General features: G+C 37.8%; 4 protein-coding genes and 1 long non-coding RNA gene across 8 annotated transcripts; 2 read left to right on the top strand and 3 right to left on the bottom strand.

The window, feature by feature from the left end:
* Nucleotides 1-21,481: 21,481 nt before the first annotated feature.
* ccdc32 (coiled-coil domain containing 32) lies at nt 21,482-25,433 on the bottom strand. Of its 2 annotated transcripts, none has more exons than XM_030126816.1 (4): nt 25,283-25,433; nt 24,743-25,010; nt 23,782-23,935; nt 21,482-22,235 (listed from the first exon to the last, which is right to left on the bottom strand). In XM_030126816.1, the coding sequence occupies exons 2-4, from the start codon at nt 24,987-24,989 to the stop codon at nt 22,046-22,048; spliced, it is 591 nt and encodes a 196-aa protein (XP_029982676.1). In that variant the 5' UTR covers nt 24,990-25,010; nt 25,283-25,433; the 3' UTR covers nt 21,482-22,045. The 2 variants fall into 2 exon arrangements, with proteins under 2 accessions (XP_029982676.1, XP_029982678.1); XM_030126818.1 differs by having other exon boundaries at nt 24,743-25,006; nt 25,283-25,422.
* On the bottom strand, nt 22,310-22,943 carry LOC115413760 (uncharacterized). The gene is made up of 2 exons (XR_003934512.1): nt 22,705-22,943; nt 22,310-22,656 (listed from the first exon to the last, which is right to left on the bottom strand). It is a non-coding gene; the product is annotated as an uncharacterized LOC115413760 (long non-coding RNA).
* A 35-nt stretch (nt 25,434-25,468) lies between the features above and the next one.
* On the top strand, nt 25,469-29,387 carry pcmtl (l-isoaspartyl protein carboxyl methyltransferase, like). 3 transcript variants are annotated; one of them, XM_030126813.1, is made up of 9 exons: nt 25,469-25,591; nt 25,898-26,065; nt 26,724-26,828; nt 26,995-27,026; nt 27,146-27,250; nt 27,331-27,451; nt 27,535-27,620; nt 27,845-28,014; nt 28,726-29,387. In XM_030126813.1, the coding sequence occupies exons 2-9, from the start codon at nt 25,948-25,950 to the stop codon at nt 28,760-28,762; spliced, it is 774 nt and encodes a 257-aa protein (XP_029982673.1). In that variant the 5' UTR covers nt 25,469-25,591; nt 25,898-25,947; the 3' UTR covers nt 28,763-29,387. The 3 variants fall into 3 exon arrangements, with proteins under 3 accessions (XP_029982673.1, XP_029982675.1, XP_029982674.1); XM_030126815.1 differs by having other exon boundaries at nt 28,690-29,387; XM_030126814.1 differs by having other exon boundaries at nt 25,538-25,591; nt 25,930-26,065.
* A 2,039-nt stretch (nt 29,388-31,426) lies between these two features.
* Nucleotides 31,427-36,174, top strand: rpusd2 (RNA pseudouridine synthase domain containing 2). The gene is made up of 4 exons (XM_030126794.1): nt 31,427-32,102; nt 34,283-34,579; nt 34,667-35,488; nt 36,038-36,174. The coding sequence occupies exons 1-3, from the start codon at nt 31,470-31,472 to the stop codon at nt 35,471-35,473; spliced, it is 1,737 nt and encodes a 578-aa protein (XP_029982654.1). The 5' UTR covers nt 31,427-31,469; the 3' UTR covers nt 35,474-35,488; nt 36,038-36,174.
* A 2,495-nt stretch (nt 36,175-38,669) lies between these two features.
* Nucleotides 38,670-71,588, bottom strand: disp2 (dispatched RND transporter family member 2). The gene is given in 11 exon segments (XM_030126777.1): nt 38,670-42,126; nt 42,128-42,448; nt 44,185-44,346; nt 44,578-44,675; nt 47,797-47,912; nt 48,488-48,603; nt 50,577-50,700; nt 50,835-50,864; nt 52,153-52,430; nt 58,749-58,893; nt 71,355-71,588. Coding segments are annotated over 11 exon segments (4,497 nt in total). The 5' UTR covers nt 71,450-71,588; the 3' UTR covers nt 38,670-39,114.
* Between the last annotated feature and the right edge of the window lie 501 nt (nt 71,589-72,089).

The raw sequence follows: 72,089 nt of genomic DNA, 5'->3' as shown, positions 1-72,089 counted from the left end.
TGATATATGCAGTATTTCTACTTTAAAATAATTATATATGACCATAAAGTATGTTAGATTTCAGATTATGTATTATGTATTGGATTATACAGATTTGAACTGAATTTATTTACACCAACAGGGTGGGAGATTTATGTGACCACTAGAGGAAGTAGTGAGTAACTCTGTCTCCCATAGTGAAGAAAACTAACACCACAGACCTTTGACCAAAGCATCAGAAAGTGACCAAATGGATGAGAACCATTAAGAAACAACTTTTAGAATCAAAGGAAGTGACAAAGTTATGAAAGCTAGAAGCACTGTTGTTGTTTTCACCACTGGACACAGATATAAATGAACAGTATTTAGTTTGATGCTGGAATGTCACCCTCTCATCGACATGGGTGCATTTGATAATGAAGGTATAAAGGTACCCCCCCCCCCCCCCCCCCCCAAAAAAAAAAAAAAAAAAGACGAGGCAAGGAGTATTGTTTTTGGTTCGGTTTCTTTGTTTCTTAACACTTTAGCAGCAAAACTATTGGTTCAATTCATACCAAATTGGGTTTATAGATTACCAGTGACCCAGAAGATGTCATTACATTTTGGGAAAGGCAGGTCAAAGTTACAATTTTTTATGATTTTTTAAAAAAAATCTTCCTACCTATATCAAAAAAGCCAAGTGGCCTCTGTGTACGTACGTGTATGTAGTCGCTTTTCCATTGACCCTCAAATTGCGGAAATATAATTGTATAAAAATTTACCTAATGGAAAAAACAACAATTTCGCCAAAAGTCTCATTTTCAATTAAAAGTTTTTGCGCTGACAAGAGGTGGTTTTTCGGGCATAGCGCAAATGGTATATCACACAAAACTGCAATGGAAAGCCCTTTTTTCACAACTAGAGTCAGGTGAATTAAAAAAACAGATGTTGATGGATGTTACAACAAGCAAAGAAGAAGAAGAAAAAGAAACATGTTGCAGTATGCGTGGACACACCAGAAAACCCTATCATTTTTTAATTTAGTATGAAATAGAGGGGTAATATATAATAATCATGAATATATCTGTAAATCAACATCATATTTACGGTTGTTGCCATGTTTATGGAATGACTTCTAGTGTAATTTCGCGATAATAAATAAACAAATCATCGCATTTGTGATTTAATGGAAAAACCGACATTACGCACTTCTGTTTTTTCGACATTTAGTAAATATCAGTAAAGTTCTGCGCAGATGTCCAGTGGAAAAGTGACTTGTGTGTTTGGGGATTCACACAAACTCCAGAGAGAGCTGACTGCTGCAGTTTATCATACTTATGTATTTTTGGTCAAGGAACAGACTAGCAAAAACAGCAAGCTGATAAGACCAATATTTTGGGAGATATTAGTAATTTTGTAATACAATAGCCTTACAATCACATTGCTATGACCAGAACACTTTGGCATTGACTGCTGGACAAATGTGGTACAGCATGCACAAATACACAACAGTATACAAACTCTCACATCTAGAACCTGTGGATCCCAACGGGCCAAGACGTTAGTTTACTTACACTACTGGTCAAAAGTTTTAGAACACCCCAAAGCACAGCTCAATAGTGGTCATAGTAAGCAAGTTTCAGTTTCAGCTGTGAAGAGAAGACTTCCAGTTGCAGGTTTGATCAGTCCATAACACCTTCTTCCAGTCTTCAGTAGTCCACTGTGGTGTTTCATGGCCCAGGTAAGCCTCTTTTTCTTATTCTGAAGTCTCAGCAATGGCTTTCTTGCTGCAACTCGACCCATCAAACCTGCAACTGGAAGTCTTCTCTTCACAGCTGAAACTGAGACTTGCTTACTACAACCACTATTGAGCTGTGCTTGAAGCTGTTGTCCTGTGAGTCTCCAATCACTCCAGTTGTTGACTGTCATAAACTTGTCTTCTGATTCTGTTGTGGCTTTGGCTCTGCCAGACCTCTCCCTGTCAGCATTTCCCGCAGTTTCTGAGTGCCTTTGGATGGTGAAAGAAACTGGACTTTCTTGGACATTTCTCTGTAGGACAGACCTACATTTTTAAGTGTTCTGATGGTCTGTCTCTCTTCTATCGTTAATTGCCTTTTCCTCTTTTCCATTTTTATAGTAACACACTACTTTCTGCAGTACAATTCTGTTCAAATAATACTCACAACGGTATGGTACCAAAGTGTGTTCCAACACTACTTTTATGCAGACAGAGGGGGTTGGAAGGAATTCAGAATCATTGGGACACCTGTAGGAATTGGTAGCACCAACTTTCGAGGCTTGATCAACCTCCATTGCTGCAGAACTGCTTTAAGTTGTTAACCTATTTCTTGTTCGCCTTTTCTGAAATGTACATTATTTTTCAGTTTTGTTTGACCTTACCTTTTTTTGTTTTGTTTTTTTTTTACCTCCAGCAGTTCACTCCTTTCCTTTGTACCATTTCAAGCTGTTCATTGGACTTGAACTGCTTGAATTTCAATACAAAACTGGAAAAATTGGGGTGTTCTAAAACTTTTGACCAGTAGTGTATGTGAGGGGCGGGGTTTGGTGTGCCTGGCACCACATGTTAAATGATGTTATTATCTCTGCTAAGTTGTCTATTTGTTGATCCAGTTCAGACTAAACTGTAACAGTTCTGACCTTGTTTGGGTGTTTCCAAATGTACAGAAACATATAGAAAACGGAGATGATTTGTGGCTGTTTTCTGCCAAAAAACAGTGCTAAGCTAACAGAGCATGGTCTATCAGCTGACCCAGTACGTGAGGATTTTAAGACCCAGTGTTAGATTTTGACTGGCAGTCAAAATACACAGCTATGAGTTTTAGTTTAAGGAAGAAAACTTCATAAAACCATAGTGAAGCCTTTAACAATAAGCTTTATACTATTCAGTGATACAGTTTGTGGATACATAGTGTTGATTCATTGGTGGTTTTGATCCCCTTTAAACCCCTTTAAAATAGAACATGAATTAGTTTGGTTTAGTTTAGAAAAGATGCAATGCATTAGATTTAGCTGACAGCTGTATATCTGAAATACAAACTATAAATTTCACATGCATCTGTCAACAGCACGCTCCAAAAAACACTTTACAGTCACAATAAACCCTCACAATTAGAACAAATATTTACATTCACTTCCCAGACTGTCTCATCAGCATATTCAGAACTTCGATAAGATAAGATAAGATAAGATAAGATAAGATAAGATAAGATAAGATAAGCCTTCATTAGTCCCACAAGGGGAAATTCCAGGCAGGGTGATTTGGTTTGCCTAAGTAATGTTAGTAATGCTGGTATATTAAAATCTGTTTTTAACCTCACATGAAGATCTAGACATGTTCAAAGAATATATGGGAGCTGATTCCAGAGCTTCAGAGAAGTGGTTATTATTATTATTATTAGTCCACAGCACCTGTCTCGTGTTATTTGTTGTAAAAATCTGTGAGATTTAATGCAATGTGACCCTGGAAAATGAACAGGAATGAATGAAAAGGAAGAACTCTACTTCTTCAACCTTGAATCTGCACATGCACTGAAAAGCACATAATTAACCATTGTCAATTTGAGATGCAAAGACGTCATTCTGAACTGAAAATTATTCACAAAGCATTAATTTAAGTACTAATAAAAAAAAATGGGTACCTCTTAAAGACCTTGGCGTTCTTCTGATTCCAGGAACTTGGCAGACGGACCCTATGCTGTTTACAGGGAGTCCCACCGTATGTGCAGTCCAACCTCTTCACTCATTCTGCCTCTGAATAAAGTGGTGTGCTCTTTCTCTCTCTCTCTCTCTCTCTCTCTCCCCCAGCGGTCTATGTTCATACAGTGACTCACCTCCAGTTTAAAAAAAAAAGTGATGCCTTGTCTCTTGTTTCAGTCTCGTTTATTTATCACCTCTGAACAATCATTAGTCGATTTTTATCATATTCCTTGCGGGGCTGTTAGTGCATCTTTGGTAATAAATTGCACCTTTATAATGCCCTTGCCCTGTTCTGTGGTATTTTATCTCCTGTTGAATCTCCATAATGTTTCTTTTGGGACTAGTAATGAGTCTGAGATAATAAACCTTCAACTTATAAAGATCTTGCCACATTTTATGACTTTTTTTTTTTTTTTTTATGTTGCAACCATTCTTGGTCAGCATCCAAACTCTTTCCTGTACAAAGTATCTCATCTTTCTCTGACAGCATGAGACGGACAAACAATCAGTATTATATTGTCTGTGCTAGTCTTTGCCCACACGTTCCCTTAATTGTGTTTATCACTGATTTTCCCATTTCCAGCAGCATGTCTTCTGGTAACGAAGCTACATTCAAGAAAAACAGACAGAGAACCCCCCCACAGCTCGTACATTTGCCAACAGAGCATAAATTAAACACTTCAGGGTTAAATCATGATCTTTGTCCAGCAGTACACATCTTGAATATTCATGATATTCAAGATAATACACAATTTGTGAGTCGAGGTGTCACATCTGGAAAAAAGCAGCGAGACAGGATGATTTATTGAATATTTCTCATCCAGGGTGAACTGCATTAGCATTAGATTACTTGAAGATAACCTGTACTGATTATGATGTTAATGAAAATTGTATTTAAATTTTAAAACACGGGAATATTAACATATTTGTACCTGTTTTAATCTAATCTGGAATCTCACTGACTCACTGCGTGTATGTGTTGTACGTGACAGATACAGACATTTCCTTATTATTACTCATCATATCAGCATAATGATGTAATGAACACCAGTAATTTTTTTTTTTTTTTGTAACTTATGTTTTATTAGTTTTAAAAGAACAACAAAAAAAACACAACAACATAAATAAATAAGTCTGGGTAGCACAGTCTTATCAATTATTTTGCTTATATAATGTCCATTTTTTCCACTTTTTGTTCATTTTCGGTTCTTGTAGTCTCAATCTGTGTGTTAGTTTTTCCATTAGAAATATGTCCTCGATCGTAGTTATCCATTGATCCATCTTCCCCCAATTCCTTGTTATACACTTTTTTGCAGCTATCAACATCACCTTTACCAAATATTTATCGTATTCACGTATAGTGTCATCACCAACGTTGCATAAATAAAGAATTTCAGGTTTCTTTGGAATTGTGTATCCTAATACTTGACATAGGACATTGCAGATCATTTCCCAATATTCCGAAAGTTTTGAACATTTCCAAAAAACATGAGAATGGTCAACATCCATCTCCCCGCCTTCTCTCCAACATTCCTGATGCCTCTGTAACTGTTTACTTTTAAACTTGGGTGTAATAAAAAATCTTAAAAGGTTTTTCCAGGCGAATTCCCTCCATGTCCGAGAGCTAGTAGTTGTATGATGTAATTTCCACATGTTTAGCCAATCTATATTATCAATTTCTATGTCAAATTCTCTTTCCCATTTCACTTTTACATAGTAAGTTGTTTGCTTATCGGGATTTATTAAGGCTTTGTATAATGCTGAGATTATCCTAATTTTACTATCTTTATATGCTTTAGTCATGATTTGAACCACATCGCTCTCTTCCATGGAGGGTCCCACCTGTATTTCCCCTTTATAATAGTCTCTCATTTGAAGATAACGGAAAAAATCATGTTTCTCAAATTGATATTTTTGTGCCAAAGTTTAGAAACTCTCCAGCCTCCCATTATTTTCCAAAACACACCAAGCTGTAACTCCCTTGGTTACCCAATATTTATAGTTTTGGTCAATTTTGGATGGCATAAATTTACTATCATATGCTATCCATTTTAGTTTTGTTGCATGTCTTTGGACTTTATGTGTACGCAGCATTCCAAACCAAATATTAAATGTATGTTTAATTATTAAGTCTAAATTAATTTAATTTTTTTCATAAGCATCTTTATTTCCTAGAAAGTTTTGGATAGGCTGTTCCAGTGTTCCAATTTCAATATCTTTCCACTTACCACGGTAACATGGATTACACCAACAATATATATATTTTAATTGTGCAGCTTGATAGTATTCTTTTAACTTTGGCAACGCCATCCCTCCCATCTCTTTGGGTAACTGGAGAGTTCCATACCTTACCCTAGGTCTCTTGCTCTCCCAAATAAACCTTGATATTATTCTATCCCACATTGTGAATTGAGTTTGAGTAACCTCTACTGGTAGGGCTTGAAATAAAAAGAGAAATCTAGGTAGAATGTTCATTTTTACTATTTCAACTCTGGAACTAAAATCCAAGGGCAAAGTGGTCCACCTTTTTATGTCTTTTTATATATTGTCTTGAACCTTCAAATAGTTTTTATTATTGATATCTAGAAAATCTTGTGTAATTTCTACTCCCAAGTATTTGATTGATTTCATTTTCCAATTAAATTTGTAGGATTCTTTAATATCTTGAGAGGGTATATAGTTACATTTTAGAATTTGAGTTTTTGAAATATTTATTTTGTATCCAGATAAGTATCCAAATTGTTCTAAAAGTTTCATCAATTTAGGTAGTGATGTATTTGGTTGTTTGAGGTATGCAATCACTTCATCAGCAAAAAGCCCCATCTTATGTTCTACTCCATTTATAAAAACTCCTTTTATTTCCTGATTTTGTCGTACTGCTTGTGCCAGTGGTTCAATAAAAATTGAGAAGAGCGTTGGTGAAAGCCCACATCCCTGCCTAGTTGACCTTTGTAAATTAATTCTATCTGTAAGACTTCCATTTATTTTTATTCTGGCAGTTGGCTGACAATACAATGTTTTAATCATTCCTATAGATTTATTATTGAAACCCATTTTTTCTAGAACGAGGTACAAAAAATTCCAATTAACAGTCAAATGCCTTCTCAGCATCTATACTCAGCAAGACTGTGCTCCTTTTCTTTCTCTGTGCCCTCTCTGTTATGTGTAAAGTTTTCCTAATGTTATCATGCGTCTGTCGTCCACTTATAAACCCAGTCTGATCTTTGTCAATTATTTCTGATACAAATGTATTTAGCCTTTTGGAAATTATTGATGTATATATTTTATAGTCAATATTTAATACTGAAATTGGCCTATAATTAGAGCAGAATTCCTTGTTTTTATCTGGTTTGGGAATAACTGATATTATTGCTTCTGACCATGAAGCTGGCATTTTATTTTCTTTTAGGGTCTAATTTAAGGACTTACAAAAAATTGTTATTAATTCGTTCTTAAATATTTTGTACCATTCCGATGGAAAACCATTGCTTCCTGGTGATTTACTATTTTTTAATGCATTTATGGCTTTTAATACTTCCTCTTTTGAGATCTCAGCTGTTAATGTATTATTTTGATTTGTGCCAATTGATGGGAGGTCTAATAATTGCAGAAACTTCCTCTGTTCTTCAGTGTTTGCAGAAGGAGGTTGTGTATAAAGTTTTTCATAATAAGTTTTGAGAATATTTTCAATTTCTTGGGGCTTATGGGTTACTACGTTAGTTTCCGGATCCTTAATCTTATAGATTGTATTTAATGCCTGCTGTTTTCTTAACCTTTTAGCCAAAAGTTTTGTTGATCTTGGTCCCATTTCATAATAGTTCTGTCTAAAATTTAAAAAAAAAAAAATTAACATTTCTTCCTCTAGCATGTTATTAATGCATCTCTTAGTATCTTGAAGTTTTTGTTGGATTTCTGATTTTTTTGTTTTTAAAAATTGCTGCTCCAAGTCTTTAAGCTTTTCAGAACAATCTTCATATGTTTTCATTTTATTTTTTTTCAACCAAGTTGTTTTAGATATAATTTTTCCTCGAACCACTGCTTTAAGGGTATCCCACACAACTGTTGGGTTCATCGCGCCATTGTCATTTTGCTCAATATATTGTCTGATTTCTTCTTTGATTTCTTGTACTAATACTTCATTGTTCAAAATACCCACATTTAATCTCCACAAAGTCTGTTTTTTCCTACTAGAAACATTAATTTTCATATATAGGGCATTATGATCTGATACGTCTGCACACCCAATTTTACATTCATCTACTTTATATCTGTCCGATTTATTTACAAAAAAATAGTCTATTCGTGAGTGTACATTGTGGCTGGAGGAATAGTGGGTGAAATCCTTCTTAAAGGGATTGAGGTTCCTCCATATATCTATCATTCCCAATTCCTCCAGTGACAATTTTACAAATCTTGTCAAAGGTTTTTTAGTTTTTTTAACACTTGTTGTGTCCAATTTGTGATTCAGAATTATATTAAAGTCCCCTCCACAGATTAAAGTTCTTTCTGCTTCAGTTGCAATAACATTAAACATAGATTTGAAAAACTGTTTATCACTTTCTGGAGGGGCATAAACATTCACTATTGTAATCCTCTCTTCCTATAGCCTTCCCTTTATAATAAGACACCTACCTTCCTTTTCTTTAATCTCCTTTTCTAAATCAAACCTTGTAGAATTAGACACCAAAATTGCTACCCCTCGTTTACGACCCTGTTTATATGAACTGTAATATGTATTTCTGAATCCCAGTTTTTTTAGTTTCTCATGTTCCTCATCTTGCAGATGTGTTTCTCGTGATAAGGCAAATTGTATTTTTTCCTTTTTTAGTTTTAGTAACACCTTCCCTCTCTTTTTAGGGGTAGTCAGACCATTCACATTCAATGAGACAATTTTTAAAGTATGCATATTCTTTGATTCAAATAAACTAGTGTGTACCCAGTCAAAAAAGAACAAACTAAGAAAACATAATGAACTAGATATTCAAAACACAGAACAAGTGACTTCCAAAACAGAGATGCCTCTAAACCTCTCCCATTCACCCTGTTGGTGGGTGAGCAGGAAATCCTCACTACAGTTGAGGGCCTGCCACTAGACTCAGTAACACATCCTGCAAATGGATTTAATGGTCTAGCAATGTCCAACATAGTCTCTCTCTGCCCTCAAAGTCGGCAATTATGTTTACATAAGCCCTTTAGCTGACACTTTGGTTATATGCTTCCAAATAATATTATACTAAAGTTACATATTAGCCCATTTGACTTGACTGTAAAGAGGGTCTCCCAGAGGAGGCCCGTTACCTCGGTAGTTCAGTCTTTAATCTGGGGGTCTCTGATATTCGCGTAACTTATCCCTTGCACGTTGCGCGGTCTCCAGCGTGGATCCTCCGCCACCAACTCGCTGCCATCCAGTTGTTGTTTGAGTACGGTGAGTCTCTCCCCCGTTCCCACCTGGCAGATCCACGTCGTATCCCCTGGCTCTCAGGTCAAGCGCAGCATCCATGGCGTTGTCGTAGCTTTTAGTGCCGTCGCCCCAGAAGACACGCATTCTGGTGTAGGGGGTTTGGAAGCGGACGCCTTGCTCTTTAAGCACTTTCTTAAAGGTCCCATTTTATGCTATTTTTCAGTCATGTCATATAGGTCTCAGAAGCCCAAAAACATAGTATTTAAGTTTGTTCGCCCCAAAATCATCCTTTGTTCAGAGTTTCAGCGGTCGAAAAAGTCACTCTCACCAGCCCTCCTCAGAACAGGCTGTTTCTGGGCCTGCTTCCGGGTATGCAAATGAACGCATCTGTCCACGCCCACTCCCCCTCCCCTCTCTGGGAGAGGACGCGTATTCTCCCGCTATATATTAATTACGAGAATACGCTGAAAAACACGAGACTTATCTGTTCTGAATACACAAGTCACCTGTCTGAAATGCCCCTCTGTCGTCTACAATACACGTCTCAGTCAGAACGTCTTTCCAAACACTGGCTTTCTTTGCCTTGAGGCGTGATTGAGCCCCAACGGAAAACGGCAGTGTTGTGTCGGGTTCGTGGACCTGACACGGAAAGCCGCCTGCCGCCACTAATGCAGGCAGCTACTAACAAGCTTGATGCGAACTATAGTGATGCCAACCACAAAAGGCCTGTGTTCAAAGTACTTATGTTGAATGTCTCTTGATATTATCAGCTCTTGTATGTTAACGGGGACGCAAACGTTAGCAGCAGTAACCGAGCTATGTTAGCTGCCATGCTAACGTTAGACGTACACATCAACAACCACCAGCTTATCCGTAATGTAGGGTTATGCAGTGAAGATACAAAAAATGATAAGAACTTACATCTCCCACACTTGTACTTGGGTCACGAAGCGTTGGTGCTGCGTCCTTCTTGATTTGGAGTCTTGGTGCTAAGCCGGAGCTGTATGGGCCCATGTTCGAAAAACACTCATCCGTGAAATGCCGGGCACACACATACAAGCGTTTGGGAATGTTGTTTGGTACATGACCATCACAGATAGAATCCAGCCACTTTTTTCGGAGAGGCTCGGAAGTGGGGAGCAAAAATAAACTTTCATGTTGGTGTGTGCAGCCAACAACACCACAACTTGCGTGTCTCGCCTTCGCCCTGTTTGTTGTCCAAGAGGTACTTTGCCAGGGCGGGGCTCACCTTTTCATGCAGGGTGGGGGCACAGTCAGGGGGAGGAGTTAAATCCGCTTATTTCGTCATAAGCGGACCCAACTCAAACTCGGCCGTTTGAGCAGGCATTTTCACAAAATATGGTGTAGCAAGGCAGGGAGGAAACAGACAGTTTTCAAATTCGAACCTCTTAATGAGGCTACTGCAACACACGCTACTGTAAGAAAACTTTCACAAAGTGAGATTTGCATAATATGGGACCTTTAATGCCAATATAAGAGCGCCGTTTCTCTACTATTTCCGTCGGGTAGTCGTGGTCAAACTGGATCAGCTTGTCTGACACTCATATTTTCTTCTGCCATGCTTTCTTCAGAATCATTTATTTGGTTTCAAACTCCAAAAACTTGACCACTATAGCCCTGGGACGCTCACCCGGGTTTGGTTTAAAAGCGGGGGTTCTATGTGCTCGTTGAATATGCAGCTCTTTATCTTCAGGTAGATCCAGTTCTTTTTTCAAAACTTGGTCCAAAAATGTTGCGACAGAGTCTTTTTCACTGTCCTCTAATAGGCCAAATACTCGGATATTATTTCTCCTAGGTCTTGCCTCAAGCTCGGTTATCTTGTCTTGCATCTTTCGCGTGTGAGTTATCATCTTCTGCAGCGAGACGCCTGCCTCCGTGTTCCACTCCTCCAGTTCCACGATGCGAGCCTGGGCCTCAGCTAGGTCAGCCTTTTGCTCTTCCATCTCTTTGCTACTTTCTTTGAATTTGTACTCCATATCTTGACGTAGTGAGGTAATGTCTTGTTTAAGCTCGGTTTTAAACGAGGTTAGATCACTTCGCATCGTGGCCCGGAGGTCTTGAATTTCCTTGCTAAGCTTTGCTAGCCCCTCGAGCATTAGCTTAGCGTGGCCTGGATCTGCTTCGCCCATTTCTTCCTCCTGCTCCTCGTGACCGCTCTCTTCATTTTCAGCGACCTCAGACGTGCCTTTTGGTTTTCTGTGGCTTTTTCGCGTTCCTGCTCCACTCATACTTTGATTGTTGGTCGTTCTGTATCGAGCTTTGGAATTTTGGTGGAGTTCTAGTTCACCGACAACGGAGAGCTATTCACTACGCGTATGTATCGTTCGCCATCGTGTAGGAAGTCGCCAACACCAGTAATTTTAAAGTAGAGTTTCATGGTCATATCCTCAGGTCATCTTTATTCATAATCTCTGCAACACACACATAGTAAAACAGGTATTAACCCTTTGGATGCCAGAGTTAAAAAGAAAAATATATTCAATTTTGATATCAAGATTTTTAAAAAGCTGTAGCTGTAATTGTCTTTTCTTAGCTTTTATTATTTTTATTTTATTTTTTATTTCTTTTCTTTCTTTTATTCTTTTTCTTTTTTTTTTTTGGTAACCTTTTTTGTTCTATGATTACTTTGCCATTTTTATTACTATCATCAAGTATGTCATGTAGGACCAGGGGTAGGAGGGTGAGGGGATGGGAAAAATGGAACCTGCTTAATGCCTCTGAAATTGAATATTCAAATGTTCAATGTAACTTAAATCTGCACCAAAAAATCATAAATAAATATGTAAAAAAAAACAAACAAAAACAAAAGTGGTTCAGGGAGCATGAGACATTATATTCCCACATGGATTGGACTAGACAGAGTCCAGACCTGAACCACATTGAAAATCTGTGGGATGTGATGGAGAAGACTTTACAGCATCAATAAAAGGTCTTAAATAATAAAAGATAAATACAACTCTGGATGGAAATTAATGCTGTGCCATTGGATAAGCTTACTGAAACAATGCCATGGTCAATCAAAGCTAAATATTCACGTGTGGTTCTTATTTTACTGCACTGTATATTATCCGATTGTATGTTGATCATAATATTGAGTGTTGAGGACAAGAAAAAAAACTACTAATGGATGACAGCTACGCACAGTATAGATATTTCCTAAAACATAACATAATCATAAATTATTTTTCACTGATATGGGCTTGTCTAATTTTCTCAAAATAAGAAATAATGACAAAAATTCCAGTTGAACTCATCATGTTTGCCGGTCATTTATTTAATAATCCATTCCCTCTCTTCAAACGTCATTATAAATATTACTTAAAAACGTCCTACTGAGTCATGACAGACTTTCATCCATGATCAACATATTTTTTCTAACTGAAGTGAGTTGATGCTGTCAAAACCTGTAATAATTACAAGTTAAATACCTTTTTTTTTTACCCCGGTGATGACATGGTTAGTTAATTGCTGAATCTCTTGTGCTCATGAGACATTCCAGGTGGATTTCCTTATTAAAACCTTCCAGACATGAGGTTGACATTTTAATCTAGGCCCAGTCAATATGCCAATCATATTTTAATTCCCTCCCATATGGGGTTTCATGCCGTCCATCATTCTAATCCTACCTATCAACTCAGAGCTCAGCACTAACTACACTGAAGGAGATCAATGAGCACCTTCCAATAAATGACTAACTGAAGTTCACTTTATTATGTCGAGATCATTTGTATTAAAAAAAAAAAAAGAAAAAAAAAGGGAAAATATCATTCTTCCACTCTCACCTGCCTCCACACACCTCTGGTCCTCTGAGCCTTATAAGACAGACAGTGAAGTAATGAAGAAGAGGCTCCCAGAGATTTTCACATCAAGGTGCTCAAGAAAATTGAATCAGAGCTTGAAATCATGCAAAAAGCAATATTTTAGAAGGTTTTAAGCAACATTAGCTCAATTTAGCACCAAGTTTATAATAGTTTTGGATTTTTCATTATAGTTTAGTTTTTAGTTTTGACTTTTTTTGCTCTAATTCAGTTTTTAGAGCAGGTTTGCTAGTTTTTATTAGTTTTTGTTATTTTCTAAATGCTTAGTTTTAGTTTATTTTTTGTTTCTTTATCTTTTATCTTCTTCACCGTTGAATTCAAATAAATCCCAGACAGGACTCTGCTGTTTTCTCCAAACTTTAGTCTACATGTTTCCAGGTAGAGTGGAGACAAGAAGACGCCTAAACGACAAGTGACAAGAAGTGACGGACCGTTAAATATCATATGGTGCCACCAGCTAAAATTGCTCGAGGGAAATAAATCAATTTTATATCAATCCGACACTGACAAAGACGAAAACTAAGCGAATTTTATCCAGAATTTTTATACGTTTTAGTTAGTTTTGTAAACACACAATACAGTTTCAGTTAGTTATTGTTTTTTTCTTTTAATTATAGTTTTTATTTATTTCAGTTAATGAAAATGTTTTTACAATTCTAGTTTTCGTCATTTCGTTAGTTTTCATTAATGATAATAACGTTGTTTAGCACTCAATAACTGGTCCAGTATGACACATATCAAACCCTACTAATCATTAGTATAGCAGTTTGGACATAAATAACTAATAGCAGAACAGCTGAATGTACATTTTATGGTGAAATTCATATTAAAACTGAGACAAATTTTCACTCAAGAACAGCCTTGTTGACTCCGGCTGAGTGTTCTAATGATGCACCTCTGACTTACATATGAAGTCATTCTATTCCAGGTTCTGTTCATCAGGTGTGAGTGGGTGCACCTGCGTTTCCACCACAGCTGAGGGGGATTGTCCTGGGTGGGTGTGGCTATAAGGAGGCTGACAGTCATTGGCTGTTTCTCAATACCAAGAACGCAGAGGACGGTCTTGGTAAGAACGGTCCCAGAGAACATACTTCCCAAGAACACAAGTCTATCTATAATTGGAATGGCTGCATACTTTATTTATTTATTTATTTATTTATTTATTTAGAGCACAGGTGTCAAACATGCGGCCCAGGGGCCAAATCTGGCCCACCAAAGGGTCCAGTCTGGCCCTTGGGATGAAGTTGTGAAATGCAAAAATTACACTTAAGACATTAACAATCATTTTAGTTCAAGTTCCACATTTAGACCAATTCAATCTCAAGCGGGCAGGACCAGTAAAATACTATCACAATAATCTATAAATACTCACAACTCCAAATTTCTCTCTTAGTAAATGTAAATATTTTCATGGATTTACACTAAAAGTGTAATTTCACAAAAATGTGAATAACCTGAACAAATATGAACAGCTTGAAATATTTTAACAGAAATAAGTACAATTTTAACAATTTTCTGCCTGATATTAAATGTTTTGAGTGTTTGTAGATCCACTGTTGATCTGTAAGTTACAATGTACATGTGTAAATGATAAACTGAGGCAGAATATTGTTAAAATTACACTTATCTTTTCAGTTTGTTCATGTTATTCGCATTGTTTTACAGGATAGTTTGTAGATGTTTGTAGATTTTCATTGTTTAACTTTACTTTTTTCACTCTAAAACATAGAGAAAATTTTGGAGTTGGTATTATTTACATATTATTATCTTATTATTTTACTGGTTCGGCCCACTTCAGATCAAGTTTAGCTGAATGTGGCCCCTGAATTTAAATGAGTTTGACACCCCTGATTTAGAGCATGCCAAGAAACAAAATAAAACAAAACGAAGCAAATTAAGACAAAAACAAAACAACATTTAAATGAACAGAATCTATCTTCAAATATGTGCAAGTCTGAATTTTGCATGGTTGAAAAGGAGTAGGAAGACGTATAACCTTATTTAATCTTACCCCTCAAGTATTTTTATACCTTTATCACTGACTTAATACAAGAATCAAACAACACATTTTTCCTAATTTTCGCATTTAACCACAACTAATACATAATGCAGTAACTGAATTATACACAACAATAAGATCATGGCAGTACAGTCATACAAACAGACTTAACAATTCAACAATTTTCTTCAATAATTACAGCATATTTATCACTTCAACAGTATCCATAAACAAACAGCTCATTCATAATCTGAACCCACTTTATCCTCACTAGGGTCACGGGGGTCGCTTGGAGCCTATCCCAGCTACTTACGGGCGAAGTGGGGATACACCCTGAACATTTCGCCAATTCATTACAGGGCTTACATATAGAGACAAACAATCACTCACATTCACACATATGGGCAATTTAGATTTACTGATTAACCTATCAGTGCATGTGTTTGGATGGTGGGAGGAAGCCAGAGTACCCAGATAGAACCCACGCAGACCCGGGAGAACATGCATACTCCACACAGAAAGGGCCCACCCCCCATTGACTGGTGTTGGAATCGAACCCAGGACCTTCTTGCTGTGAGGCACGAGTGCTATCCACTGCACCACTGCTCTCAGTGTCATTATTAAATACTGTTCCCCTCAAGAATCCATTCTTTATATGTTTTTTTTAAACTGAATTATGTTTGATATTTGTTTCATCTCCACACAATTTGTTCCACAGTTTTACTCCATAGATGGTGATATAGAAACTTTTTAACGTAGTGTGCACTTTATGAATCTTCAAATTTCATTTCCCCCTTAAATCATAGCCTCCCTCTCTTTCACAAAACATTTCTTGAATATTGCCCAGCAGTAAGTTATTCTTTGCTTTATACATTATTTGAATAATTTTGAACTCCACAACATCAATGAGTTTTAAAGTTTTAGATTGTAAAAATAGTGGATTTGTGTACTTGTGAGCTTTCCTCCCTGTCTCTGCTGTATTTCCACCCTCTGCTCCATAATGTATTTCACTCAAATCACTACAATGTCACTCGATTTCATTTCAATACATTTATATTTTCATGTCATGTGTACATTTTGTATATTTTTCAAAACTGTAATACATGTCGTCGGTTCAGCCGGGCACATCCGTCTGGGTCCTGCTCAAGCCGGCAAGAAACTGCATCATGGGAATTATTCCCCAGCCAAGTCTACACGAGTCACCACCCAGTGCATCCTTGGTTTACGCTAGCTGACAAGAACAACATCCGGATATTCCATGCGTTCTTGGTTTATACCAACTTGCAATTGGAACAGTACTTGGGCCGTGACTGATGATGTTTCACAAGAACGCAAGAACAGAAGAACAGACAAGAACACATGTTGGGAAATGGTCATTGTTCAGGTTGGTTCTGATCTTTGAGGAGTCAACGTCTCCATTTTGATCTCCCCATATTGCCCTTAAAAGAAAAGACCCATTCATTTTATTTCCCTTTGGTTTTGTTGTTCTAAGGACTGTTTTGTTTTTTTGTCTATGGTTTTGATCAATTTTGTGGACATTTAAGTTTGGGTAGTTAAGGTTTCTACCCAAATCACCTATGAGAACCCTTTCTGGCCCATATTTACCTCCGCCAAGGAGGTTATGTTTTTGCCGGCGTTGGTTTGTCTGTCTGTCTCTGTCTGTCTGTCTGTCTGTCCATGTGCAAGATAACTCAAAAAGTTATGGATGGATTTGGATGAACATTTCAGGAAATGTTGATACTGGCACAAGGAACAAATGATTAAATTTTGGTGGTGATTGGGGAGGGGGGGCACTGATCTGCCTAGGCGGAGGTCTGCACTCTCAGAGTGCTTTTCTAGTTGTATAGTATGTTCATTGCTTCTACCCCAAGCCTTCACATCATGTATGGAAACATAACCATCCTTAACCCAGGGGTATTTAATCTGGTTGGGTCCCTCTTCCAGCACACCTGGTTCAATTAATGATCAGCTCATCATTAAGCTCTATAGAAGCCTGATAACAATGTAATGGCTTCCAGGTGTGCTGGAGGAGGGAAATATCTAATGCTGCATTCCAGACCACCTGTAACTCATGTTTTTCCAACCTTCTTCCGGTGAAAATGCACTGGAATGGCAGAGAAACCTGTGACTTCCCACCTGTGAACTCGTACTAGATCGATGTACTCCCAGTTCCGAGTTCTGATGTCACATAGCCCGTCAAACAGCAATGGTGGCCCACATGGATGCGGTGTTTATGCAGATTGTTTATTAAAACAAGGTGTTGCTCTATTGTTATTTATCTGTAAATGTTCTGCATAATCAGCAGCTACTCTAGCGTTAGCTAGTTTTCAGTCCATTGAGTGGAACAATAAATTAATACCTAATATGTATCCAAATAACATAACATAAAAGGTACAACAGCTTCTCTTGCCTTACTTGCCCTTTTTACTCCTCTGTTTCCCTCAAATAAGCAAAGAGCAAACACCTCTGGGATAGAAATGATTGTAAGTGAACATAAGCCCTGTACGGTCCACCATGCTGGTTTGTTTACATCTAGCTCCCACAATTCCTCATCCTCAGGCAGTTTAGCGTGACTTGCCTGGAACGCTACAAAGTCGTGAGTTGTGGTTTGAAGTCGTGACTTGCGGGCTCAAAAACCTGTCTGGAACGCAGCATAAAACTTGCAGGATACCAGCCCAACACTGAAAAAAAAAAATCTGTTGAACTAACATGATAGAAGTATTGAAAGCAGTTCCACTAAATAAAGTTATGTTTTGGCAACTCATAAAAATCATGTGCATGTTTCATGATCTGCTTATGCTACACTCACATGATTTTTTCATGCGCTTTTAACATGTTACATTTTTGTTAAATATTTTTACTTTCCTTATTTTAACTGAACAGATATATCATATTAACCAATAAAAATTTAATCATTTTAATTGGATTCAACTTCAAAATGATTAACTAAAATAATTATTTTATGTTACTTTAAAAGGTACCCTTTTTTTTCCACCATGGAATACTACTTTCACAAAGACTGCAATGAAACCCACATCTTTCTTGTGCCACCTAAACACTGCACATTTTCCAGAGAATAAAGTGAAGAAAACAAAATATCTTGAACCACTTTTAATCCAAAGATGGATTACAGAATTCAAAATTGTCAAGAACACTTTGGTGATAAACTCTAAAGCATTACAAAGATGCTATAGTGGAGAGTATTTTTCATGTACCTCACAAAAAATTTTAATACTTGACAAACAGGTCTTTAAGTAAAAATAAACAATAAAACTGCACATCAAAAATATTCAGCACTGTGCAAAAACAAATCACAGCATATGTCATGGCATATTCAAAGCATTTCCAACACTGAGGAAAACAAGTTTTTTTTCTGAACACCTTGAAATCATCAACAGTACTGTTCTTGAATTCTTGAGCTGTCTTGCAGAGCATGGTGCCCTCCAGCTCTAAGACCACTTTAAACAAAACATTACAAACATGCTTTAGTAGTGGAAAAACACACTTCTTTAACTGCAAGAATGAAAAAAATATAATACTGTTTACCTATCAAGAATATATAGCAACTGTGCAAAATTGCAAACGCTGAGGAAAACAAACTTTTCTCTGTAAACACTTTGAAAAATGCTTATCTGTCTTGACAGATAAAATGTTCATTCATAGAGTCTGTTCTTGAGCACTTGAGCTTTTTTGGAAAGAGTGGTGCCCTCCAGCTCCATGATGATTTTTTGGAGCACCTCAAAGGTATATTTGAGGTCACGAGGATAGTCGAGGTTCAATGTGTAGATCAAGCCAAACAACATGGCAACAGCTAACGGAAAGTTGTCCAGCTCCTGCAAGACCAGAAACAGAAACAAGATGTTGGATTAAGTGTGCCGTTCTCCAATTCCCATAAACGTTTATACCATTTCAGAGACGCTCACCTTTTCAAAATAGCCTGGAGATTGCACCTGCACCGCGGTGGTCACGTAATGGCGGACAACTTGGCTGAAAAGTTGAAACTTTCACAGGCGGGGGTGTGGTTTTTGGGAGAGAGCAAGACGTCACAGTGACATGACATTTTCCATAAGAGTGAATATCCTCCAAAAATGTGTAAAAGTCCAATGACCAAATCATGTTTACTCCTCAAACATAAAACAATCATGTCGAATGTAAAAGCTAAATTCATAAAAAGTCCTTAACCCCCTTGAGGCCATTTTTTCAGTGGACCAGATTTGAATACCTCTTTAACCCCTGATGTGTCTGTGGTGATCGTTCTGAATGCATGATCTATTTTAAATATTCATAAAAATTCAACTGTTTGCTCAATAGAAATTTTTTAAAATGTTTTGACAGAATAGACCTTGTTCTTTCCATAGACATCTGAGCATGCTCAGTGCACCCTCCACCAGAGTGAGATCATCTCGCTGTAAAAAATAAACAGTTTGGGCTTTTTTTTGGTTTTGTTTGTGTTCATTGTTGTTTTTTGTTTTTACTATTTACAGTGTTGAGGTGATTTTCCTTTTATTTATTTTTTTAAATTGCATTTTGACCATGTAACTGCTTTTTGGAGTTTAACCAGGTGTCAAAAAGCAGCTGACTTGGGGGGGGGGGGTCTCCAAAACAAAAATTACTGGGCCTAAACTCAAATCCTTGTTGTTCAGTGTGTTCCAGTTCACATTTCATGTTCAACATCCTAAATCTCTTATTGATGTACATTCTGAGTGCCTTATTTAGTAAAATCCTGTCCAACTTCAATTCCTCTCTTTGTCTTTTTGTTATTCCACCCTATTTTGATCCTAAAACACACAGTAAAACAAAACCAATGAAGAAAAGGAACACAAACACATACTCACAGCCGCTTTAAGACACTGAAACAGATGCAAATTCACAGCAGAACATTTACCTGGAATAATGTCTGAGGGGTTAAAGGGTTAAAACGTTCAAAAGAATCTCTCCTGTATCTAGATTTACAAATTAAAATACACTGAGTTTTTGAGGTAAAAACAAAGCAAGTGGATCAGAAGTGGCACTGATTCTGAAAAAATCTCTTAACAAGTGAAGTGTTTTTCTTTCTTTTCTTTTTTTTTTAGGCCAGATACAGATGAAGTTTATCGATCCCCAGGGGGAAATTCAGTTTTCTATCAGCTCAATAAAAACAATGAAAAATAAACAGAAATAATGAAAAAGCCATCATCAGCCCATCTGTCATCAGTCTCAGGTGTTGTAAAGTATCTTCTATACCGCAGTCCTGTATCTTAATGAGGTACTTAAGAGGTACTGGACATGCTATGCATTTCCTGTAAAACTCACGACTCTGAGGTACAACAAGGCACATTTGGATATGGACATGCTAACCCTTTATCGGGCAAGTGACTATTTGTGGTAATTTCCGCACACATTACAAGACAGTGACAGCAGCAGTTCCAGTGCGGATAGTGGGTCAACAGTCTTAGGTTCAATGTGGTCTGCAGGGTCTGTAAGGTCCACCTGTGCATGAACAATGAGTGTACCTGCTTTGTTAGGTACCATGAAGTAATGGTACTAATGTAAGGAATGATGTTCAAAGGGATAATGTGGATGTTTACAGGTGTCTGGATCAGCACTTACCCTACATTATAAAAGGGAGGTGGACTCTGTGTGTCTTGGACGTCACACAAAAATCCGTCAAGAGCTGACTGCTGCAGTTTGGCATACTTGTGTATTTTTGGTCAAGGAAGAGACTAGCAAAAACAGTACGTTGATACGACCAATATTTTGGGAGATATTAGTAATTTTGGAATATAATGGCCTCCCAGTGACCAATCACATTGCTATGCCCAGAATTATAGAACCATCACTGAAGTGGGTCACCTAGCAACAGATAAGCATTAGGGCCACATTGCCATGGTGTCAAATTTCATGTGCAGAACCAGACATGCCAGCTGAGAGGTTATTCAACTGAAAATGCCAGTGGAATTTACCAATAGAATAAAGAAAGTAAAGGAATGAACTGGATCAGAGAATCTAGAACCCGTGGTTCCCAATGGGTCAACACACTAGTGTTGCTGTAATGTTCTAAAAGTAATATTCTAATGTAAATGTCATTTAAACTACATTACAAGAAGAGACCAACATGGTAACTTAATTTACCTTAATTTTCTTTGACAATCAAAATTTTTGAAAATTTTCACAAAAGTAAGTCATACTATGTCCTCAAATATCAAACTAAGGTTGAAATTTTGAACATCAGAGTGTTTCTATGAGTACCCTATTAAGGGTTAAGGGTCCTTAAATATATTGTTTTTGTCTTTATAGTCTATAAATAGTCTTTTTTTATTTTTCATCATAATACAGTTTTTACTGCAGGACCCCCGAACCTCCTATCCATTCCCCTAAGGCTCCCACAAACTTTGAGAACATCCTTCAATCCAGAAAGACCTGACATTCTAGCAATTGCAATTGCATCAGGGTTTGATGTTAGTCTCACTGACAGACATGTAAAATCTGTTGCACTGCAGTAAAAAAAGGTTCTTTGCTGCCATCTAAAGATGTTTCCTACTGGTAGACTACAGAATTCTGTCAATAGTAATGCAACAGGTCAGCAAATTAACAGAACTGAATCTACTTTTCTTTATTGGATCATGGGTAATACCCTCTATGCAAAATCAATAAGGCAAATATAAAGATGTTACACAATCTGTTTCAGTGTTTTAAGGAATATATCACAGAATACAGCTACTCAACAAAGACAGAAAAATATTGTCTCTTACATGATACTGCATATGGTCCTTGACAAACATTTGCATATGTATTTAAGATAAGCAGTCATTTTTGTTACAGATATAGGCATAGACGTCACTACACGAGCTAGATTCTATCTGGCTGGACAACAAATTAGTGTAATTTCAGAATTTTTATTATGCATGTACATTGTGCAATGTGACTGACGGGATGAATAGCACGGACAAAACACCGATGATTCAATCAGTACTTAATACTCAGTTGCTGGGGTTACAGAGGATAATAAGGCTGTAATTGCCTATGTGACTGCCAATGACAAAAGCTTTGGCAAAAACACTGCGATGACAGCTCAGAATGAGTGAGGAGAAGAGTCCACTGTCCTGGATACAGTCCAAATTACCTCTTCTTTGAGTAACTATTTTAACACGGTTATTTCTCTGGACTGTGAGTATCATCCTCCTCAGAATTGTGCGTCTCTCGTTCTGTGTCGTCTTCATTCTGTGTTTGGTTCGGTTCGGCTGCGTCTTTACTCTGAGATGGTCTCAGGAGGTATTCCAGCTCTTCTGCGCTGATTGCAACCTTCTCAGGAATCAACCATCTCTTGAAGTGTTCTAGGGCACTGAGGAGGAAGGGAGACACAACGTGATGGGCATTAGGATAAGAAAACATGGATTTAAAATATTACTTTACTCCTGTCAATTTTAACATGCATTAATATCAGCATTGATGAATTTCATCAAAATTGGGTCATATGATGCTGATTCTGCGTTACTTTAAGGATTATGCCTGGGAGAGAGGTTTTTCTTGCAAAACACAAAATGTTATGTCATTGGAACCTACATAACCTGGTGAAATAGAAAATGCTGCACTAGAAGATAATGTGAAGCAGACTCCAACTCTATTCACTTAGGACTTGTATAACCCAGGAAGATGATGTGATTTAGCCATTAACCCCCTCCATCTGTATTCAATGTGGTGCATTCACACAGAATGAATGAAGTCTATATTTTATTCCAATTTACTGATGTCAAGGCTCACAGCTGCACAAAAACTGTTGAGCCTGTTCAAAGCATAAAAATGGTCCCTACATGTCACCATCTCATCATGTTTTGAGATGTCACTCTGACAGATTTGACCCTTCTGTAACTGGGTCTTTATGCTGTGTAGTGACACAAGTCTGACTCCGTTCACAACAAAAATGCCGTCAAAGGTTTCATTCACATTTTCCAGAATCTCTAATTCTTAACTGTGAGAAGCAGAATAAAGGCACAGAGAAAAAGAAATAACTTCACAAAGCACCCCCAACCACAGAGATGATTATTTCTAATAGTATACATATTTATAACTCATAAATATTTTTATGTTTTTGTTAGCCATTCTTTTTATGTTTTTAGCCATTTTATGCTGTCTTAATTGTATGTAGGTTGTCTTAATTGTATGTAAGTTTTATACTCTGTTAGTTCATTTGTATTGTACTGATGGGCCTCTTGGTCAGGTCTCCCTTGAAAAAGAGATTTTATCTCAAGGCACTTCCTGGTTAAATAAAGATTAAATAAATATAATGTTACTAATATTATCACAGGGCATATGTGTTTGGTGAAATATAGTAATTTGTGATGAAATTCATACTATAGAAATTGTGGCAGATTTGCACAAAATGCTGACTTCCACATCAGGGTTGGGACTCTGTTAGAGTGGGGGTACGTAACTATGTTGTTATATTTTATGTACATTCAATTGTACAATTATGATTATTACAATATAAAAATTCAATTAAAAAAAAAAACTTTGGGGAAAAAAAGAAGCAGACTTCCTTGCTTATTTAAAATTACCAGGGGTCACAGGTAGTACTAGTTGTCTGTGAATAGAGGTTATATAATAAGGTTATTAGACAAAAGTGACAATACGTCATTTCAACTCTGTGTGTTACCGCTCTGTTCGTGAGATGTACACCACTGAACATACTCAGAGCATATCTGTCGTAGATGTGGCATGTGAGGTCATCCGGGTACAGCATAAAACAATGACATGCATTCAGAGTAGTGAAAGAAATGAGCTAGTTTTCTTACTAACAACTAGCACATAAATTAAGAACTAGAAAAACTGAGCATTTCATCGGCCATTCTGAAGGAGAATTTTGTACTATTACCATAAACATATCCTACCTCTCATCCATGTCACCACCTTGGAAAAGTTCTGAGGTCTGAGCGTCATGCAGAAATCGATCCCAGCATTCTTTCTTGGCTTGAGACAAGGAGCGTAACATATCTCTGGATGTTACATCACTAGACTGGCCCTTCAGCTTTTTTAACCGGTTTTCTGCAACAAAGCAAACAAAAAAACCATTGTGATAGAGAGTCAATAGACGAATTAAGCTACTTTTGTTCTTCAGATGTTTATCCTTCACAAACTCTCACAGATATTTGCTGAGGAAGAGTTATGTTTATGCATTTGGCAGACGCTTTTTTTTTTCCAAAGCGACTTACAGGGGAAAACCAATTAAATCACTCAATCAATCAAATTTTATTTATATAACGCCAGATCACAAAAAAAGTTATCTCATGACACTTTATATATAGAGTTGGTCAAAAACCAGACTCTAAGCCAATTTACAGAAACCCAACAGAATCCTCCAGGAGCAAACACTTGTGACTGGTGACAGTGGCGAGGAAAAACTTCCCTTTAACAGCAGAAACCTTGAGCAGACCCAGACTCCTGGAGGATGGCTGTCTGCCTTGACCAGTTGGGGTTAAAGAGAGAGGGTAAAGAAAGAGAAAAAGAGAGAGCGATAGAGATAGAGACTGGGGGAGAAGGGGGGAGTAGGGGGAGACACATGGAGGCAGTTGAGGATAAGTGAGTGGTGATGATGAGGGCAGGGAAGAGGCAAGACCACCGCAACAGGTCCAGAAATAATCCTGGAAGAATCTGTGATAATCCTGGGAAAAACCCTATTAGAATATTTAAGATGGAATGTTTGAAAGTGTTAGGATAGGAGGTGCTCTCAGAAGAGCTGGGTCTTCAGGAGCTTCTTGAAGATAGGCAGGGATGCCTCTGTTCTTGTAGCATGATAGTTATCTATCTTGTAGTTATGATAATGGATGAATAGAGTCAAAGGAAAGCCAGTACCTAAAGTGGCTATGTAGATCTCAGAGTCCTCCATGGGTTCCCATTTGGCGCTGGGTGAACTAGTTGATGTCCCATTTGATTGTCCATTGACCTGCTCTCCGACCTGTGCATCTGGCTGGAACGAATCTTTAAAATCCGTGTTGATGTCTGCATTTGTCTCCGCTTGGACTTCTGGCAGACTGGAGCAGATTTCAGACCACAGCTCACCACTGGATCGCACCTCTTGACCCTCGAAGTCGTCAATCATTGTGATGCAGGCAGACACTAGCTGACAGATACCAGGTCACAGTTACCAAGATCATCATCTGGCTTAAGTGTGGTCACATCCAGTCTATTTTCTGTTGCATTTAAACAGGCATGCTCGGACAATATGAAGATAAATCACAAACGACGAATTTACTGCAATTACGACCTCTATGAAAATATCCGGGATTCATTTAACAATATTTAGCTAGCCTAAATTGCACCTACGTTACGTTGCGTATTTGTATACTTTTGTCATTATAATGAAATCATAAATACGTATTGTAAACGTCTTACCTTTTCGAAAATCTCTGCAAATGCAGCCTTTCTCTGCTCGGTGTATGAATGTAAAGATTAGCTAAAGATCTTAGAAGACTTTTCGCTAGCTATCTGTCCCCATGATCACCAAGCTTTAGCTAAACATCGCACTTCCTTGTTTGGGATCATATTATTGGTTGCTGTACCTGCCCATCAAACATTATGAGCCGTGATTGGATATTCTATTTACTTTTGTTAAGGGTTGTCTTATTGTCCAATCACTGTGGAGAGACAGGGGGCTGGTCCGGAAGTGGCAGCGACTAGAAGCAACTGTGGCGAACTACGAAGGTAAACTGTCCTCTTCTGATATCTGTTTAGTTATATTATATGTAAATATTAACTGTTTTGATGATATTTCCCATATTATGAATTTTCATTTGCTATTAACGCTGGGTAATGTACAGTTTTGAGCTTATTGTTTTAACTATAAAGGCGGATCAGATGTTGTTGCTGTCAAGTTCACTTCAATAATAAATCACTATGGTTTATCTGTAACGTCAAACCTCAGACCAGACCAGACCAGACCTCCTGTTGAACGGTACGGTTTTGTGTGCATCGTGTACATTGTGTGCATTGTGTGCATTGTGTGCTCAGGGATTGCGGGGCTGACCGTCATGTCACTGCAGGGAGACCCAGTGTAGGAGATGCTAGCAGCTCTGCGCCTGGCAGTAGTGGCAGTCCCTATGGGTGTGCTGCTGTCCCGGACTATGGCGTGGATGTCCAGCGGCAAAACGCATCCGGAGCTCATCAGCAGGCTCAGGGGTAATATTTTATTTAGTTGTTATTTTACAGGGACAAGTATAAATTATTGCTACAAACCCAAGCATTCATAGACCAGCCCCTAATTGTACAATATGCATGCACAATACAAGCTAATGACAATAACACTGTACCTTTTATATTAGGAACTTGACTTCTGATACACTGATGGCATAGAACTAAATATTTTTACATATTTATAAGTAGAAGTTTTATCTTTATTCTATACTTGAGTGTTTCCATTTTCCGGTACTTTATACATCTACTCAGCTACACCTCAGAGGCAAACCATGTGCTTTTTACTACTATACATTTATTTTTAAGTACTTTACAGATTGAAATGCAGAGTTTTCTACAAATTTCAGTAGGTTTTGATGCTGTGATGTGGTTTTGTTGTTATTTGAATAAAAATGATATATTTTAGAATTTATAATGTAGTAATATATATTATTCTGAAATTGACGATTCTGCATATTTATCGGTGGCACTTTTAGGTATGTTTTGATGCTATTTCTTCTACACTTTTACTACATAAAGTTTTGAAAGCAGAAGTAAGGTTTTGAAAGCAGTGTTGCATAATTTGGTAAAAATGTCACATTGGACAGACTTGCTAATTTTTCTTGAGCACACTCCACATTGACCAATTCTTTTGTTGTTCCAGATCATGGGGTGATCCGTAGTGACAGAGTGTTCGATGCCATGTTGGCAACAGACAGAGGGATCTACTCCAGAGATTATCCTTATGCAGACTCTCCTCAGTCTATAGGTACTAATTCTTACTCTTATATCACTTGCTCATCAGTGACAGGTCTTTAGATAAATGTTTAATTTCATTGTGGAGTAAAAAACTGTTAGATAAGCACCTACTCAGTAATTCTTTACAGTAAAATTGACAAATATGTCAAGACTTTGTGTTGCATTTCTTATCACAGGCTATAGGGCAACAATCAGTGCACCACACATGGTGAGTAACATCAAGTAACACCTAATAGCATAAGTGTAGAGCATATGACAAATAACACATCTGGACAAAATTCAGAATTGCCTCTGTATGAATTTTTCCTTTGGGCTGTGGTTTGACAGCATGCTCATGCTTTGGAGTTGCTGAGTGACAAGCTCACCGAAGGGGCAGCGGCTCTGGATGTGGGGTCAGGAAGTGGCTATCTGACTGCCTGCTTTGCAAGAATGGTAAATTCCAGAAATCAGTATATTTCCTAGAGAGGCTCGATGTGAATTGACATATAGTTATATTTTTCTGACATTTGTAGACAGGTCCCACTGGTAGAGTCGTGGGCATTGAACACATCGATGAACTGGTCCAAATGTCAATAAAAAATGTTCAAAGTGATGACCCGGAGCTGCTCTCCTCAGGACGCATTAAACTTATTGGTGAGTCAGTTGATGTCTCAGATATAGATGCAAAAACTGTTAAAGTGCGTGACAAAGTCAGTCACAATGTTACATGTCCACAGTGGGAGATGGAAGGCTGGGGTACCCGGATGGAGGACCATATGATGCCATTCATGTTGGTGCAGCGGCTGCTACTGTTCCTAAAGCAGTAAGAACATGTATAGATTTGCTCTCATTGAAATTGAGCTGATTACAATAGAATAGAAATTGTTCACATAGTCCTTTACACCAATTTGCCACAGACATAATGAGCTTACCTGTATTATATTCAATAGTACAGTGTATTTATGGTAACGATACAAAAAGAAGTGTCTCCAAATGGACAGTCAACTAATGTGAAGCATTTACTCTTTTTCATGTCCGCTGCTGAAGCTGTTGGAGCAGCTGAAGCCGGGTGGGCGACTGGTTCTCCCAGTGGGTCCAGATGGTGGCAGTCAAGTCTTAGAGCAGTATGATCGGCAGAGCGACGGGACCTTCCTCAAGAAAGCTTTAATGGGAGTGATTTATGTCCCTCTGACTGACAAAAGGCGCCAGTGGCCTGGGTATGAAAACACCTAAAACTGAACACATTTAAACCAACACCGGTGTCGGGAAAGATATAACATGTACTGATAAATAGGGTTGGGGAATGAAGGCGACAATAAACATTTTCATTTCAGTTTTTCTATTTAGCACGTTAAATGTCAAATCATTATTCCTTGCAAGTTTAATGAATGATTATGTATGGATTCAGATTATCATACAAGACAAAAAAAAACAAGAGTAAGACCATGACAAAAACAGTCTAGTAGTCTCTGATTATGTGATTTAGCATTGATTTTGTTGATGTTGTATACTAGGTTTCACAACATTAGATCAAAATAAAGAAAATTAGAGCAAGCAGAGTTCCTATTCAGCAATGTAAAAGAAGATTATTTGTGGTTTTAGACTTTCTTTGTGGTCAAAACATGACAAACACTTATTAAATAGTGGAGATTTACGCAAATCTAGAGGTAGAACAGTAAAAACCATTAGAATAATAATTGTTCAACATCAAAATCTGATCAACTAAGACAGTGAAACATTTTCTAATGGTTATTATGTGTTATAAAGTTACAATGCAGTAACAGTAGTTTTCACCCAGCCCTACTGATAATTTTTTGTACATTATCTGGATCAGGTATTTGTCCAGTGTTCAGTTTGTTGGAGTGTCAACCCCCACCTCCTTTTCTCTCCAGAGGGGAGCTCTGATTGCAGTGTGGTTGCCCCTGCAGGAGGTGGCGTTGGTGCTGCATCTCCTCGGCCCCGTAACACTCCTCATGGCTTCACCGAGCTCTGGTCTTTCAGCCTCCTGCACCCCCGCACCCCCCCGGGTTGTCACTTAGCAACGTACAAGGAGGAGCTTGTTCCATTTTCCTAACCAGATTGCCTTAGGGTGCTAAAACAGCGAGTAATGACTAACCACTACTGGACTCTCCTGGTGACTTTAGGATTGTTGGATTCAGTCAGGTTTGTGTCCAGTGAAGTGTATTATCCATGGGAAACATCAGCCCTTAGAAAACTGCAAGTCGAGCCTGATATGAAACATTTTTGGGAATTTCTGAATGAACGCTGAATTTGAGTTAATCTAATGGGAATGGTTTGATTAAGAATGCATTAATACTGCACATAAACATAAGCACAGGCCAAGGAATATTAATAAAGCTAAAGAAATCATCAGAATAATTTAAAATAATTGGGGTAATTCATTTTTACTTTGGTCATATAGTGAATTGAATACTGTATATATGATATGTTGTGTTAAGCATTGTCACTAAAGTAGGGCAAGTGTAAATAAAAATACAGAAAAGATTACAAGGGAATCCTTTTGAAACAATAAAATCATTTAAATTATGTGTATGCTCACCAGATTTATTAATAAAACTCTCTGAATGGACACTGTATTGTTGTCATTTTTGGAAATTTGTGCATGCGTATTTCTACACAGGTGGAAATATAATTTCTGTGGTGCAAAAACACCAAGAAATATATTACCATGAACTGTTCTCTTTTATCTTTTTATCTTTATTGATTTATCTTGTCTCTCAGCTGCCTTAACTCTCTCTTTTTTATTAATGTGCTGTAATATATCATTTTTTTTAGGGTGCCTATTGTCATCATGGGGACTACAGCCGGATACTAGCCATGTTGGCGAGAGCTGCCCCTTTTTACTGTTATTGATACATTAAATTAATTGCGATTGTTCCCGATATAATAAACTAATAAATTAAATTAAACCAATAAACTGCAACAGTAATGTCATAAAAACAAACTCAACAGGCTCTTTTCGTGGTAGAAATGTTAATAAAAAAAACAGGTTTAGGGTCTCCTTGGCTCCACAGAGCAGTGGTTGATGTTATTAGTTATTACTCCTGTGCCCTTTCTGTATATTTCTGTTTGTAATTTCCTATAAACAATATTGTCTCAAATCCTCACTGCAATACAAAAATATAATATGTTGTATTTGAGAACGTATTAAGACAAACCTGAAATAATCCTCAAATTAATTTATTTGGACATTAACACCTGGAGGAGGATCCCTCGTCAGTAACTCGTGTTGAGGTTTCTGCTAATTTTTTTGTTTTTTTCTTAGTGAAGGGATTTTTTTTGGGGGGGGGGGGGGGGGGGGGGGGGGGGTTCTTAGCTCAAACCAAGCACCTAAGGACAATGGGTCTTGTGTACTGTGCAGATTGTGAAGCCCTTTGAGGCGCATCTTTGATTTGTGATATTGGATTACATAATTTGAATTGAATTGACTTAACTCGTGTAATTTAATTCTTTTTAATTCAATTCATTTCAAATAGAGATTCACTAGAGATTTGCCTCAAAGGGCTTTACAATCTTTACAATATACAACACCCTCTCTCCTTACACCCTTGGTTTGAGTGAGGAAAAACTCCCCCAAAACTTTTTAACCCTCAAAGACCATAACAGCCACCAGTGACCCAAAGCAGCCAATCATCTATTAAGAACTTCTGAACCACTAATCCAATTAATACACTGAAATAATTCTGGTGAAATTCTGTTTCTCAGCTTTTCATGGCATCAGAGATGACCCATTTGTATAGTAAGAGCCTCCGTTGTTTTTAAATTCAGGTAATGACATATTTTGCTGATAAACGTTTACTTTAGGTTTTGCCATAAAAGACTTTGAATTTACATTGAATTTTTAAGAACATCTACATGATTAAATATATGAAAATATCTGACCTTCACTAAAGTGCAAAATGTAGGCTATAATATAAAAATAAGTGGTGACAAATCACTAAGGAAAAGTAAAGTAAATGCAGAGAAAATTTCACAAAAATAGTTGTAGGTCCTTAAGGAGTGACAGGTAAAATAAATAAATGTTTTTAATTGCTTTTAAAACTCTGATGCTCTGGTTAGTGTAACAAAATTTCTATTCAGTAGCGACAAATCCGTAACGAGCAGTTTATTCGTCATTAAAAAGCAAACAGAAGCAGAAAACCCAGGAAGTGGATTACTTTTTTTTTTTTTTTTTTTTTTTTTTGGAACAAACATCAAGATGTCAAAAGGAAAAATCATCCGAACAAATAAATTAACATAATGCAAAGGCTTACACACAAAGAAGAAAAGACATATAATAATAATAATAATAATAATAATAATAATAATAATAATAATAATAATAATAACTTAATATATACATTTCTAAGGACAAAAGAGAGTAAATTCAGTCAGTTTTAAAGAATTCTTTATAAATTGTCAGAGTGCTTGTGCTTTTCTTGATGGAAGTGGACTCCTTTTTTTTTTTACTTTATTGAAAATATATAGGTACACAAGACATATAAATTTTGAACAAACATCAAGATGTCAAAAGGAAAAAGGATCTGAACAAATAATTTAAAATAATGCAAAGATTTAGAGACACAAAATAGTGGAAGTGGACTACTCATAAACGTGTCTCCATTTTGACGTCATCATTGTGCGTCTGACGCGAGAAGGACCTTTAAAAGTGATGCACGCGAGTGTTCCGGTTAGATGTTTGAGAAAATGTAATTTACCGCTTTTTCTCTCTGGTCAAACTAAACTTATCAGAAGTGCACTAAAAGTACATCATCCCGTTTTGGTTCCTTGTAATTTTAACCTGTTTCTTAGTCGCTATTTTAATTTAACGCGGTGTCAACGGCGGAGCTCGGCAATGGAGCAGGCGGCTTCGGCGACAGGAGAACCGGCAGAGGTAAACAGTCCAGGGTCGGCGGAGAAAGACGGCACCGAAACCGGCAAACGTAAAAGCGACGAACCTGAAATAAGTAGCCGGGGTAAGAGGAGGAGAGGGGCAGGAGGGAAGAAGCTCCGTCCGGGCGAGAGATACATCCCTCCTCCGCAGAAACGCAACCCCGGGATCAGCTTCAGCCAGGAGCACTTCAACGAGACCTCCTACTACTTTGAAGGCGGCCTCCGAAAAGTCCACCCGTACTACTTCGACTTTAAGACCTACTGTAAAGGTCGGTGGGTTGGGAAGAGTCTTCTGGAGGTGTTCAAGAGCGAGTTCAGAGCCGAGTCCATAGAATACTATCAGAGGGCTGCCAAAGAGGGTCGGATCCGCCTCAACGACACCCCTGTGGAGGACCTCTCCGTCATACTCAGGGTCAGTGTAAACCAGAATTAGTATGATTTCTGCACACATTTAAGGTGTTGGGTAAGACTGCATTTCAATATGCTGCCCCCTCTGCATGGAATGTCCTGCAAAACGACTTAACCCTTATGTGGTGTTCAGATTTTTGTTATTCAGCCAGTGTTCGTGGGTGTGGTGGACCTGTTGCATTTGTGGGTTTTTAATTCAACATAATCAAATAATTTTATGTTAAAATACTCAACAGATGTTTACTTCATCCCAATTACAAGCAACATACAGGGTGGGGAAGCAAAATTTACAATATTTTGAGGCAGGGATTGAAAGACAGTGTATGACCAATTAGTTTATTGAAAGTCATGAGAATTTATTTGCCACAAGAAAATTTACGTCATAGAAAATGTTTTTATTCTATGTGTCCTCCTTCTTTCTCAATAACTGCCTTCACACGCTTCCTGAAACTTGTGCAAGTGTTCCTCAAATATTCGGGTGACAACTTCTCCCATTCTTCTTTAATAGTATCTTCCAGACTTTCTCGTAATAGTTTTGCTCATAGTCATTCTCTTCTTTACATTATAAACAGTCTTTATGGACACTCCAACTATTTTTGAAATCTCCTTTGGTGTGACGAGTGCATTCCGCAAATCACACACTCCTTGACGTTTGCTTTCCTGATTACTCATATGGGCAGAAGTTTCTGAAAAGGTATGGATAATAGTGTTAGGTATGATTATGACATCAAAATGTTTGGTTTCAAAACAATTGACGTAGTGCCTGCTGAGAAAAAACAACTAAATGTTCATTGTAAATTTTGCTTCCCCACCCTGTAAAAAGCATATATGTTTAGTATTTGCCATTTGCCTTTGCTAGATAACGTTTATGAATTAAAGTGCTACTCGTTTTTAGTTTGTTTTTTTTAAATAAAATGTAATATAATCAAGATGTGAGAGGAAAAAAATTATATAAAAAAAATTAAGTACTCATCATTTTTCTTTTAATAACAAATGAAAACGGGACCCACAGACCCAAACACCATACAAGGGTTAAATGTATCTGAACTTGTCACTATAGAGGAATTTAAAGCTGTGTTAAAGGAGCGTGAAATCAATGAGCTTGGTCAACATAACTGTTTTTAAACTTGCACAAATGATTGTTTTGTAGTTAAAAAAAACAAACAAACTTGCAGTCAATAATCTGTTGATTATGTCTTGTCAGAAACTGTGTGTTATGCTGTTTTTCTTGGCCAGGTCACTCTTTGAAAAGAGATTTGTAATTTCGAGTTGTTTTTTTTTTAACCTGGTTAAATAAAGAATATGTATAAATTACATGTACTCTACCTTTAGTATTTTTACCACATCCTGCTTTTTACAGGGTTACTGTCATGGTTTTTAATGTTTTAATTTGTCTGAAAATTATGCCTTTTTACATATTTTGGAAAGACATCATGCAAACAAACCTACTCACTTATAAAGTTAACAAATTCCGTTTTGTATTACATGGCACCCCCTTTCAAAAAGCTTATTCTCACATCCAAACAACACCATCTCTTCAAATACACTTTTTTTTTTTGGGGGGGGGGGGTATAGAATGTCAGATGCAAATTTTTATTTTTTTTTGCGATCAGTATCACTGGAATGGATTCTTAGAACAAGAATACCAACAGTGGGCCCAAGACATAAGAACATATCATGGGATACCATAGAACACAGAGATACAAATATTTCTCCTCTCAGATTTGTTTTCAGTCACTTTTGATATTACAGTTAATTTTTTCTTCCCACCTAAATGTTGGTGATAAGCTGAAGTATTTTTTATTTGTCTATTATAAAATTTTCCTTTTAAGCTGAATTCTTATTGTCTTGGAAAATGCATTGTCATAAATTTGAAAGTTGCCCGTTTTCTAAGCTCATAAGAAGTGTACCTTTGTGTGTATGTGTCTGAGTTCTGCATCTTTCTCATTTATAAAGCAATACTGGAATTGTATCCCTATATCTAATGTAATTCTCCTCTAGTCTTAAAAGTTGCCGTGGGATTGCAAAAGTATTTTTTATCAGTTTCAGATTTAGTATGATGCAACAGAGTCCAAGTGGCTGTGTTTGGTTGTAGGTCATGTCATCCTTGATAAGCAGCGATTGAGAAAAAGTACAAACATAAACAGTCTGATGAAAATGTTCCTCTTTCTGAACCTTCTGCAGAATAATGACCAAATGAAGAACACTGTGCACCGCCATGAGCCCCCAGTAGTTGGAAGATCACTCGAGATCCTGGTGGACGATGGTGAGGTCCTAGTGGTGGACAAACCTGCCTCAATACCAGTTCATCCCTGTGGCCGGTTTCGCCACAACACAGTGATCTTCATCCTCGGAAAAGAGCGGGGTATATCGGAGCTCCACACAGTCCACAGACTGGACCGGCTCACATCCGGGGTCCTGCTGTTTGCACGGACCCTGGAGACCTCAAAAAAGCTGGACCAGTTGGTGAGAGACAGACAGGTACGTTCAGAATTATGTGAGGTTGCTTATAACATTCAAGTGGTTGACATGTGTAATACTGTAATTTATGTTTGCTCTTTTTAACAGCTTGAAAAGGAGTATGTGTGTCGAGTGGAGGGGGAGTTTCCAGAGGGGGAAGTCATCTGTGAGGAGCCCATCCTGGTTGTTTCCTTCAAAGTTGGTCTCTGCCGGGTTGACCCAAAGGGCAAAGAGTCTCGAACCGTCTTCCAGAGGCTTAGTTTTAATGGAAAAACCAGTGTGGTTCGCTGTCTACCGCTCACTGGCCGCACTCACCAGATCAGAGTCCACCTCCAGTACCTGGGCTTCCCGATTCTCAATGATCCCATTTATGGATCCTCAGCCTGGGGCCCTCACAGGGGCAAAGGGGGGTTGGTTGGAAAGAGTGACGAGGAGCTACTGCATGCTTTGGTGAAGGAACATCAGGCTCAGGAGAGTTTAAACCTGTTGGATTTACCTGACGATGGGATTGTAATTCAAGAGACGGGGAACAACAAGACTTCTGATGAAAACGACAAGAGCGGAAAGAGTCACGAGTCGGATACGTGTAGTGTTGACAACAAGCAGGTGGTAACAGGTTGTAGTGGAAGCAACAAGGTATCGAATGAAGATGTGAGTGATGGAACCAGCTGTTCAGACCCAAACGGACAAACCTCACCTAACAAATCAAATGGAGATCAGACGACTGACTCCACGCAGCAGAACCCGACAGGAGGTGAAGACCGCCTGTGCAGTGAATGTAAACTGGTACGACCCGATCCCACGGAAAAGGAACTCATTATGTATCTACATGCATTGCGCTACAAAGGACCAGAGTTTGAGTATTCCACACGCTTACCTGACTGGGCCAAAGAAGACTGGGTTGAAGAGGATTAGAGCTGTGACGATAACAGTAGTCGCTTTTCCATTGGACATCTGCGCAAAACTTTACCGATATTTACTAAATGTTGAAAAAACAGAAGTAGGTAATGTCAGTTTTTCCATTAAATCACAAATGTGATGATTTGTTTATTTATTATCGTGAGATGACACGAGAAGTCATTCCATAAACATGGTGACGAACGTAAATACGGTGTTGATTTACAGATATATTCATTATTATTATATATTACCCCTCTATCTTGTACTAAATAAAAAAATGATTGGGTTTCCTGGTGTGTCCACACATACTGCAATATGTTTCTTCTTCTTCTTCGCTTGTTGTAACATACATCAACATCTGTTTTTTAATTCACCTGACTGTAGTTGCGAAAAAAGGTCTTTCCATTACAGTTTTGCGTGACATACCATTTGCGCTACACCCGAAAAACCACCTCTTGCCAGCGCAAAAACTTTTAATCGAAAAACGAGACTTTTGGCGAAATTGTCATTTTTCCATGAGGTAAATTTTTTTTGCGCAAGTTATATTTGCACAATTTGAGGGTCAATGGAAAAGCGACTACTGATGCTACCGTGTTGGTAACCATCACAGTGGGCAGTATGGAGTACAACTATTAAAGACTTCTGAAGACATTTTGATTTTGCTGAAATGCATATGTTTACCTTTGTAATGAAAAAAAGAAACGACTGCTGAATTTTGAAAGCACAATTTGGCAAATAGAAATATTTAATTTAGCTCTGTTGTCTGCCTAAAATGAAAATGAGAGGCTTGGATTTGATAGGAATTTTGTTTATTTTAATGCAAAGCAAAACTGGTTTTAATTGTGTTAACCTTCCATGTATTCTGGGACTCCAGCCAAAAAAACTAAAGAATTAAAAGCCAGTCTGCTGGAAAATAAATGCTTTATTTCAGTTTTTTTATGGAAAATTAACAACATTAACATCTGTAGAGTAGTGATGGTGATGACCTTTAATTTCCTGTGAAAGGTTAAGAGTGATTTCTAAGGCAGGTTATTCTGCTGAGTGTTTTAAAACAAAGGCTCATTGTAGAGTTATTGTCATACAGATGAAGATGCCACAAATACAATGAGGAACTTTGAAAATAACCCTGCTCATAGGCACGTTATATTAATCTTTTCTTGTCAAGGTCTCACCATACCTCCTAACATCTCTTTATTTCATACTTAACATCATATATAAGATTATAAGCACATCTTTTACTTTATGTAGGACAAATCCATTGCACAAAAAACACAATATTTTGGCCAATGAAACAAGCTTCTGAATGAAGTTTGGCACATGCTGTACAGGTTGAATTGTACTGAGATATACAGGTTACTTGGCTGTTGAATCAGCTGTGCGGTGGCGTGAAGGTAAAGGCTTTATGCTCCTAGATAGTTGCATGTTGGTGTTTCTCATAACAGTTCGGTAAAGTTGTTAAATGATCAGTAACGGAAGCAGTGGTATGTGACAGCGCAAGTCCTGCTTTGTAAATCTATTTTACCAGTATAACTCTCTGAGCCCTAATTCACCACCATGTATAAACACATATAGTTTTACATCTGTATAAGAAAACTCTGCATTTTAGAAACAAGTAAACATTACATTTTTGGCACTGACACTTGAAATAACATGACTTTTTTTTACCTGACAAGCCAAGACACTACAAATGACACCGCTAATTGTTATTTTCTACATCATGGTCACAAAGGACAAACTGTACATTTTATTGTCTGGATGTGCAAAAGCAGCTAATGCACCGTGATTATTTAAGGGACAGTCATTAGCTGTTGTAGATGTACTAATCATTGAGTTTTGTGGATGCTGTAAGCAGTGTTGTACACAGGCACACAAATGCTTAGATTTATCTTGTCGCATATGGCTCATTAAGGTCAATGCCAGCATGGAGACTCGCACCTGCACACTGGCAGCATTTGTTACAATAACCCAGTCTGTGCAGATGGTGCAAAGTTCCAGGCACAATGTAAATTCTGCAACAGCAGGTGCAGTATTTGATCATTTTGTGTAGTGAAGGTAGGGCTGGGTGATAAAACGATAACGATATATATTGCAATATAACTTTTCCTCAGTAGAAAGATGAGACACGGTTAATGCATTTTTGATAGAATTCATTCATCCATGTTTTGAAAAACGTAAGAGCAGCCAATCATAATTAAGTAGCGCCCCACCAAACTAATCACGCTACAGCCACAGTAAGTTAAGTTGATGCCCACAGCACAGGCGTAAGAGCAGCCGCAGCACGCATGCTAATGTTTGGGCTGCAGCGGGAGGTAATGTACAATGGTGTATTAGGGCCACATAAGAAAATAAAAATGCTTGTCACTACGAGAATAAAGTCAGAATATTTTGTGAATAAAGTCATAATGAGAATAAAGTTGTAGTTTTCAGAAAGTTCATTTAACAAAAATAATGTACTTTTATGAGATTAAAGTCATAATATTTCGAGAGTAAAGCCAAAATATGATGAGAATAAATTTGTAATTTTCAAAAAACTCATTATTTAACAAAAATAATGTCATAAATTATGATATTTTTCCACCTGTTTGTATTCTCATAATATTATGGTTTTATTCTGAAAATATGAAATAATGCTTTAATCTCATAAACGTATGACACTATTTTTGGTAAGTAATGAGGGTTTTTTTTTTACACTGCGCCTTTATTTTCATTATATTATGACTTTATTCTCAAAATATTACAACTATTATCGTAGTGACAAGCGTTTTTATTTTCTTATATGGCCCTAATATGCTGTTGTAGTAATGTGTGTTCCCTTGGGAGAAAATTTGACTGAGAACTCAAGCGACCGGGTTACTGAAAATTAGGGTGTGGCATAGAACCCAGGAGTCAGACATTCAAAGCGTGTTCAGTTTCATTTTCAGTTTGCACCAGTTATGGCAGTTACGGAACGCACCCCCATGTATATGCCCCCGGCACTATTTGATAAAGAGGGTCTGTTTTGTGTGTGTTCTCTTTTAAAACTTGAAAGCTTTTGCCTGCTGGTCAGACTTTCAGTGTAGTTTTAAATATATGTACCTGTTTTATTTATCTGAAACAGTCGTTTAATGTTCTTCAGCACATCTGTCATGTTCAACCTCTGACAGAAAATAAATCATATTTAAATCAAAATTAACCTTCTGATGTCTTCACAACTAACTTATGAGTAACGGAAATTTTAAGCTTGTCAAAAACAGTGATTTGATTTATATCGTGATACATATCGATATCATCTGATACGAAAAAAATTATCGTGATATGATTTTTTTTCCGTATCGCCCAGCCCTAAGTGTAGGTTATGTTAACTGTGATATTAATGCAAAGTTGTGGCTTAAATGTTCACTGGCTTTCTGCAAATCCTAAGATGGACATGTCTTGATTTAACATTACGCTAAACACTCCATGCTTTCATTTAATTCCTGTATAAAAGAACAAGTTTAGCAGCAACAATAGACAAACATGCTGTCACATGTTACATTTGCAGTTGGCTTGTATTTCCCTTCTATTCCCCTAGTTTACCAAAGGAATACAGCTCCTTTTGTGTGTTTAAGTACAGTGATTGCTCATCAGGAAGTTGGAGCAAATAATGCACAGTGTTTAAAGACCGCTCCAACTTTTTTTCAACATGTATCATCCCGTTGTCCGTGTCTCTTTATCCAAACATCTGGTAAATCTGGCTTACTATTGGGTAAAATCACCACTTCTTCACTTTGACTTGTTCGGCCCTTATTACAAGTCTCATAAACAGTTTCTTTTAGTGAGAGACGGAGTGTATCCCGTTTTCCATTTAAGTGTCCTGGTTGTAATTGTGCTTCCTCTTCTTCATATTGTTGTGAGGTGGAAGGCCCTGCTTCTATGACAGTCAGGCATGTTTCATTGGAGTCCTCGAGACCTTCATAAGAGCTCTGAGACTGAGAAGAGAGGTTCGCTTTGTGGGACTGATGGTGGTGTTTTAGTCTCTGCACTGAGGTTAGGTCCTCTTTGCAGAAAGACGACTGGTCAATGGTCTCCAGTGTGTGGCTGATGATGGTCTCCTCAATACTGGAAGACGAGGAAAAGGATGTATTGCTCCAGTGCTGCAACCCATCAGATTGACCTCTGCAGGTTTTACATAACAGCTTATCTTTATCTAGGTCTTCTTGTGCTATACTTATAGGCCGCAGGGTATTTTCTTTGTAAGGAGATGATGTCTGGAGGGCTGGAGGTGGCGGATAGATCTTATGACTGCACATCTCCTCACTGCCCTGGTCCATGCTGTCCCTCCCAGCCTCTCTCCCACAGTATTCGATCTCATCAGAAAGTACCGAAGGCCTGTTGGACAGCTTACTGGTGCAGGTGCTATTCTCAAAGCTGTCACTTAACCGATAGGCCAACGGCTGCAGCTCGTACTGCTCAGGCCCCCGGCCCCCGCTTCCTCCTCCTCCTGCTCCAGTCTGTATTTGTCTCTGCTGACGTTGGTGGTTTGGGTAGAGATAGCCTCCTCCATCTTTGTCATAACTCCTTCTCACTCTCGATCTGTCAAAAGCCCCATTAGCAGCTGAGCCAGATGAGGAACCTGGGTCTGCTGCTGAGCAAGAGGACAGCACACCGTCACTCTGGTCTGAAAAACACGGTAAAGAGATCTTTCCACAGTTTTTCTGAGGTCCAAAAAAACAGCACAGGGATTGGAAGAAGAAGGTTGCAAATCCACACGCCACACATTTGACCAAAAAAAGAAAAATACCTAGCTTTCTAAACAGTAAGGCGGTGGCAGGCAACATGATGATTCCCATGCAGAAAAATGCCCCGGAAACAATTGCGACTGGACATCCCATCCTTTTTGTGGCATGTGCTACTTTTCCTATTTTGTCTGAATGAGGAGCCAAGCTGTAGGATATGCAGTAGTTGGCAATAAAGTCAACAGACAGACCTGCAGCTGATGATATAAACAGAGCCTCAATTCCACTCAGCTGCCACTCGAGAAGAACCAGAAGGCCGATGGTGACAAACACACTGCCTCCAACAGCCACAGTTCCATATGTGCTCAGTGGAATATTCCACGTGGTTAGGAGGAGTAAAGCAAATGTGAGCGCCACTGAAAAGGCAGCTACAACCAGAGTCTCTGAACTTAAAGACTGTTGGAGGTCAAAAAGAGACAGCTGACTGATGAACCAGCCATTCTCCAGCCCTTTTGGTGCTCCTGATATTTCTCTGTTGAACCATGTCAGTATTTCTCTGTAGAAGACACTGGTCCTACTGAAGTTGAAGCTGTAGAGGTATGTGGTTTTGAATGCTAACACAAGGCCAGCGACCCTACCATCTGGCTGGAAGTACAAACCTCCACTGTGGGCCAGATGGCCCTCAGTATACCGCTCTGCCAGCATCATACTGAGGCAGTTCTCAAACACACTGGGAGGGTAGGGGAAAGGGATATTATTACAGCAAAAATCAAGGGCGTCATCACTCTCTGAGCAGCGTCGAACTGATACCCAGTGCACTAGCTGCTCTATCAGACAGATATTATCTGTCATTCCATCTTTATCCTCAGGTGATGAAGGAGAATAAAAAGTTTGGTTCTGAACTCGTCCACACAGGTCCCTCAACCAAACCTGAGAGTCTGGACTGCTCATGTTAAAATCTGGATCAAGAACCAGAGAACTATTGCTCCTTGGGTCAAAGTGATCCCCGTTATCGATCGGTTTGATGCCCCAAACGAGCATCAAGGTAACAGGCATGTCCTCTCCATTTCTCTGTCTTTCAAACATAAACATATGACGATACTCGGCGTCGTACCTCTCAAACGGGTGACTGGAGCGGAACAGCTGGGTGACCCTGCTGTCTAAGGTCGGCAGCTTCATGCCTGGGTCAATGCAGGACATGTAAGTGCCCCCAGCAGCAAGTACCGCAAACCAACACACCCAGATGTATCTAAACTTGACCACTCCACAAGGGAGGATTTTCAGAAATAATAAGTTTGAGGTGTCAGTCAAACCTCGTTTTAACTCTCTCAGCTTCTGCCCGAGAGTGAACAGACAACGCTTGCGAGAGCTCGTCTCCCAGAAGCCACCTGTGTTTTTGGAGCAGCAGGGTTTCCATCCTTGCACTGCTACAGATGCCTCCATGTAACGCTCACGCAGAATGAAAGAACACGGCAGCCACACTAATGCCAAGAGGGAGCTGATGAAAGAGGCAGTTCCGAGGTAAACAGAAAAACATCTGATTGCTGTAATGCTGCTGAGATAACCAGAGAAAAATGCTGCGCTTGAAGTTAACCCTGCGGCTAAGATTAAATAACCGACTTCCTGTAAAATTCTGTTTACTCTCTTCTCCAGGGAAGCTGAGGGATTCTGGGAGAGCTGCAGGTTCCAGAAGTCAGCAAATATGAACACCTGATTGGAGCAGCTTCCCAGCAGAATAATAGCTGCAGTGAGATTAACTAGGGGGAAAAATGTCAGGCGGAAAGCTACTTTGTAGAGGAAGTAGGAGGTAAGGAGGGAACCTGCGATCGCTATTACAGACAATGCTACGATGAATGGAGACTGAAGATAAAGAGCCATAGAGAAAAGAAGAGAAACAATAGCAAGGACGGGGTAAACTGAATCTCTTGCCAGATAATATTTGAATAAAGTCTGCTTGATACCAAAGTCCATGCCGGGTAATAGTCGTGTTGTTGTATGTCAGATCCCTCCCTTCGAGACTGTTCATGTACATCTCCATCATGTGCTCTCCTTTGTCCACTGGTAGGAACAGAAGGCTGTATTTCAGTGTTGGGATTTGGTATTCAACAGTCTGCGGGCCAAGGAAGTCTTTATCAACCAGGAAATGCAGGATTTGGAAAACCACACGGGATTGTTTGCAGCGAGACGGGACGGAAGAGCAGCTGCCATATTTGGGTCGTTCTGCACATGCTTCAACTAGATGTCCCTCGTGATAATATGGAGCACATTTCCTGAGTAGGTTCAGAGACTCAGAAACCTGAAATGGAGATAATTAGTGACTATAAAATCTTGGTATGTTATAGCTCTTTTCACAGATTATTCACAGTATGAACTTTGGTGTCTGTACTTCACATGCAAATTCATTTTTCTGACAGCTTTTTACTTTTGCTCCCTAAATTTGAACACAAACGTCCTACAACTTATTTTAAAGTAGGCTGATGATGTCATGCTTTTGAGAGATTTGAGAGTATTTAATGAAAGGGAATCAACACAACTGACCTCTATAACAAACCATGTTATTTTTCCGAAACCTAAGCAGGTAATTTAGTTACCAAAACCTGACAAAAGTAAACAATTTTTTTTTTCTCATAAACGTACCTCCTTCCTTCCTTTTTTTTTTTTTTTTGGTTTTATATTTATGAATTTATTATAGAACATTTTAATTAGAATCAGGTCCATAAGTATTTGGACAGTCTCCTCTGTGGGCCACTCCAATAAAGGGACTATGTTTAACCCATAAAGACCCACACATCCATCACCAACCAAAACCATCTGCTGATCTAAACTGTTTAATACCTGTTGATCCATTAATCCTATCAATACATGTAAATTATTGGTGTAAAATGTAGTTTGTCATCCTTTCATGGTCATCAAATATGACCCATTTGGATGTTCAGTGCCTCTGTAGTGAACGCAGAAACACCTTCATCTTCAACAACATTGATTCATCAGTAAAACCCATGGAGTTGGATCAATGACATTGGATGGAAATGCTTGTTTTATGTTCAGTTAATGATAGATTTTACTGAAAAGGTCACTGTTAATACTGATTTTAATACTGACCTTAAGTCTTCTATTAGTTTATAAGACACCTATAATAGCTCTTCAGTTTTCATTCTCTTTCTAACCACAGGCCTAGATATGAATGTTTACTCTCAGTCAGTTTCTCAGTTCTGCATGTTTTGCAAGCTATTTTGTCTCTAATGATACCACAAGATACAGCATAACCCAACTCCCTAAAACTTCCCAGGACAACTCCAAGGTCTTGCATTCTGTCTGTTTGTATCTTATTTTCTTTCTTCTGCGGAGCGACAGCGTCATACATCATATTAACCAATCACATTTAAGCTTAGCACAGGCTACTATAAGTTTGACTGACTTCCTGGACAGGTCAGAACTGAGTTCTGAGAGAGGGCGAAGCTTCATTTGGCAGTTTCTCATTTGTGCACAATAAAGGAAGGCCTGATTGACAACCAATCCATTCTCCACAAATTTCTTTGTTGTTTACGCCTCCACAACATCACTTTTTCTGCAGTTTTCTCTATTTTTGATATAATGCCTCCAACTTTAATCTGATCTTTTATGAACATCTACATGATCAGTAAATTAAATATAGGAAAATACCTGATGTATACTGATAAAATACAAAGTACAGAAGATAATATTATAATAAGTGGTGATAAATCACTTAAGAAAGGTTAGATATAGAAAAAATTCATTTGGCTGACACAAAAGTAGCACTGGGCCTTTATGGGTTAAAATGGTTCTAATTCTTAAATAGTTAATCCAAAATTTTTATTAAACCCCTTGAAATACAGTTGAAAGTCCACACTTAATTGCATCCTGATACACTGTGATGGTGTACAGAAGCAAAATTACAAAATTTGTGTCACTGTCCAAATACTTATAGACCTGACTACAAGTTTCCCACCTGTTGTTATAGTTTTTTAGTTTTTTTTGAGTCATATTTTTTTCAAAGGTAAAGAAATGCACCTGATGTGAAGTGAGGCTGCGGCAGCAGGAGGCATTAGTGAGGACGGCTAAGTAATTTCCCAGGGACCAGCTAGGACAGCAGCCACTTCTTGGCGCCCTCTCGTCAGCCTCCACCCGATCAGGCTGCTGGCACAGATCCTGGAACTGGGCCTGGGACCGGATCTGAATCAGAAAAGGAAAGGTAATTTGAACACATGCCCAGTTTTGACACTATTTCACAAGATAGGTATTAATATAAAATGATGTAATGTATATAATAATGTTTTTCATTTCTGTACGGCATGGAAATGTGCCATATGATTCAGTCATCATTAGTGGAGACTGACAGAAGACGATGACTAAATAAAATGGAGCAAAAGCGAGTTGAAAAGGGTTGAGTAGATCACGACAAACCCTGGATTCCTCCATCTCACACATGGCGTGGATGGCCTTCAGGCTCCAGAGACTGGCAGAGTTTTCTGAACGAAACACCAGCTGGCTCAGACGTGCTCCTGCGTGGAAAGAGACAGATGGATTCATCACATTGACAAGATGACCAGGGGTGAATCATCACTTTCTGCTGAGTTTTAGGAATGTTATTGCAAATAAAATGAACCCCCGCTAACCAACATGTTTTATGTCTGCAACTGAATATACATTATTCCTCCTCAATGAAATGCAAATCTCAGAGCTAGGAGCTGCTTTTTTTAGGTTGGGTTATGAGGGAAACAGAAGAGCAGTGTTTGATCTTACAGCAGACTTTTATAAAGTAGAGCTGAAAGAAGAGAACCTGAAATAACCAGCCCAAGGAAATACAATAAGAACACTGCTGCCTTTAGACAGACAAGGATAAGATATCCACATCCTCTTAATATTACACCATTTTTGTACAGTTATATGGAATCAGAAGTCGTAACTGTTTCTTTTATGTTCTGTTTTCAGCGATTTTTGCCAGGAGTGCTGATTCCTCTGTATTATTGTGAACACATTAATTAGGTAGGTAGCTAGATACAAAATTATTCCTCCCCCATTGCATTTTAGGTTTACTGGCAAAATTGTACATGTTCAGGTGTTTGCAATAAACAAATTACACAAAAACAGTTGAAATAGTCAAATAAAACTAATATTACAAAGATTTAACACAAATTCAACCCCAAATCGTACCTTCAGTGACTACGGCTGTCTCAAAATCAATCCTCATAAGAGCACACACGTGCAAATTATATATGGTCTCAAACACATCTGATGCAAATAATTAAGGCCTTCATTAGCTGCATGAGGTGTGTTTAAGACAGAGCAACTTAGGCTACGTTTAGACCAGGGGTGGGCAATCCTGGTCCTCGAGGGCCGGTATCCTGGATGTTTTAGATGTATCCCTCTTTCAACACATCTAATTCAAATGATAAGCCTATCATCAAGCTCTGCAGAGGTCTGATAACGACCGTCAGGTGTGCTGGAAGAGGGAAGCATCTAAAACATGCAGGATAATGGTTCTCGAGGACCAGGATTGGACACCCCTGCCTTAGGCTATGTTTTGACGGTAACACAAAAGTGGTGTTGAATCCTCACTTTTAATTCTGTGTTTAGATGTGTGTTTTGGGGATAAAATCTGCATGTAGACAGACATGCAAAAGTGTGTGAAATTTACTATTTATCAATGTAGTATATATACGCCAGGTGGCTAGGTGGCATCACCACCACCAAGACCAAGTGCCTGCATAGAACCTTTCGACTTGTCTTCCTCTTCTCTCTTAGCATGAAATACAATTGTCAAGGGACGATTTGAGTCTCGGGAGGATGTGTCGCACATGCGTAGAAGCATTATCTCTGTTGGCCATCTTTTACGGCTTGCTACAGCAACCTCACTAGGACAAATCGCTGTTGTATGAGTCAAATTATGTAAAAGTACAGAGACTTTAGCGTCAAGGAGTATCTTTCTGGCAATCAGAAGTAATTTCAACAGTCAATTTATATGCCTACTTCCGGTTTCTTTCACAGCTGAGAGCCTATCCAGCTGACGAACGTTGTGATCTAAATCTGGGGGAAACTGAGCGGTGGAGGGTATGATTTGTCCTAGCAAGGTTGGCATAGCAACTCGTAAAAGATGGCCGACAGAGATAAATGCTTCTACGCATGCGCGACTCACATCATCCCGAGACTAAAATCGTCCTTTGACAACAATAACAAAACAGGAAAGAAGAAGAAAGAGGAAGGATTGAAAACACAGCTTTGCATTTTCAACCCTTTAGATCAGAGTTTCTCAAACTGTGGGGCGGGCCCCCAAGGGGAGGCGCAAAGACTTGCCAGGGGGGGCATGGGATCACTCCTGGGTGTTTTTTTTTCTTCAGGTTAGCACATGTAGCAACTGGAACTAATGTTTTAGCGTTGGAGCACCCTGGGCACATTTTAGGGATGCACAACAAACAAATCTACTGCCATGGTGATCTGTCGCTAGACTAGACAAAGAGTTTAGGTTTACAGAATGGAAAAGGATTTTACTGCAATGCTTCTGTTTTTGCATAGTTTATACAGTTTGCACTTTAATGTTCTGAGATGTGCAATGTAAATGGGCTCATTGCAGCCACTGATATTGTTAAAATCGTTACTAAAATTAGTTTGTTGCTCTAAAAAAAGTTAATTTATTGTCATAGTTGTAAGATAATTGCACATTTCCTATTTTTATTTGGAAAAATATAGCCTCAGGGAGCAGTCTGGTTGAGTTTATTTGTATTATTCAAGCAAAAATCTAAGTTATGTTTAATTTGCACAACAAATTATTCAAGGAAAAGCAAAAAGTATTTTTACGATATTGATGTTTCTTTCAATAAAGTTGTAATTGCACCACTGTTGCAATGTTGTTGGGGTTGAGGGGGGCCTGGAGATTTTTCATCCTCCAAAGGGGGGCCCCACAGAAAAAAATTGAGAACCACTGATTTAGATAGTGACGTGAGTGTTTTTAAGATTTCCACTCTGGAAGGTGGTTTCACTTTGTGTTTTCAACCCCCAAAAACATTGTTGCTGTCTAAACAAAAGGCACATCTGATAAAATATTTTGTCGTTTTCACCCAAGAGTGTTGTGTAAATTGGGAGTGCTGATGGTGACATTTAATTGTATGTTAGAAGTCAAGAGAATTATCCAAAAAGGTGAGAAAAGAGATCTTTGCTTTACATAAACAAGGAAAAGGATACAAAAAGAGAGCACAGGTCCTGACTCTTCCTAGAGACACAGTTGGAAGCATAGTTCTCAAGTTTAAAGTTAAAGGACCAGTGGCTACACTAGTAAAACTACAATAACAACTAAAAAAAAAAAAAAAAACAAACATTAGCACATAATGGCCAGAGAGTCTGACTAAAAAGGAAATAGCAATCTAATTTTTTTTGAAACTACAAGACTAAATATATACACACGTACATACCTACATGCACCATAAATATAAATCTTCATATAATTAAATAAGATGCTACGTGGGTTTTCATTGTTCTATCTTTTGTTGTATGCTTTACACAGACTGTGCAGAGTATTACATAAACAAATCTGCATGTACTTTTTGGCAGTAGTCTCTAAAACAGCTGTTTAAATGACTTCATCCACACACCCAGATGGATCTCAGAGGCTCATCTGGACTAACTGACCTGGAGCGTCACAAAGGAAGGTGTCTGTGGAGGAGTGTCTGGCCAGCATCCTCTTAATGCGATGTCTGGACAAGTCCTGTGTACCGCTGTTGTCTCTGTTTACAGCACCAGCAAAACTAGAACAGACAAACACACGCTCACACACACACATACACGCACTTTCAGCCTCATTAGAGAGACTGTTTGAGTTGCAAACATGAAAAAATGGCAGCGTCGACTGCATTGACTGTGTTTGATTCATTCTGGTGCCGAACCCTCGTTGCTTTACAAAACACCAAACATTTATTCATTACAAGATTATAGTATTTTTTACAGACAAAATGTTTTTTCAGCTAAGATTCCCTTTTTGAAGCGCAGCTCAAGTTATTTATCATCATCATCATCATCATCCAGACAAAACAGATCAATATAAATGGAGGACATTTTACCAAAAACTGCATTCTTTATGTCCTCGTGGAAAGAACAGCATAACAACAAATGAACCTTACTTTCAATTCCACCTGGCTCACATAACACTGTCATTTTTAGTTATTTCAGCTCTTCTTTATTATAATCTTCCTCAGCAAGAATACTTGATCATTGTCAAACCTTATCCTATAACATCAATATGCCCTTGTGCACACACCATCACATGACCACCACTGCTGCATGCATACAGTCCTTCTGCATACTAATGAAACTCTCTGCTGACCTTTTACTGAGCTGCTGTGGCACAAGAGACAGAGTTTTCCCTGGGCCAGTGTTCTCCTGAAGCTGGAATAAGCTGGACTGGCGAACTCCAATGTACGTTCCCCGTGGCTCGAAGCCCTGAAGAAGGAGGCGCACGCACACAAACAGACATCAAAGCTGAAAGATCCAGTGTCGATGCTGGTATCCATCAATGCTCTGCAGCTTACTGAATTAATCTGCATCAAGAGCGCCCTATAATGATGTCTGAACTGCTGTAAAAACACCCTGATTTAGCAAGTCTGGTCAATATGTGCTTGATGTTTTCTCAAAAGAAAGAGAGGTCATTAAACCCAACGGTGTAAAAGCGAGAAATCCTATACACTGCAAAAATCAAAATCTTACCAAGTGTATTTTTCTCATTTCTAGTCAAAATATCTCATCACACTTAAAATAAGAAATAATCACCTAAAGCAGGGGTCTGCAACCTATGGCTCCTACGTCAAATCCTTTTCATAGCTTCCCTTGTCAAAAAATATAAGGAGCATTTTGAAATAAACTGAATGAACCATTACTTTCTAACATTGTTATAGGCTTAAATCAATTCAGACATTGTCCATCTGCAAAAATGTGCAGGTTCTACACCAAATCAAATCATTTTTTGACAGCGTATAAACCAAAATGTATGTCATGCTACATTATTTTCTTGCCAAATATAATACAAGATACTCAGTTTGCATTTGTTAGCAGTTTGGCTGTTTAAAAGTCAGCCCATACATATGAAAGCTGAGCTTTTTATCTATTACACATTGTAGTTTTGTTTGGAAAATGTAGACATCATTAAAAATTGGACAAATCTTAAATGTTTTCTTTATTGTAGTTGTATAATTTCATAAATGCACCAAACATTGCATTATTGTAGTGGAAATACAAAGTTAAATAGTTACACTACAAACTAATCACCAATAGGCTACAGAACAACAGCCCCCTCATGGTAGATATATTTTTTATGGCTCCGGTCAGATTTTTTCTTCTTTTTTGAGTCAAAAATGGCTCTTTAGATTGTAAAGCTTGCAGATCCCTGACCTAAAGAGTAACTTTTCAGTGAGATATAAGAACTTATTTGTAGACAATAGATATTGAAAATGTTATTTCAAGAAATCTTACCAAGATAATTTTCAGTTGTTCCATTGGCAGATTTTTTTGCATGTGTAAGGCTCAGAAGTTAAAATAATTTATTTTGAAGAAATGTAAGGTTTAACAGTGGAATAAATTACAGAGAATAAGTTAATTCATGTATTGTTAAAAATATACGGACAGTGTTTACCCAAATAACTATTTACATTTATGTTTGCAGAATTATTATTTACACATTTATACATTTAATTATTTTCATTTGTTGTACACAAGCAGCTAAAATTATCTATTGAATATGCCTTTCTAACTCACTTGTATTTACCGATCTAAGTACTGTTAGCTCCTGATTGGTTTGTGTGGTCATGTGAGGTGACGTTTCAGGAAGTGTTGTGGCAGTAGTTAAGGTATGTGAAAAGTAAAGCAATGTTTAAGAAGAAATTCGTCTCCATCCTGTTGTCTCATTTTATAAAGAATGAACCGTTAACCACCAACGAACGCTCACGTTTCACTTAAATTAAGCAAAAAAATCTTGAATTAAGCAAAAAAAAAAAAAAAAAATCTGCCAATGGAACAAGTGAAAATATCTTGGTAAGATTTCTTGAAATAAGATTTTCAAGATTTATTGTCTAAAAATAAGGTCTTATATCTCACTGAAAAATTACTCTTTAGGTGATTATGTCATATTTTAAATGTGATTAAATATTTTGACTAGTAATGAGAAAAATACACTTGGTAAGATTTAGATTTTTGCAGTGTATAACCTTGTATCATTTTTCATGTTAATGATGTTTATCCTGTGAGTTTGTACTGCAGAGCTGATGAGATGTATTTAATTAGGACGACAGATTATGCTGGTTCAATGAATCTGAGCTAAAACTGAAGTAAATGGACACCGATGATATTATGAGCCATCAGGGGAAACAGTAATTAACACTCAGCCTGAGGTGGTAAACGAGGTTTGTCCTGAACAGCCTTACCAGCAGTGGGTCGGAGAAGTCAGGCAGGGGGCCGATGAAGAGCCCGGCCAGAGAGCATCCCAGGAGCAGGACCGCACAGCCCACCAGCACCGCTAAAGGATAATCCACTATCACCTGAGAATAACTGAAATGTACCACAGAGGAAGAAGGAGAAGCAGCTGCTGGTGACACTGAGAAAGAATTAATTATGACAATCACATCAACTGTGACATGTGAAACCTTTGGGCTTTGAAAGTGAAAATGGGTTTCAGTACTTACGTTCTGAGGATGCAGTACAGTCCCCCATCCCTGTTAAAATGAACATTTTCATTAAAATAACGCCTCAGAATGATTTTACAGGTGTTTTTTTTTTTTTTAGCCCTAAATACTAAATCCCTTTTTCTTAACAAAATGCTCAAAAACGTTAACTTTATAAAGGTATATGGACGAATTTGGGTGAAATTTTCAGGAAGTGTTTATACTGGTACAAGGAACAAATGATAAAATTTTGGTGGTGATCCGGGGGCGGGGCACATTTGTTTGTCTGTCTGTTAGCAAGATCACTCAAAAAGTAATGGAAGGATTTTGATGAAATTTTCAGGAAATGTTGATATTGGCAGAAGGAACAAATGATAAAATTGCGTGGTGATTCGGGGGGGATGGGCTGTGCTCTCCAAGTGCTTTTTTAGTTTATGAATGGGATCAAATGTTTAACCCTTTAACTCCTGAGGCATTATTTCAATGAAATGGTCCGCTTGGAATTTGCGTCTGTAGAAGTTTCATAAAAGGTGTGTTTTAGGTGGAATAACAAACACATACAGAGGAGGATTCTGTCGGGTTTCTGTAAATTGGCTTAGAGTCTGGTTTTGACCAACTCTATATATAAAGTGTAATGAGATAACTTTTGTTGTGATCTGGCGCTATATAAATAAAATTTGATTGATTGATTTGATTGGTTTTCCCCTGTAAGTTGCTTTGGGAAAAAAAGCATCTGCCAAATGCATAAATGTAATGTAAATGTAAAGTGAGGAATTGAAGTTTTACGGGTTTTTACTAAATAAGGCACTCAGAATGACACAGAATGTACATTAATAAGAAATTTTGGATGTTTAACATGAACTGTGAACTGTAACACATTGAATAAGAATTTTGCAGATGTCTATGAAAAGTGCAATAACTATTCTCTCAGCACTTTTGAAATTTTTCTTATTGAGCAAATGGTTGAATTTTTAGGCATATTTAAAGCTAGAAAAGCACTCGGAGAATGCAGACCTCCTCCAAGGCAGATCAGTCCCCCCCAAATCACCATCAAAATTTAATCATTTGTTCCTTGAGCCAGTATCAACATTTCCTGAAAATTTCATCCAAATCTGTCCATAACTTTTTGAGTTACCTTTCTAACAGACAGACAAACAAACAGACAAACCCCAATGAAAACATAACCCCTGCCGTTCCTTGGTGGGGGTAACAAATCATACATTCAGAGTGCTCATCACAAACACATCAGGGGCTAAAGGGTTAAAAAAAGAAATCTTTATAAAAATTTGTAAAAAAACAAAAACATTAACGCTGAAACAAAACATGCAGATAAACCGACCTTACTGTGACCACATGCCGCTGGGCCCGTTTCTGTGTCCCACTTTCATTTGACCCGTGAAGCCAGTGGCATCTCACTGCACCGTGACATGACGGCTGATGGGCAGAACTACAGCTATGTCCCACTTTGACCACCACTCCTCCAGCAGAGCATTCAGCATGAGGACCTTTGGAGGTTGGATGACAGTCGTGGCAGGTGTTGTGTTTGTGATGGCTGTAATGGGGACATTTTCTGGGCAGTGGTGAATCATAGGCTCCAGACTGAGGACCCTGAGGGACCTGAAGGACAAAAACAAACTATATAATAAACATGTTATGTATATTTACTCATACAGAGGTTTCCGGAATTCAGAGGGGGCAAAAAACATTCACATACTTTACCCAAGTACATTGCATGGCCAACAAAAAAGCCCCCACTTGGATAATTACTGCAGTGATTATATGTTTCAGTTCTTTAACCCTTAACTGATGCAATGTGGATCTTCTCGTTTCTTAAACAACCATCAATTGTAGAAAGCAGAAAGACTGGACTGTATTTCAATGGAAAAAGGTCATGTGGTCTGATGAGTCCAGATTGACCCTTCTCATTATCCCTTCCCATCATGCCTAGTGCCTACAGTACAAGCCTGTGGGGCAGTTGTTATGATCTGGGGTTGATTCAGTTGGTCACGTCTACCTTCAACAATTTGATGTGTCCAAAAAAAACCTGAATATACTAAATTTGCTGATGACACACACATATTCCAAGATGACAACACCAAGATTCATGAAGCTCCAACTGTGACAGGGTGGTTCATCAGCATGAGATGTCATTTTCACACATCGATTTGCCACCACCAAGTCCAGATCTGAACCCTATCAAGAATATTTGAACTTTACCTAATGGCTTGACTCTCTATTGTCAATAGAAGATCTTTGCTACAATAATTAAGTTTATTATGATATTGCATAAGTACTGAGTGATACAACAGTTTCATCTTTTCTTGTTACGTTTTCTACATGTGATATTCACTAATGAATAAGTCTTCAGTGTGTTTATGTTTGATCCATTTCAATGGAAGGCAGTGTTGATGTTGGAAAAATGTGGAATGATTCAAATAAAAAATCTATATTTCACCTCAAAGTCTCGAGTCTGTTTTGACAGAATAAGGAGTAGAAAGTAAAGATAAAGTTTGTTGATTCTAATAGTTTTGTTACAGTCACAGATAGTAGTCGCTTTTCCATTGACCCTCAAATTGCGCAAATATAACTTGCGCATAAAAATTTACCTAATGGAAAACCAACAATTTTGCCAAAAGTCTCATTTTTCGATTAAAAGTTTTTGCGCTGGCAAGAGGTGGTTTTTCGGGCGTAGCACAAATGGTATATCACACAAAACTGCAATGGAAAGACCCTTTTTTGCAACTAGAGTCAGGTGAATTAAAAAAAGTGGATGCTGACGGACGTTACAACAAGCAAAGAAGAAGAAACATGTCACAGTATGTGTGGACACAAAAGGAAACCCAATCATTTTTTACTTTAGTACGAGACAGAGGGGTAATATATAATAATACTGAATATATCTGTAAATCAACACCATATTTACATTCGCCGCCATGTTTATAGAATGACTTCTCGTGTCATCTTGTGATAATAAATAAACAAATCATCGCATTTGTGATTTAATGGAAAAACCGACATTACCACACCTGTTTTTTAAACATTTAGTAAATATCGGTAAAGTTTTCTGCAGATGTCCAATGGAAAAGAGACAGTTTCTGTCTTAGTTGGGTCTTTGCCACAGGTCGTTAGTGGTTATTGGGTGCACCTGCCATGTCATTTCTCACCTGGCTGTAATTAGTCAGTAGAAGTCTTTAAAGGGAGATTGAGGGAGTTTCTCAAAACATGTTCTTGTGATCTCATGAAACATCAGTTGTGGTCCAAGCAGTGTTCCGTTTAAAAGTTTGCACAAACCAAGATCGGATGGAATTCCTGGATGTTATTCTGGTCTCCTTGCTTAAACCAAGATTGCACAGGTTGGTGCCTCATCTGACATGCATTTCATGCTACTCTTTAAGGTAAGCTTCTGTGATAACTTTATTCAGAAATGTTTTATTGAGTCAATGACTGTCACAACATAATGCAGTGTCTTTTTATCCTTGGGGATGTGACCCCACGTGGGGTTGCCTGGAATTCAAATGGGGTCACCTGAAATGTCTAGTAATTGATTAAAAAAAAAAACAACTTACTAATAAAAATACATGGTGAGTTAAGAGAGACAATCCCAATCCATAAAAGACATGACAAACTGTGAAGCTGAAACTGAAGCACTGTGGTACTGTTTGTCTTTCAAATGTTCATTGTGGTCAGTTTCAGATGCTGCAGCTCTTTCATAATTCATAGTTTAAGTTATTGTTTGTTCAGTATTAATTGTCAGCCTTGTAAATCCAAGCTGGACTGACTGTACATATCCTGACCAAAGAAAATCAAATTCTCACTTTGTGCAGTAATCTACACCTGGCTTTTCTGCCTCCGTCCATAATAATATACATTATATAGCCTAAATGTTGTCTAAAATTAACATTTATTTGCAACATAGTATAGCAAACTATTACATGATCAAAAACAAATTAATTTTAGCAAAAAAAATTTCTCTGTTTTGAATGTCTGGGGTCGCCAGAAATTTATGATCTTAAAATGGGGTCAGGAGCCAAAAAAGGTTGGGAACCACTGAGATAATGTGATGCAATGTTGGAACACACGCAAGAGGCAGACTAGGGAGAAATTATATCTTTATCATGATATGAGATTCAACAAAATTTGTTACAGTTTTGAAGAATTTACAAAATGTGCAAAAAATAAAAATAATAATAATAAGAAAATAAATAAATAAATATAAATGACATGCAAATAGTTGCACAAATGCACTGAAATCAAATCGAGTGGCATATTGTGGTGGATCATGGGAATGCATTACGGAGCCAATGGAGGAAATGCAGCAGAACCAGAGAAGAAAGTTCATAAGCACAAACACTTCGAATAATAATGGTCGTTATTCAACATGCATTATTGTCTGTTCTTCCATTCTCCCATTCTTGTGAAACATCATCAGTCGCGGCCAAAGCACTGTTCCAATTGCAAGTTTGCATAAACCAAGAACGCATGGAGTACCCGGATGTTGTTCTTATCCGCTAGCTTAAACCAAGGATGCACTGGTTGGTGACTCATGTAGACTTGGCTGGGAAATAATTCCCAAGATGCAGTTCGTGCATCAGGTCGAGCAGGACCTGGACGGCTGTGCCCAGCTGAACCGACGACATGTGTTGAAGCCAAAATACATTTTTGTTTGTTTATTCCTCTTTTTTATTTTGACCTTAATTTAATCATTCTTTCGTGGGTGTGGCTGTGATGATCGCCACATGTGCAAGTCATCATGGGTGTTGGTATGGGTGTTGCAAGGTTACATATACTTGCTGTGTGAGGTGGGCAGCGTGTGTTTGTGTGAGGACACCCCCAAACAATTTTCTGACCATGAGACAGAGTAAATTAAGTTGGTCGGCATTTTCAGTGTTATTTATGTTAAGGAGCCTATTTTGTTAATTTATAGAAAGCATATGAGACAACGATTGTGACCTATAATGAACACTTGGACTTGATATCAGTGAATAAATGGATTGGCATATCCAAAGAGAAAGAAAACCAGCCTGACATTCATTCATGCACGCGTCAAAAAATACAACAGTTTGAACCCTTCTATACTATAGTTAGGGATGGGAATCGAGAACCGGTTCTTTTTGAGAACCGGATCCCAGTAGCTCAATTCCTTGGAATCATTTGCCTGTCCGCTTAAAGATTCTGCTTATTGATTCCACCTTCGTTGAGCATGCGCGATGATGTCACGTGTACGTTGCATTGTTTTGGTCAGAACGTAGCCAGCATGGCGTTGAGGCAGAAACGAACGGTCTAAAAAGACGACAATCAGGTCCAGTTGTAACACTGTCAAAGCTTCCATTTCTTCAAAAGGGTGGAATCCCTCCAATCTGCTCAAACATTTGTCCACAGCATGTGATTCATTTACAGGAATGTCACGTATTTGATATGCTACTTAGCGATGCTTGTGAATCTAGTGGCAGAGTGAAGACCAGGCCATCATCCAGGCCCAGTTCCGGTTCCAGTGCAGGCAGCAAATGTCGTACCCCCTCAAATACAAGTTTTCGAAGGTAGGGGAAAGGAAATGAGGAGCACAAGAATGGGAGACGGGCCAAGTCGAACCAGTTCCATGTAGTGGAAATGTGGCAATAGAGGAATTAGTAAAGCGACTTTAGTTTCACTTTCACTGTACACCCCCCCACCCCCCACCCCCAAACTGGGCCCAGGGTCATCTGTTATTATTATTTGTACATACTGTATATGTTATTTTGTCTGTGCAGAGATGGAAATATAAAAGACAGTTCATGCAAACACATCTGTTTGTACTCTTTTATTCCTTCACCCAGTGAAAATCGATAAGGAATCTGATCAATAAGCAAAATCGATAATGGAATCGGAATTGTTAAATTCTTAACGATTCCCATCCCTAATCATAGTAGTGACTAAAAGGTAAAGCCTCTACAACATGTATTACAGTTTTGAAAAAACACAAAATGTATAAATGACATGTAAATACTAGTACAAATGTATTGAAATCAAATTGAGTGACATTGTGGTGATTTGAGGGAAATACGTTATGGAGCAGATGGTGGAAATACAGCAGAGACAGGGAGGAAAGTTCACAAGTACGCAACCGTTCAAATTACAGATAGACTTGCGTTCTTGGGAGTACGTTCTCTGAGACTGTTCTTACCAAGACCATACTCGCAGAGGTCACAAGACCGTACTCTACATTCTTGGTATTGAGAAACTGTTGATGAGACTTGTGTCTTTGATACTCAGCAACGCCTATTATCTATATTTCACCTCAAAGCACCCGAAAATAAATGAAGGAGTCTGTTTGGACAGTATAAGGAGTAGGTAAAGCTCAAATGTGCTGATTTCTATTGTTTAGTTCCAGGCACAGATACCCCACAGGTCCTCAGTGGTTATTAGGTGCACTTGTCCTGTTTCTCCTCAGCTGGCTGTGATTGGTCAGTGCTAGTGTTTAAAAGCAGCTCAGTGGGCTGTGTGTTAAAGTGTCAACATCCCCGCATAGCTTTCAGATGGACACTTTGCCAACCTTTTGCCCCCCAATCTTGACCAGTTACTCTAAATTCAAATACTGTTTAAAGCCCACACTTTCTTATTTCATCTGTCTGTGATATACACAGTGGGTGACTGCAAATTGTTTTCAGTCACTTTTTTAACCTAACCTTTGACATAGGTATTAACAAAATAAAAAAAAGACACAACAAACACAACTTCCATGCTACAAATCAATGACTGAACCAGAGTACTGAAAATTCAACATTTAACTTTTTATGCATTTGAAGGAGCTGTAATGCTTGAGCAGTTCTAGTTCTACATTTTATCATTTATGATTTGTATTTTGGCTTATTTTTTCACCTTTTTAACTGGATGACAGTGACATTGTGTGTAAACTGATCTGATCTGCCTTGGCAGAGGTCTGTGCTCTCCAAGTGCTTGTCTAGTTTTTTATCTGTTTTGTCCCTCTACATTTGTCTTCATTTTGTCATCGCTGATCATCTTTTCTGTGCAATGTTTTCTCACCCATTTAGAGTGAATCTGTGTATTGTTTTTAGCTTACCAGCCAATAGGCTGTAAGCTATTGTTATTATGTGGTCATCGTCGTCTGTCATCGTCATCTGTTCGTTACAAAACTTTCAATCATCTTCTTCTCCGAAACTACAATTCCAATTGACTTCAAACTTGCTATACAGCTTCTTTATGATGATGTCAACAGTCAGTAAATATAAATGATATCCAGTGTAAATTTCTACAGTCCAGCCCTGATGGGGAGATGACCAAAACATAATGGCCACATGCTGATCAGGATCTTCTTCTGGATCCGGGAACTTACGGAAAATTTAACATGGGCTCTTATGGGGAAAACATTTCAATCGTCTTCTTCTCCCAAACTACAGTTCTGATTGACTTCAAACTTGGTATACAGCTTCTCTATAATGATGTCAACACAAGGTATTGAAATTATTTCCATCCGGATCTAATTCTGGATTTGGTGCGACTTTGAAAAATTTTCCCATTATAACAGATAGGAAGTGGATTGATCCAATAAATCAGTAAGTATCGATGATATCAAGTTGGAATTTTAATTTTTTACAGATCTGATTGGAATATGATCAAAACATGGGCTATTTCAAGCTATAGGACCATTGGTCCTATTTTTTATAATGGGAAGGGGTGCAATGAAGCAAGTCGAAAGTGCAGATACTTGTGTTAAAATGTAGGCAGGAAAATGTCAGAAAAATAAACCTTTGCAAAAAGTAAATTCGGCTCTTTTGCTTTCTGTCAGCTGGAAAAATGGCTGTATTTCTCATTGTCTCCAAAACCCAGAGTCCATTTCCAACCTCTTTTTTGAGACGTTCTGGCGCAGTTATAATTGGTCTATATATATAACTATTGTAAACAGAGCACACATTGGGTACAGCTAGCGCTCAGACATACTTGATGATAAAGTTGGCAGGAGGAGGAGGGTCTGCCGAGGCTGCTGCAGCTGTCACGTAGCTCCCCTTCAGACTGGATGACTGTCAACTGGGCCTCGGCAGTGCACAGGCTGTCAGGAGGGCAGAGGGAAACCGCCGGGATGTCGCTAAGAAAAACAGTGAGAGAATAGAGAAGGTACAGTGAGAGGGGAAAATGATTGGCAGGCAAAGTTCTCTTCAAATAAAAGTGCAGAAGTTCACAATGGTGAAATGGCGCATATATACAGGAGGTAATGTTTGTCAAACTTAAGCAAGAAAATCTCCCTCTCCCGCCACACGCTGACTGACACCTTGGTTTCTTTGCGCGATATTTTTGGCTGAGCTTCATCGTATATTCAGAGAAGAATAGAACAGACCAGCAGAGCTAACGAGGTAAGGATGAAATTCTGGGTAACACTCTGGAAGCACAGAAGCCCAATTAAAACAAAAAGAAAAAAAAATACAGAAAGGCAGTGGAGTGGGGGATGGGAGGGAAAAAGACACTATTTTCACATCATGTCACAGACCCCATGATGAGCGATGGAGGCGGTTGATAGCGTGATGACTCATGGGTAATGGCGTTAGTCAGGAAAACCCTGCAGTGACATGTTTAATGAGATCCCCCTTCCTACGCTTTAAATGCATATAATTTATCCAACTCCTCCAATGTCTGTTACAGCTCATTTTATGAAACTTTGCGGATAAAATGCTATTTTAGTTTATCTAATTAACCTTCATTCTATTATTAAAAACAACTTTTTTATTATATCTTTATTTAACCAAGTGATAGCCTCATTAATATTAAAGTAAATAAAGTAAGTAAAGTAAATTTTATTTATAGAGCACTTTTCACAGACAGAGTCACAAAGTGCTTTATCAATTCAAATCAGAATCAAATTAAGTTTACAGAGACCCAACAGAATCCTTCAGGGGCAAACACTTGTGATTGGTGACAGTGGCGAGGAAAAACTTCCCTTTAACGGGCAGAAACCTCGAGCAGACCCAGACTCCTGAAGGATGGCTGTCTGCCTTGACCAGTTGGGGTTAAAGAGAGAGAGAGAGAGTAAAGGAGGAGAAAAGAGAGAGCGATAGAGATATAGAGAGACTGGGGGGGGGGATGACACATGGAGTACGTTATGATGAATACATAGAGTGTAATCAGTCTGTGGTGGTCCTGGGTCAGGTGGGAGACTAAAAAGCCTTTTTGAACAGGAGGGTTTTGAGGTGTTTCTTAAAGTTCTCTACAGAGTCCATGGACCATAGGTGTAGAGGCAGGTTATTCCATAGACGTGGTGCCACAGCTTTAAAAGACCTGTCACCGCGTGTGCTAAAACAGGTCCGTGGAACCATCAGCAGGTACTGTCCTGAAGACCTCAAGCTACGAGTCGAGCTGTAGGGCTGGATCAGGGAAGCAATGTATGCAGGGGCCTGGCCATGTAGGGCCTGGAAAGTTAGCACAAGAATTTTGAAATGAAGACGATATAGAACAGGGAGCCAGTGGAGAGATTTAAGGATGGGAGTGATGTGGGTTCTCCTGTTTGTGCGGGTCAGGAGCCTGGCAGCAGAGTTCTGGACAAACTGTAGACGGGCCAGCTCCTTCTTGTTTAAGCATGTAAACAGGCTGTTGCAGTAGTCTAAGCGAGAAGATACGAAAGCGTGAACGATCATCTCGAGCTTATTTGTGGACACCATAGATCTGAGTTTGGAGATGTTGCGTAGGTGGAAGAAACAGTTTTTGACTAGGTGTTTGGAGTAGAATTCTAAAGACATGTCCTGGTCAAAGATGACACCCAGATTCCTCAGTTTTGTCTTTACCGAGGAACTCAGGTCTCCAAGGTGATGTTTGATCCCTGGGATTGCACTATCCGGGGCAATGATGAGGGTCTCAGTTTTGCTGGAGTTCAGCTGGAGGCTGTTATCATTTAGCCACTGCTTCAGCTCTGACAAGCAGTTGATTAAGGAACTCAGTTTGTGGGGCTCAGAGGAGTTAAAGGAGCAGTATATCTGGATGTCATCCGCGAATAGATGATAGGAGACATCACTGTACTGTCGGATAATGTGGCCAAGTGGGAGGACATAGAGTAAGAATAGGACTGGTCCCAGGACAGAGCCTTGGGGCACACCACACAGTAGATCCGCTGAGTCAGATTGGAAGTTGTTTATTGACACAGTGAAGCTTCTGCCGGTCAGGTAAGAGGAGAACCAGTCTAGCACATGACCTGACATCCCTACCAGGTCCCTCAGTCTCTCAATCATTATGGTATGGTCTTGGTATTAACCCTTCGAATTCTATCTACTGATCTAAAATGTTTAATAACTTCTGAATCACTAATTCTATCGATACTTTTAAAATGCAGTTTCTCAGCTTATCATCATCATCCATCATCGGATACGTAGTAAAGGTGGAAACACCATCTTCTGCAGCAGCGGTTGGTCGTTTTTATATTCAGTTAATGATATATTTTGCTGAAAAAGTCCGTTCTTTTTTGCTCTTCTTATATAATAACACATTGGAAATAGAATGTACTCCGGGATTTATGAACATATACATGATCAGTAAATGAAATACTGTAAAATAAGTGATTTTCACAGGAAAAATGCAGAGGATATATCATTATAAATGGAATTATATCGTTTAGAAGAGGTTAAATGTTGAGAAATTATTTTGGAAGTCATCATAAAAATAGCTCTAGGTCTGTCAGAGTTAAAGTCGTTGTTCCCAGACAAAAAAAAAACATGATTTCCATACTACACATGAATAAATGAACAAGAATATTAAAACGCAATATTTAACTTTTGAACCATTTGAAGGAGTTGTAATGCTTGTGCCGTTCTAATTCTACATATTTTATTGTTTGATTCATATTTTGGCTTATTTTTTTAACTGGACAAAATAGTGACATTGTTCATAAATGACCTTCAAAGACCTAAAAAGCCACCAGAGAAAAAGAACATCTACTGATTTAAATATTTAATAACTTCCAAACCACAAATCTTATGAATACATGTAAATAATTTAGATAAAGAATCTCAGCTTTTCACCTAACCTTTGAATTTACTGAGTTTTACAAACATCTTCATGGTCAGTGTAATAAATATAGGACAATGCCCCCTTGTCAATGAAAAATGCTAAATATAGAGCATAAAATGATAATAAATAACAGTAAATTACTTGCGAAAGATTAAATGTATAGAAAAAAAATCATTTGTAAGTTCCTACAAAGGGTTAAAACATGTAAAAGTCTGTCTTTTCAATCAGGCAGGATGACAGGATTATTATTTAATTAAACCTATTTGATATTTCATTAGATTTAAGCCTCACTACGGAGATGAAATTAACTGCGAAGGCCCCCGGGTCGTGTTTCAGTGAAAAGGGCATTAGGTCTGTTTAGTCTACTACATGTTTGTTTTTCCACGGAGCGCTGGATGCGACTGCACTTCCTGTATTGTCACTATGGCGATGCAGTAAGTCAACAGAGGCACCATGACCTCACACAGTTTTATTTGCATCCCATAATAAGGCCCACAGTTAATGAGTAGTCTGGTGAACCGGTGGTACACGGTTGCAGGGAGAATATGGAGTTCATTAATAGTCCGACTCAGTGAGGAACCCAAGGCCAGTATTTAGTCTGTGTGTTATAATCTAAATAATAAATAGACCACGGAGCGTCCAGCAGCTCGTAGTCACATGTTTATCATCTGTTGATCCTGTTCAGACACAAGAGGGAGTGAAGACAAACTAAAGCTGCAACGAGTAGGCTATTGACTGTCATATTTCATTTCATTTCATTTATTTATTTAGACAGGGACAATGCACAATATACATTAACCTTAAAAAGGAGAGATGTAGTGTGCCAGGTTGTAGCACTGTAGATGTTATCATTAAAAAAACAGACATTAATAAAAACTAAAACCTACAAAAGCAGTAAAAAATGCATTTCTATAAATACTATCATAATTAATCCCTTGCAGTCGTCTTTTAATAAACTGAAAGTAACTTTTGCATAATAAATGGACATTTTCTGATTCCAGATCAAAGATGTTATTAAATCTGAGTTCAGTCCAGAAATCTATAAATTGTCACCAAAAAAAAAAGTTATTTCAGAGCAAAATGAATTTGAGACAGTTTTGTTCATTTTGTTTTTTTTTCTGTTTGGTTGTTTGCTGTTTTGTACTTTTTTTTTTTTTTTTTGTACAGTTTTGATCATTTTGTTTGAATAGTTTGTTCATTTTAAATCAAAGTACTACTTACTCCACTTTGTTCATTTTATTGACTGATTCTTCCTTCTGTTGTTCAATTCTGTTCATTTTGTTGATTATTTTGTTCACTTTTTGAATGATGAATATTTGATGAATATTTGGCTCATTTATGTCTTGGATTATTTTGTTTACTGCTGCACATTTTATTGTATTTTGTTCATATTTCATTCATTTATGTTCATTTCTATTCATTTTGTTGCTTTTCTTTCTCACTTTTGCCTATTATATTTATTATTTTGTTCTTTTTTTTTTTTTTTATTCAGCCAGTTTACTTTTAGGTTTATTCATTTTTTGTTCACTTTTTTTTGGATGACTTATCATTTGTTCATCTTGATTTAATGATGTGAAAGTCCATGTATACAACATTAAACTATAATCTGCAATGTAGTTTCCTGTTCAATTTTATTCTAATTATTTATTTTTATTCTCAGAACTCGATACAGAAAATGTCGTGTGAATTAGATCTGAGGAGCCAAAATGAATTACTACTGCAAGTAACTTTTACATATTTATGTTGTTGGACATTCTGATGATCATTGTTTTTCACCATTATCTGATACTTTATTAAGCTAAGAATGAATCTTTTATTAATCATCAGTGAGCGTTGTTACCTCACAGGTAAAAACACTAATAAAAATATCTGTCTCTAACTTTTACTCAAAGTAGGATTAAATACAATTCAGCAAATCATGTATCCTGCTGCACTTTTCTGCCTATTACTGCTCTGTGATGGTTTAACTGAGCTGCCTTCAAAGCCACACACGAGGAAAGCAGCTTGAGGATCCCATCAATATTTCAGTGGATGAATCCAAAAATATAATCGGGAAGGTGTCACTGAACTGTTCGGTAAAAGATGACACTGGCTTTGTGCACTGACATCAGCCTGGCGTCACAGGTCTGAGTGGACATCAGCAGCGTTTCATCATGGACTATATATCAGAACACACGTCAATAGTACTGTAACCTAAGGCCTCTAAAAGTAATCATGAAATAAAATAACTCAAACTCTCTCAAAACAAACCTGCTTCTGTAATCTTCCTCCGGGTGAGATTTACAGCAGATAACAGACTGAATGATTCAGTTGCATCAATAACAATCCAGACAACTGGGAGTCTGTTCATAATTTTTTCATAATAGTAATAATAATAATTTTCTTCCATTGTTGCTGTGGATGAAAGGAAGCAAAGTTGTAACAGAGTATTTTAACACACTGTCTGCCTGATAGTACTGGCTAATAAGATTTTCAACAACAGTAATAATATCTATATCGGCTAAAATTTACTTAGGGGTTCAAATGAGTGGCCATTTTTGTCAAAAAAAAAAAAAAAGTTGTAAGAAATGCATAGAACTGTGTTGAAATAATGTTAATCCATTTGTGCACAGACTACTGATATTATTTGACAGTGGAAGCTATATTTTCAGAAATATTGGATTTTGAATAGCACGTGTATGTGAAAACTTTTGCTGGTGGACGGACGTGACATTACCCATGATGCTCTGGTCAGTACCAGTACTTTATTAGTAATAAACTTATAGACTTACTATAGCTAATTCTCCTCTTATTCATAAATGTTAGTATTGTGGATCTAAAACAATAACAGCTGACACAAAAACACAAAATGTGTCAGTGGACGGATGTGACATGGTTGTTACAGATCCCAACATACTGATGCTCGGCAGCCATGTCACCGTTTACACTAATGATCCCTGTGCAAAAACTAGGATCAGAATTATTTATTGTATAGTTTATCATCATACTAAAGAGTAAATAACAATATAGAATTGTTATTTCTTTATAAAAATGCTTATTATTAGAAAACTGTTGATTTAAAAAGTGACGTGTGACATTCTTCATGTATGTATTGGTGTAACATAAGCAGGATGGATCAGCACCATACTCCATATTGCAACCTGTAAAAATAAAACGTGATATGTAGTATATAATCTTGTAAGAAAAATTGTGGAATCTAAAAGAATAGAATATTTGTTTTTCAGGTAAATTCAGTTAAAATATAACTTGGCCATTTGTGACATGAAAATATAGCATTAATTGTGATGAAATTGGACATTTTTGAGCTGAAAACATAGTTCATATGACCATCAACATGTTGCAACAGAACTGAAATCCTGTAAATTTGCATAACTTGCATTTACCAACACAAAGTTCCTTTAGGGATTCACTTATATTGATTTCTTATGCACAAAGACATAAATAAGACCTCCAAGCAAATTTTAGCCGATATATAATACTACTTTGGGGGTTGCAACTAATGATCTATTTCTTCTACTATTTGAGCATGTGTCAGAAAATGGTGTTTCCCAAAACCTAACTTGATGCCCTCAAATGTTTTGTTTGGCTGACAACACAAACATTTGAAATTTTTGTTTTTAGAGAGGGAAAGAAACCAGAAACATAAGGTTTAAACATCAGGCCTAGGGTTATATATACAGAGTCAGCCAAAATAATGTAGATGCACATCAGAAAAAAAAAACAACTTGCATAAATATTTCAATACCAAATTTATTCAGACATCACAAGATTACAATTACAAGAGGTGCTCAAAGTGGTGGCCAGTGGCTTCCAGACATTTATGTGTGTGGCAAACTTCACGAATCCGTGAAATTGTCAGACGTGTAGGAGGTTCTGAACCAAGCTCACACCTCCACTGTCTTTGGACTTCAACAACATTCTCAAATTTGAAGTACCACTTTAAAATGATCTTGCGTTCCTCAATTGACAATCGTACTGCCGCCATGTCGTAGACGTCACTTGTTGATGCTACATTCATGAGGGTAATGCCATCTGTTGGGAAAACGTCGTACAACAGTACACAGTGATGTCGTGATTTGATCAAACTTCAAAAGAGATATTTATATGTATAGAAGTACTTATACAAATTAAATATTTATGCAAGTTTTTCTTTTCCTGATGTGTGTATACATTATTTTGGCTGACTCTGTATGTGTATACATATGTATATTTCCTCAGATCCCAAACTCACCCATAAATGCATCTCCGGATGTTATTTTTCAGCCACTAGGACTATTAGACTCTTCCAGTTTCTTCCCATGAAGGTACCAATATCAGTACTGTATTTGAAGCCTGTTACAACACTGTTTTATTGTTAGTGTACATTTGAATTATTCCTTTCGCATTTTTACATTTACTGCCATCCCAGAGCTGTTGAACATTTTTGTTCTTTTTAACATCCATCCATCCATCCTCTCAAATGTTTATGCTGCGTTCCAGGCCGGTTTTGGGGCCCGTAAGTCACAACTTCAAACAACAACTCATGATTTTGTAACATTCCAGACAAGTCATGCCAAACTGTTTGAGTGCAAGGAATTGTGGTAGTTAGATGTAAACAAACTAGCATGGCAGACTGTACATTATGGTCATTTACAATCATTTCTATTCCAGAGGTGCTTGTTCCTTGCTTATTTGAGGGAAACGGAGAAGTAAAAGCGGCACATAAGGCAAGAGAAGCTGTTATACCATTTGTTATATTTGGATATTTGGATGGTATTAATTCATTCTTGCACTCAGTGGACTGAAAAGTAGCTAACGTTAGAGTAGCTGCTGATATCGCACAACATTTGCAGATAAAGAACGACAAAGCAATATCCATGGGGGTCGCAATTGTTGTTTCATGGACTATGTGACATCAGAGCTCAGAACTGGGAGTACATCGATCTAGTACGAGTTCATGGGTGGGAAGTCACAGGTTTGACTGTCATTCCAGTGCATTGTCACCAGGAGAAGGTTGGAAAAACACAAATTACGGGTGGCCTGGAATGCACCGTTATTCCACACTCCTCGCTGGGGGGTGCAGGAGCCTATCTATCTACCTATGGATGAAGGCGGGTACAACCTGGACATGTCATCAGTTCATCACAGAGCTTGTTGTTAACAGTGTTTTTAAGCAATGACAATGAAGTTCTATCTATTGCCTGAAAGATATGTTCTGGAATATGGATTATTATGCACTGGACTAGAATTGGGTGAGTAAATTTCAGAACAGGAAAAAGTTCAGAAATCATCAATTTCTGCAAAACATAAACTGATTCAATGTATGTAGGCTCTCTAAGATACACAGTTGCGGAAAAAAATATTGGACCACCCTTGTTTTCTTCAATTTCTTGTTCATTTTAATGCCTGGTACAACGTGTTTGGACAAATATAATGATAACAACAAAAATAGCTCATAAGAGTTTAATTTCAGAGCTGATATCTATCCATTTTCCATGTTCTCTTGACAATAACCAAAATCATTTCAGTTCTTACATCAATATCTGTGGCATTGAAGTGACAAAAACAGTGCTTTCCTTTGCTGTCTGTTTTAGTCACATGATACACACAGCAGTTAGTACTTGATTGTATAAGCATTGTTTTTGATGACTTTTGATGGTCTAATCATTTTTTCTGCAACTGTATCTTATATATTGGTTGCTGGTTACTCCATTGAACTCATATACATTCCATATATGTCCGTTCTCCTGGTTAAAATGACAGAGGTGGTAAAAATGTCAACTGCCAACATCCAGTATTTTCATTTATTCATTCAGTTTATTTGTAACTGGACAGCAGTAGGATACATCTAAAATAAAGACTGAATCTTCACTGTTGTCATCTGTGATTGCTGTTGTCTGTTTTTATTATTTATTATACAGGAGTTAGTACTTGATTGCATAACCATTGTTTTTGATGACTTTTGATGGTCTAATAATTTTTTCTGCGACTGTATGTGAAGGACGTGTGACAGGCCTGTACTGTATATGTTCTGTTCTCGCTCTGACAGTCCATGCTGTTCGGTGTATTCCCACCTACACTTCGACTATCTCTCCTACACAAGGCTTTCACAGCCTTTGTCACTTTGCTGGCCACAGCTCAAGTAGAAATCTCCTACTCCTTACTCACATACTCCTTGGCTTGGAGATATCCTTTACTTTGCCAAACTAGAAAAAAAAATCGGATGTATGTTGCATAGCTCAATAAAATGTGGGATCCCTTCATTGTAAATATCAAAAATCCTGTACATTTCACATGTCCCTGAGTAACTGATGAGGTTACACTAGTCGCTTTTCCATTGACCCTCAAATTGCGCAAATATAACTTGCCCATAAAATTTACCTAATAGAAAAATGACAATTTCGCCAAAAGTCTCATTTTTTGATTAAAAGTTTTTGTGCTGGCAAGAGGTGGTTTTTCGGGCATAGCACAAATGGTATATCACACAAAACTGCGATGGAAAGACTTTTTTTGCAACTAGAGTTAGGTGAATTAAAAACTTGGATGTTGACGTACGTTACAACAAGCGAAGAAGAAGAAACATGCCGCGGTATGCGTGGACACACCAGGAAACCCAATCATTTTTTAATTTAGTACGATAGAGGGGTAATATAAAATAATAATGAATATATCTGTAAATCAACACCATATTTTCGTTCGTCGCCATGTTTATCCAATGACTTCTCGTGTCATCTCGCGATAATAAATAAACAAATCATCACATTTGTGATTTCATCGAAAAACAGACATTACGCACTTCTGTTTTTTCGACATTTAGTAAATATTGGTAAAGTTTTGCGCAGATGGCCAATGGAAAAGCGACTACTGTTTTGAAGTAGATCAGGTATCTCTGAGACAAATATTCATTTTGAATAAAACCCATTCTCTCATTAATTCTTAGAATTTAAAATTTTGGCCAAGACTGTATCTTAGAAACTCAAATTTGGTAAAGTTTAACTACTTTTATTCTGGAAGCATTTTCCTTGTAGACCAGTGTTATTATTAGTGATCATTTTTCTGTAACTGACAGATCAGACTCTATACTCTCTCTGTTTACATTGATTTTAAGCCGTCACCTCAGTTTTAGATTTATTTTGTGTTCTATCTATGGTGACACATATATTTGTGTTAGTTTCTTGCAGTGTCTGTTTTGGTCTGTCTAGATATTGGGTTGAATTTGTACTTCTCCATATGTGCCATTGTTGTACCAATAAAAAGATTTTGGGATAAGAAAGAAACCTAGTCATTAAAACGTTGACTTGTTTTCTTGATAGTCGTTATTATAGTCGATCACTGAATTATTAATCACTGGTAGCCTCATGTTGTAGATATATTTATCTATTTATGTTCAATTTAATGGGAGTAGATTAACAGTCAAATAAGCTTAATTTCTGATATTGTTGAGTTTGTCCAGTGGGTGACATCAGCCTTTTCCTGTTTTGAAGTATTGTATTTCTGCAGATCTTTAAAAAACCAGTATGGGCTGAGGTCTGAGCAGAGGACATGTTTGTTTAACCCATAAAGACCCAAACATCCACACTCAAACACAATCGTCTACTAATGTAAACAATTTTGTTCGAGGGTAGATGTTTGGGTCTTTATGGGTTAAACAACCGTTTAATACCTGTTGATCCATTAATCCTATCAATACATCGAAATAATTGGGGTAAAACACAGTTTTTCATCTTTTCATGGTCATCAGATATGACCCATTTGGACGTTCAGAGGCTCCGTAGTGAACGTAGAAACACTGTCATCTTTTACAAGATTGATTCACCAGTAAATCCATGGAGTTGGATCAATGACAATGAATGGAAACAATTGGTTTATATTCAGTTAATGACATATTGTGATGAAAAAGTCACTTTTTCTTCAGTTTTCTTTGTTCTTTGATATAATTACCATCAACTTTAGTCTGGGTTTTTATGAACATCTACATAAACAGTAAATTAAATATATGAAAATACCTTATTTTCACTGGAAAAATACAAAATACAGAGAATAATATTATAATAAATGGAGATAAATAACTTAAGAAAGGTTAAATGGAGATAAATTTATTTAAAAATTGAGTCTTTATGGGTTAAATCACCAAAAGCTATACATGTGCATATAACTAAAAAGCACAAAATGGCTTTATGGGTCGTTACTACAGTCACAGATCTGTCTTAAAGGACTTAAAATAACTAAAGATATTAAAAAATGAGGCCTGTTGCAAAAATGTATCAAACCTCAGATGTTTTCCATCTGTAATTACCATCAACTTTAGTCTGAGTTTTTATGAATATCTACATGATCAGCGAATTAAATATAGGAAAAGACCTTATTTTCACTGGAAAAATGCAAAACACAGAGAATAATATGATAAATGGACATAAATCACTCAAAATTTTAAATAGAGAGAAAAATTAATTAAAAAATTGGGTTTTTATGGGTTAAATCACCAAGATCTATACATGTGCATGTTACTAAAAAGTAAAAAATGGCTTTATGGGTTGTTACTACAGTCACAGGTCTGTCTTAAAGGACTTAAAATAACTAAAGATATTTAAAAAAAAAAAAAAAAAAAAAGGGGCCTGTTGCAAAAATGTATCAAGCCACAGATGTTTGCGGTCTGTAATTACCATCAACTTTAGCCTGGGTTTTTATGAACATCTGCATGATCAGTAAACTAAATCTAGGAAAATACCTTATTTTCACTGGAAAAATGCAATATACAGAGAATAATATTATGATAAATGGAAATGAATCACTTAAAGGGTAAATAGAGAGGAAATTTTATTATAAAAATTGGGTCTTTATGGGTTACATCACCAAGAGCTATACAAATGCATGATACTAAAAAGCAAAAAATGGTTTTATGGAATGTTACTATAGTCACAGATCTGTCTTAAAGGACTTAAAATAACTAAAGATATTAAAAAATAGGCCTGTTGCAAAATCAGATCAAACCTCAGATGTTTGCCATCTGACTTCCAGTCTCTCAGCCATTTTTTTTTTTTTTTTTAAAGCATTAAGAGCTGCTGTGTCAGTGCAGAATGAGTGACAAGGTGACATCAGTGACCCCAGCCGCCCAGTGGACCAAAGACAGAAGATGAGGACAGATGACAGCTCCAGAGCCAAGTTTCCATAAGTATACTGCATGTCTCAAATGCAACAAAGTAGTACCAAAACATACTCTTTATCATGTCTCCAAATGCACTTGTACACATTATGATGGAGATGAAGAGATGAGTAAATGCAAATGAACCTAATTGTTTTCCAAGGATAAAATTAATTCATTCGGTTTAAGAGTGAAATAATGAATTAATGATGCAAGAAATAAAAGAATTATAAATATCACTCCATATAGAATAATGAACGTGTCCAACAGCATAAATACATCTGGATGAACAATACTCACAGCGACCACATGAGGGTAAAAACACATCCGCATCTGATAAACAGGTTTTCCTCCAGTGATGAAGTATAAGGAGGAGGGGGAAAAAAGGAAGAAAAAAAATAAAAAATAAAAATAAATCCACGGGCAGAAAAACCCACCTTTGACAAACCTCCTGAATTTCCCTTTCATCTGTAGGAGATTCATCCATCACAATCGCATCCGTGCTTTCTCCTATCATCGAGCAGGCATCCATGTCCTCCTGCTTTGATTCTAAAAACTACAATTATAAAGTAACACTCATAGGATATTTTCTGGAATGGTGAAATGTATTAACTAAACACCCCCCATCTGTCCAAACTGAGTCCACGAGGATCACAGAGGTGCGGGGCTTGTTTCTGAGGCTGCTACTACAGAACAGGACCAGGGCTGCTTGGGTTAATCTGCCTCGAGCCGCGCTCTGATTGGCCGAGCCGCGGTGATGCTGAGGACGGTGCCTGGTCCTCATCCAACCGGAGAAGATCCATCAAGGCTCCGGTAATGAGCCCGGACAGAGGCTACAGCTGCGGGCGAATGTGCGTGAAGACGCTCCGCAGACAGTGATGCTGAGTTCAATTAGAAAACACCTGAACCGGGATGTGAAGGTGTTGAAAACAATCGCCCTGCAATCACTGACTCCATTTAGACCTGGGATCTCAGACTCATTTTTTTTTCTTTCAGGGGCCACATTCAGCTCGAATTGCTCTCAAGTGGGCCGGACCAGTCAAATAATAGCATAAAAACCTATAAATAAGGACAAGTCCAAATTTTTGTCTTCGTTTTAGTGCAAAAAAAAACAACAACAAAACATTAAATTATGAAAATACTTACTTTTATAAACTATCCAAACAAAAAAG

This window comes from Sphaeramia orbicularis, chromosome 22, assembly GCF_902148855.1.
Source record: "Sphaeramia orbicularis chromosome 22, fSphaOr1.1, whole genome shotgun sequence".
NCBI lineage: Eukaryota > Metazoa > Chordata > Actinopteri > Kurtiformes > Apogonidae > Sphaeramia > Sphaeramia orbicularis.
The sequence above is the reverse complement of the archived record's forward strand: the minus strand, read 5'-3'. Positions and strand labels throughout refer to the sequence as shown.

What these genes read in the sequence shown, in the direction of transcription:
- pcmtl (XM_030126813.1), top strand. Translation starts at nt 25,948, where the DNA reads ATGCTAGCAGCTCTGCGCCTGGCAGTAGTGGCAGTCCCTATGGGTGTG. An exon ending in CTGCCTGCTTTGCAAGAATG is followed by an intron (nt 27,251 to 27,330) that starts GTAAATTCCAGA and finishes TGACATTTGTAG; the next exon opens with ACAGGTCCCACTGGTAGAGT. An exon ending in AGGACGCATTAAACTTATTG is followed by an intron (nt 27,452 to 27,534) that starts GTGAGTCAGTTG and finishes ACATGTCCACAG; the next exon opens with TGGGAGATGGAAGGCTGGGG.
- rpusd2 (XM_030126794.1), top strand. Translation starts at nt 31,470, where the DNA reads ATGCACGCGAGTGTTCCGGTTAGATGTTTGAGAAAATGTAATTTACCG. An exon ending in ACCTCTCCGTCATACTCAGG is followed by an intron (nt 32,103 to 34,282) that starts GTCAGTGTAAAC and finishes AACCTTCTGCAG; the next exon opens with AATAATGACCAAATGAAGAA. An exon ending in AGTTGGTGAGAGACAGACAG is followed by an intron (nt 34,580 to 34,666) that starts GTACGTTCAGAA and finishes TCTTTTTAACAG; the next exon opens with CTTGAAAAGGAGTATGTGTG.
- ccdc32 (XM_030126816.1), bottom strand. Translation starts at nt 24,989, where the DNA reads ATGATTGACGACTTCGAGGGTCAAGAGGTGCGATCCAGTGGTGAGCTG. An exon ending in GATCTACATAGCCACTTTAG is followed by an intron (nt 23,936 to 24,742) that starts GTACTGGCTTTC and finishes GCTTTGTTGCAG; the next exon opens with AAAACCGGTTAAAAAAGCTG. An exon ending in GGTGGTGACATGGATGAGAG is followed by an intron (nt 22,236 to 23,781) that starts GTAGGATATGTT and finishes CTTCCTCCTCAG; the next exon opens with TGCCCTAGAACACTTCAAGA.